At 37.3% G+C, this 72089-nt stretch overlaps 2 protein-coding genes across 2 annotated transcripts; both read right to left on the reverse strand.

Moving 5' to 3' along the window:
* Positions 1–44096: 44096 nt before the first annotated feature.
* LOC138869418 (zinc finger BED domain-containing protein DAYSLEEPER-like) lies at positions 44097–45078 on the reverse strand. Its single transcript, XM_070147035.1, has 3 exons — positions 44969–45078; positions 44470–44886; positions 44097–44220 (listed from the first exon to the last, which is right to left on the reverse strand). The coding sequence occupies exons 1-3, from the start codon at positions 45076–45078 to the stop codon at positions 44097–44099; spliced, it is 651 nt and encodes a 216-aa protein (XP_070003136.1).
* A 4251-nt stretch (positions 45079–49329) lies between these two features.
* On the reverse strand, positions 49330–53958 carry LOC104244265 (UDP-rhamnose/UDP-galactose transporter 4). The gene is made up of 6 exons (XM_009799654.2): positions 53727–53958; positions 52001–52198; positions 50789–50973; positions 50502–50702; positions 50180–50341; positions 49330–49908 (listed from the first exon to the last, which is right to left on the reverse strand). Exons 2-6 carry the CDS (start codon positions 52143–52145, stop codon positions 49585–49587), a joined length of 1017 nt encoding a protein of 338 aa, XP_009797956.1. The 5' UTR covers positions 52146–52198; positions 53727–53958; the 3' UTR covers positions 49330–49584.
* Positions 53959–72089: the final 18131 nt, after the last annotated feature.

The following is a 72089-nucleotide window of genomic DNA, read 5'->3' on the forward strand; positions in this document are numbered from 1 at the left end:
CAACAAGGCCGAGTATGAGGATGTAATTGAAGGTTTAAGACTACCACTCAAGAGTGGAGGAAAACAGTTGAAACTACGCTGGGATTCCCAGCTCGTAGTCAACCAAGTCACAGGGACTTCCAAATCAAGGAACAAAGATTACAAAAATACCAGACCAAAATCTGCAAGCTACTGCTTGAGTTCGACGAGTGCCAGCATAACAAATCCTACGAGCACAGAATGCCGAGGAAGATGGCCTCGCTAAACTAGTCGCTTCCACCAAAAGCATCACAACCGGAGACAAAAACATGGTCCATCTCCTCAACTCATCACTAGATCAAGTTGAGGTAAGAAGCATAAGCTTAACTTGGGACTGGCATAATCATATTATCACGTACTTGCCAGACGGCATACTCACAGGCGATAAAAAAGAGGCCAAGAAACCGAGAATGCAAGCGGCCAGATACATTATCCTCCACAACAGCCTGTATAAGAGAAATTACGGCGGCCCTTTAGCGAAGTGCTTGGGCTCAAACCAAACTCGGCATGTCCTTGAAGAAGTCCATGAAGGCCATTGCGAGGCTCACTCTGGCAACCGGGTACTGGTCAGATGCCTCATACCGGCAGGATATTATTGACCCACCATGAAAAAAGAGACTGCAAACTTTGTAAAAAGATACGAACACTGCCAAAAATACGCCCCAATGATTCACCAAGCAGGCGAACATCTACACTTGATCACTTCACCTTGACTATTCATCAAATGGGGAATGAACATCGTGGGGCCCCTCCTAGCAGAGCGAGGTAACGTACGATTCCTTTTAGTTTTAACTATCTATTTCTCTAAGTGGGTAAACACAGGAGCATTCGCCCAAATACGGGAACAGAAGGTAATTGCCTTTGTATGGAGAAACATCATATGCTAGTTCGGCCTTCCAAAAGAAATCAGTTGCGACAACGGACCCCAGTTCACAGGAAAGAAAACCGTCGAGTTATTCAAAAAATGGCATATCAAGAGGATATTTTCGACCCCGTATCACCATGCATGTAATAGACAAACAGATTTCTCCAACAAGTCGATACTAAACATCATGAAGAAGAAGCTTGAAGATGCCAATGGATTGTGGTCGAAGTACTACCAGAAGTATTATGGGCCTACCGAACCACTCTAAAAATGAGCACAGGGGAGACACCCTACTTTTGGATCTATGGGACCAAGGTAGTAATACCAGTCAAGCAAGGAGAACCTAGCCTAAGGTACTCCCATGAGAGCGGTACGAGTAACGATGAGAGCAAGAGGCAGGAACTTGATGAAGTCGACGAACAAAGAGATATGGCCTACATAAAAATGACCGCCCAAAAACAACAAGCAGAACACTATTACAACAAGAAAGCAAAGGTCAAGCCGCTCAAAGTCGGGGACTACGTACTGAAAACTAAAACTCAAGCGAGCAAAGATCCCAGGGATGGCAAGCTGGGAACGAATTGGGATGGTCCGAATAAAATCACAGCCGAAGCAAACTCCTACACCCTGCAATATTACGATGATGTTACGTCCTACAATATTATATTACGATGATGTTACGCCTTGTAGTATTATATTACGATGATATTACGCTTTGCAGTATTAAGTTATGTCAATGTTGCACCTTGCAGTATTACATTATGGTGATGTTACGCTTCGCAGTATTATGTTACGACGATGTTGCACCCAGTAGTATTGTACGTTAAATTTGTCGTAAGGTAATTGACATCAGTCCAAGTAAAAGATTAATTGGAGATTATAAGGATTATGCTATTTCACAAGTGATGAGTAAATTCGTGAAGATGAAAGGGGAATCAAGTTAAAGAAAATAAATTTTCGTCAAAGTTTAGCATGTTGGGATAAAACACGACCCGAGCTAAAATACTTGGTATTTATGGGCTAGTGCCATACAAGGTACCACATGACCATGATAGTAAGGAGTATAAGGTATGTGAAAAGTGAGTAGTATTTTAAGTAAGTGAACATAATTCTTAATTATGTGGGTAATTGATTAATTATTGGGTAATGGAACATTACCTAGTTAATTAATGTCACGACCCGGATTTCCCACCCTCGGAAGTCGTGATGGCGCCTACTCGTGAAAGCTAGGAAAGCTGAGTATTATAAATTCATTACCCTTTTCATTAAGCATGTTCAATAATTCAAAGTAATAAGTGATTTAAGCAGCAAAATAAACTAAATAACCAGAAATGCGGAAGACGAAAACTTAATCATTAACCGAACATTTGCTACATAATCTAAAATACAATACTACCCAAAATTTGGTGTCACAAGTCATGGACTGTCTAAGAATGCTACAAATAAGGTCTGAATGGAAATACACAAATATGTCTCTGAATAAGTAAAAATAGAAAGAGAAATGATAGAAGGAGACGCCAAGGCCCGCGGACGTCTGCAGGACTACCTCGGGTCACTTGAGTGGACTGAAGAGAGCACCCTCACTGCGGTCCAAATGCTCCGGTATCAGTATCTGCCCATAGTGCAGAGTGTAGTATCAACACAACCGACCTCATGTGCTGTTAAGTGCCTAGCCTAACTTCGGCCAAGTAGTGACGAGGCCAGGACCAGACTACCAAGAAAACTTGTGCAGTTAAATCATATACAGCGGAAATAAAAGCAGATAATTACAGCTAAAGTTGGGCGGGGGAAACATGATGTGGGGAGTAACAGATTACAACAGAATACCAATAGAGAAATGCAAGGAACACCATAAATCAATTACCAACAAAAGATAAGAAAATAAGAAACAAATACACATGTAATACCATTGCAGGAGTGCAACCCGCTCCTATTTCATATAGTACCGTTGCAAGCGTGCAACCCGCTCCCATTTCATATAGTACTGTTGCAGGCATGCAACCCGCTCCCATTTCATATAGCACCATTGCAAACGTGCAATCCGCTCCCATTTCATTTATCAACACCAATCATAAAAGAATCCCAACAAGGGAACAATAATACAACAACAACGTCCGGCAAGGGAACTATAATGATAATCATCTTATGAAGCACGAATAAACCACAACGGAGTCACAACAATTACAATACAAGACTCACGAGCATGCTTAACACCGACGTATAGATACTCATCACCATGCCTATACGTCGTACTCCACAATTAACACATAGCAAATAAGACACAACTCCTAATCCCTCAAGCTAAGGTTAGACAAAACTTAACTCAAACTTCCACGGCCAACTCAAGCCTCAAACACTGCTTTTCCTTTAGAATTCGCCTCCAAATAACTCGTATCTAATCCAAATTGATTTAACAACATCAATAAATGCTAAAGAATTCATACCTAATGCTTAATTATAGGTTTTCTATCATTTTTCCCAATATGTCAAAAATCGACCTTAGGTCCGCTTTGTCAAAACTCGAGGTTTGGACCAAAATCCGATCACCCATTCACCCACGAACCCGAATATGCAATTAGTTTCGAAATCCGACCCCAAAACGAGGTCTAAATTCCAATTAATCAAAAAGCCCTAACTCTACCCAAGTTCCTAATTTCTACCATAAAAACCCTAGATTTTTGGATGAATGATGAAATGCAATGGGAAATCGAAAGAAAAAGGTTTAGAATCATATACCAATGCTTTGGGGAAGAACTTGTTCTTTGCAAATTGCCTCAATGCTCTCTAGTTTTGAAAATATGAAGTTTTGAACTAAATCCCGACTTGCTACTATTTTTAATTCACTGGATAGGCCTTCTTCGCGTTCGCGAAGGGTCAGGCCCATTAGCCTTCGCGTTCGGGTTTAGCGGCTCGCGTTCGCAAAGTTTTTACTCCTCAAGCCTTCGCGTTCGCGGGCTAGTGGCCGCGTTCGCGTAGAACAAAATCCCCTTCCCCTGCCCCAGCCCAAAGGCCTTCGCGTTCGCGATAGCAGGTCCGCGTTTGCGAAGGGTAGCACCCCCAAAGCTTCACGTTCGCGACCTGTTTCTCGCATTCGCGGAGAAGGAAAATTCCTTCAGCCTGACTTACCCTTCGCGTTCGCGAGAGTCCTTCCGCAAACGCGAAGAATAAACTTCAAAACACCATAAACTGAAAACCTGCAACTTTTCTAAGTTTAAAAACCTTCCGAAACCTATCCGAAACTCACCCGAGCCCTCAAAGCTCTAAACCAAACATGCATACTAACTCAAAAACATCATATGGACTTACTCGTGTGATCAAATCGCCAAATTAACAGCTTTAACAACAAATTTAGCATCAAAATCAAAGAAAATTTTCAAGAACACTTAAGTTTCAAATTTCACAATCGAAGGTCCGACTCACGTTATTTCAAGTCCGTTTCTTACCAAATTTTATAGGCTCAATATAAACGACATATAAGACCTGTACCGGTCTCCGGAACCAAGATACGGTCCTGATACCATCAATTTCAAAAACATTCAAATTTCCAAAAACTCTTAAAATTTCAGTTAAACAAATTTCTTAAAAATTCATTTCTCGGGCTTGGGACGTCGAAATTCAATTCCGGGCATATGCTAAGTTAGGATTTTAAAGTGTTTATGTCCCTACTTGCCTATGCTTTGAGTATAAATTGATACAAAAATAGTCCCAAAATGCTCACAAGTTGTGCTTAATTACAGGGTTGATTGACAAAGTGACAAGATGTCAAAAATCGGCTCAAAAAGTAGTGAAACCTGCTCAAGTATCAAAGACCAAGAGAAGTGAAGAAAAAGGGGGCCTAGTGCGGACCGCGTAACAATGACCGCGGCCGCACTAGGAGGTTCAGAGACTGGACATTTTTCGATCAAGGTCACGCGGCCGCGGTAGAATTCACGCAGCCCGCGGAGAAGCTTCGCGGCCGCACTGCTTCTCTGTGCGGCCCGCGTTCATAAGGTTCAGCAAAGGGGCATTTGTCCTCATGCGGTCCACGGTCACGTCTGCGCGGACCGCGCCAGTTGCCTTCGCGGCCGTAGTACACTCCCACGCGGTCCGCATCCCCCAGTTCAAGTCATCAAACAACTGAAACACAAGAGCCAGTGTGGCCACGGTCCGTTTTGTGCGGCCCGCACTGACCTCACAGGGGTATTTTTGTCCAGTTTTCCAGCTTAGTATAAATAGCACATTTTACTATTTTTTTAGAGAGGAGGTCAGATCTGAGAACATGAGAATATCTACGCTTGGTGTTGTAGCCATTTTTGGCATATTTGCTTCCCATTAACAATAGATTATTGTTGTTTCTTCTTAGTAATTAATTAATATGTGTAGTTCTTCATCTATTTCTTTAGTTTCTTCTTTAATTATGTGTAGCTAAACCCATTAGCTAGGGTTGTGGCTCAACCCTAGTGTGGGTAATTGATGGGTGTTGCCATCTAGGGTTTGATTGACTATGAGTGTTTGTAATTTGGGTTGATTTTATGATTTAATTTAGAATTGGTGGTTGCAAACACTGATTCAAGCTTTGTGAGTTTAACTCTTCTTGAGAAAGAGAGTTTATAACCTCAAAATTGACCCAACAAGGAATTGGGATGTACTCATGAGAAATGATAGTCCCAATTAACGGGTTAAATCTCGAGAGAGTAATCACCTTACTTGAACCCTAGTTGCTTGGTCTAATTTGCCAACCTAATTGGTCTCTCGAGAGTCAATTGGGTAAAATCATTCTCTCTACCGAGAGGTGTGAGAGTGGGTAAAATTTGTGCAACGGTTATAACATAACTCCCAAACAAGTCAATCGAACCTAAGCAACATCTACCTGTCAATTAGCCACCAAGGTAATGCTACAACCCTTGTGCTCTTCCTTCCCATTAATTACAACTTAGCAATATTCTCCTAGCATAATTTAGCTTTAATCCGTAGTTTTATAATATTAGTTATAAATACAAAAACTCAAAAGATGATTTAAGGGACATTAGGAGCACAACCACAACTCTAGGCTAGACAGAAAATACAATTCCACTACTAGCTCCTTGTGGAAATTCGATCCCGGACCTCTATTCGGGTAAAAGCTATTGTGATCCGCTCTTCCTACCATAGTGTAGTGTCGAGTCGGCAGCGATCAACTTTTTGGCACCGTTGCCGGGGAGCTTACGGTGTTGACTATCTGTTTAGTTAGTTTTGTGTTGTACTTCTCTTTCCTTCTTGTTTACTAATTTCGTTTGTGTCGATCAATCAGGTACAATGGCTCTTAATGCAAATGACCCTCTCGGCAATGTGATAGCGGGGGAGGAGGTAGAGGATCTAGAACCAGATGAGGTCTTACCTCAACTTCCACGGAGAGGCCGACATGTCAATGTAAATGCAAATGAGAACAACAATATTCCAGACCCTCCTTCACCACCACCGAGAGTGGTTCCCAGAGTTTTACTGAATCAAGGATACGCCAGTGCTATTGTTCCTCCCCGAATCCGGGCAGGGAACTTCCAAATCACAAATATTATGCTGACCTTGCTCGAGCAAAGAGGGTATTTCACGGGTGCCTCCCATCAAAATGCCTACAAGCACTTGAAGGGGTTCGTTGATACATGTTGGGGTAGCAAGCAGACCAACGTGTACGAGGATGCATTGAGATTGAGTCTTTTCCCGTTCTCTCTTCGGGGTAAAGCATTGGATTGGTTAGAAAGGCTCCCCAATCATTCTATTACAACATGGGATGAATTGGCGGACAAATTTATTTCCAAGTTCTTTTCTCCAAGTCATATGGCAGCTCTTCGGGATGAAATTCTAGCTTTCAAGCAAGAGCTAACGGAACCTTTGCACGGGATATGGGAAAGATATATGGGAAAGAATAACGACATGAAAGAGTGCCCTAATACGACATGACCGAGGCTATGATTCAACAAACCTTTTATCGGGGTATCAACACCACGAATCAATGCATTGTGAACCAATTGGTTGGAGGGAACTTTATGAAACTTTCTTACCAAGAGGCATGTGGTGTACTTGATAAAATGTCCGACACCTCTTCGGCATGGCAAAGCCGAGCAAATGTGCCCCAAGGTGACCCCACGGTCATCCATTTGCACAAGGAATTGCACGATCATGGCCAAGCCATCGCCGAGCTTACAACAACTATGAATCAATTAGCAAAGGCACAATTGCCACAAGTCCAAAACCCCCGCCAAGTCAATGCAATGGAAGGTGTTTCTATGTTGAAAAGGAGGCAAAGAGGACAACAACCTCAAGGTAATTGTGAACAATATGACAACAACAATGATGGTGGTGGTTATTCAAATGAGTGCTATGATGATCAAAGCGAAGAGGTCCAATATGTCACCAACTACCAAGGGAATAGAGGTAACTCGTCCAACCAACAATGGCGTCCTCAAGGAAATTGGGGCAATCAACAATAAGGCGGAGGTAATTGGAATAACAACAATCAAAACAACAATTGGGGTAATCAAAGCAACCAAGGAAATTTGAATGGGAGTAACAATAATTGGGGCAACAACAACAATCAAGAAGGGTGGAACAATAGTGGGAACCAAGGCAACCGGGGGCAAGGCTTTCAAAGGCCCCCATGTACCAACAACCGTACAATCCACCCCCCTTTCCTTCTCAAGGTCCGAGTTCATCCGGAAGTGATATGGGGAGAATTGAAAGCTTGTTCGAGCAAATGATGAAAAAGAACCAAGATTCCGAGGCCCAATTAGCTTCGCATAACACATCCATCCGGAACTTGGAGGTGCAATTAGGCCAAATCTCTCAAGCATTGAATACTCGTCCCAAGGATGCACTACCAAGTGACATGGTGGTGAATCCGAAGGGTGGGCATAATAATCATGTGATGGCGGTTACAACAAGAAGTGGGAGAGGCGGTGATGTGAATGCCTCAATGCAAAAGCAAGTTATGGATGAAGATGTTGAGTTGCAGGATGATGATGTACCTTTGATTGTTGATGATGTGGTTAATCAAAATGCAAACAATGATGTGCGGATTGATATTAATGAGGAGGCCGAGGTAGAGACTCAAGATGCCGTGAACCCGTCTAGGGAACACGTGATTGACATGTCCGAGCCGGTTGTATAAAAAGCCAAGGCACCTTTGCCTAGGCCACCTCCACCTTATCCTCAACGGTAAGCAAAGCAAAAGAGTGACAATCAATTCAAAAAATTCATTGACATGATGAAGAGCCTCACAATCAATGTCCCTTTGGTTGAGGTACTTGAGAAAATGCCGGGGTATGCGAAGTTCATGAAAGATTTGGTTACAAAGAAGAGGTCGATGGAGTGTGAAAAAATTAAGATGACCCATCAAGTGAGTGCCATAGTGCATTCAATGGCACCCAAGCTTGAGGATCCCGGAGCTTTTACTATCCCTTGTACCATCGGAAGTGCGGATTTTGCAAAGGCCCTTTTTGACTTGGGGGCTAGTATCAATTTGATGCCGTACTCGATCTTCAAGACTTTGGGAATTGGGAAACCTCGGCCTACCTCAATGAGACTTCAAATGGCGGATCGATCGATGAAGTGACCCTTGGGCATAATCGATGATGTTCTTGTCCGTGTTGATAAATTCATATTGCCGACCGACTTTGTCATATTAGATTGTGAGGTAGATTTTGAAGTGCCGATTATTCTTGGAAGACCTTTCCTAACTACGGGGAAGGCATTAGTTGATGTTGAAGCGGGTGAGTTGACATTCCGAGTGGGAGATGAGAAGGTGGTATTCCATGTTTGCAAATCAATGAGACAACTAAATAGCACAGAGGTGTGTTCTTTTGTGGACATTGTCACGGCCGTGATAGTGGATGACACAAGTTCCATGATCAATGTTGAAGAGCCTCTTGAGGCCGTGGTTCTTAACATGGATGTCAATGATGATGCTAGTAGAGTGGAGTGTGTGAATGCATTACATGGTATGGGTTCATATTCTTATAAGTCTAGAAGGCTATCTTTGGATCTTGAAAACTGCAAAACTCCACCAACGAAGCCATCGATTGAGGAGCCACCGGTGTTGGAGTTGAAGCCACTTCCTCCACACCTCAGGTATGAATTCTTGGGTTCAAAGTCTACCTTACCTGTCATTCTTTCATCTTGCCTTACTAACATGCATGTTAAGGCCACCTTGGCAGTTCTTCAAAGGCGAAAGAGGGCAATCGGATGGACTCTAGCTGATATTCGGAGTATAAGCCTTGCCTTTTGCATGCATAAAATCATATTGGAGGAGGATGTGAGGCCTTCACTTGAGCATCAAAGAAGACTAAATGAGGCTATGCAAGAAGTAGTAAAGAAAAAGGTTATCAAGTGGCTTGACGCAGATGTGGTTTATCCTATTTCTGATAGTTCATGGACTTCTCCGTGCAATGTGTACCGAAAAAAGGTGGAATTATTGTGGTGACCAATGACAACAATGAACTTATTCCGACTCGGACAGTGATGGGTTGGAGAGTTTGCATGGATTACCGGAAGCTGAACAAGGTGACTAGAAAAGATCATTTCCCATTGCCTTTCCTTGACCAAATACTTGATCGTCTTGCGGGCCGGGCTTTTTATTATTTTTTGGATGGTTACTCGGGGTACAATCAAATTCTCATTGCCCCGAAGGACCAAGAGAAGACGACTTTCACATGTCCTTATGGCACATTCACTTTCTCCAGAATGCCATTTGGATTATGTAATGCTCCGGCGACCTTCCAATGTTGCATGATGGCTATTTTCACCGACATGGTGGAGTATATCTTGGAGATCTTCATGGATGATTTTAGCGTGGTTGGGGACTCTTTTGAGGAGTTCTTGGTAAACTTGGATAGAGTGTTGGCCCGGTGTGAAGATACCAACCTTGTTCTAAACTGGGAAAAGTGCCATTTTATGGTAACAGAGGGTATAGTGTTGGGTCACAAGATCTCGAAGTGAGGAATTGAAGTTGATAAAGCCAAGATCGAGGTTATTTCAAGGCTTCGTCCCCCTACTTCTGTCAAAGGAGTGAGGAGTTTTCTTGGGTACGCGGGTTTCTATCGGAGGTTCATCAAAGATTTATCTAAGGTAGTTAACCCATTGTGTAAATTGCTAGAGAAAGATGCCAAGTTTATTTTTGATGAGAAATGCATGGAGGCTTTTGAGCTCCTTAAACAAAAGTTGACCACTACCCCCATCATCACCGCACCAAATTGGAGCTTACCATTCGAGCTCATGTGCGATGCGAGTGACGTTGCGGTGGGGGCGGTTTTAGGCCAAAGGATCAACAAGATGTTCCACCCGGTGTACTACTCAAGAAAGACCATGAATGAGGCTCAAAGGAACTAGACAGTCACCGAAAAGGAGTTGTTGGCTATTGTTTTTGCTATGGAAAAGTTCCGTCCTTACCTTATGGGGGCTAAAGTTATTGTGCACACCGACCATGCCACCCTTAGGTATTTGATGACCAAGAAAGATTCAAAGACAAAATTGATGAGATGGGTTCTTCTCCTTTAAGAGTTTGATTTAGAAATTGTTGACCGGAAGGGTAGCGAGAATCAAGTGGCGGACCACTTGTCCCGTTTGGAGGAGGAGGGGAGGCCTTGTGACGACCTTGAGATTAATGATACATTTCCCGACGAGCAACTCCTTGCGGTGTCAATGAGTGGAATACCGTGGTTCGCCGATATTGCAAACTATCTTGTTACCGGAATCATCCCGTGTGAGCTCTCTTCTAACCAAAGGAAGAAGCTCAAACGGGATAGCTTGGATTATTATTGGGACGAGCCCTATTTGTTTAAGATTTGCACCGATGGTGTGATTCGACGATGTGTCCCGGAAGAGGAGCAATTGGGTATTTTGGAAGCTTGCCATTCCTCACCCTATGGTGGCCATCATGGCGGGGCGAGAACGGCTTCTAAAGTGCTTAGTTGCAGATTTTATTGGCCTACTTTGTTTAAATATGCCTGTGATGTGGTCAAAAGATGTGATGAATGCCAACGAGCCAGTGGAATTTCAAAAAGGGATGAACTGCCCCTCAATACAATTCTCGAGGTACACATTTTTTATGTTTGGGGCATCGACTTCATGGGTCCTTTCGTGAGCTCTTGTGGAAACACTTACATTCTGATAGCGGTATATTATGTCTCCAAGTGGGTCGAAGCCATGGCTTTGCCCAACAATGAAGCCCAGAGTGTTGTGGCATTTCTCAAAAAGAGTATCTTCACGAGGTTTGGCACTCCCCCTGCTATCATTAGTGACGGGGGATCTCACTTTTGCAACAAAGTTTTTGATTCATTGCTAGCCAAGTATGGAGTTAATCACAAAGTAACCACCCCTATCATCCTCAAGCTAGCGGTCAAGTGGAAGTCTCCAACCGAGAAATTAAGAGTATCTTGTCTAAAACTGTAAATGCAAATAGGACCGATTGGTCGAAAAAATTGGATGATGCTCTTTGGGCCTATCAGACAGCTTACAAGACTCCGATTGGTATGTCCCCATTCCGGTTGGTGTTTGGGAAAGCTTGCCATCTTCCGGTGGAATTGGAGCACAAGGCTATGTGGGCCTTGAGGAAGTTGAACTTAGAATGGGATGTTGCTGCAAATCTGAGGGTTGAACAACTTAATGAGCTCGATGAGTTTAGATTCCATACATAGTCTAGTTTGTCCTTGTATAAGGACAAAATGAAGTACCTTCACGACAAATATGATCGGGGCAAGGAGTTCAAAGTTGGGGATATGGTTCTCTTGTTTAATTCCTAGTTACGTCTATTTCCGGGTAAGCTCAAGTCAAAGTGGAGTGGGCCATTTGAAGTTGTGTCCGTGACCCCGTTTGGTGCTCTTGATCTTAAAAACAAAAATGGTAAGTCTTCAGAGTCAATGGTCACCGGGTCAAGCATTATCTCGGAAATTTCGATGGCAGCCACATAGTGGCGCTTCTTCATCTAAAGTGATGTGGTGGTAACATGCGTCGTGCCGCGACGTTAAATCAGGCGCTTCTTGGGAGGCAACCCATGTGTAGCTTAGGATTTTTGAGCTAACTATTTGTGAGATGTTGTAGGGATTGTGTTGAAACAGTGCAAAACAAAGTTGGAAAATGGCATAGTATCTGAAGATTGCCAGCGCGACCGCAGTGCATTTTGTGTGGTCCGCGCTGGCATGAGTCAAACTGGGGACTCTCTGAAGTCCTTCACCGTGGCCGCGGTCAGGTTAGTGCGGTCCGCGGTGGACTGATGCGGCCGCGGTACATGTTTGTACGGTCCGCATAGGCTTCATCACGAGAGGTCACACAAATAAACCCAGCGCAGTCCGCGGTCACTTTTGTGCAGCCGCGCTGGTAGGTGAGTATGGGTCCTACTGGGGCTTTATAAATAGAGACCAAGGGTCTCATTTTACCCTTTTTGCAAATTGGAAACCCACAACCCTAATTCTACTGTTCATCCCCGTCCAAAACTGAGATTCTTGCTTGTGTGGATATATTGTATTCATTCTTCATAATCCTGGTAACATTTCATGCAATTTTGATTATTACTCTTTTATTTTTATTTTAATTTTGTTTGCCAGTAGTCTGTAACTTCTTTGCCTTTACAGTTGTCTTTGAATTGTTAGCCTAGGGTAGCTTCCATGTTAGTTTGAAATAACTAAGGATTGGGTACATGAGTAGGGACAAGTAGGGGTAAAAAGTTGAGCAAAAATAGAATAAAAGCATGCAATCCTTAGTTTACTCACTGAACCTAACACAGTGCGGCCCGCGGTCGCCTTAGCGCGGTCCACGGTGCCCTAACACGGTCTGCGCTATGCTTCCACATGGTTCGCGATGCTTGAATGACTGAGGAATAACTTGTGTCTAGCGCGGCTACGGTAACGTTTGTGCGGTTCGCTCTGGCCCACCACGGCCGCGACCCCATTTTGTGCGGACCATGGTGTGAGATTCAGAGAAGACCCTTCCTGGGGTTTTGATCAGTGCGGCCCGCGGTCGCCTTATCGCGGTTCGTGGTGCCTCCAACGCGGCCGCATTCCTAATGGCACGGTCCGCGGTGCCTGGTTCTGCAGCAGTGACTGCAACTTTCATTTTGCCTCTGCAATTTTAATTCAGTCACATGTTTCACTGCATGTGCTTCAACTAACAATGTTAGATGTGTTTGTTTGCATACAATGGTAAAACAACGAGGAAGAGGTGCTAAACAACCCGGCCAAGGTGACTCCTCCCGGGGAGAAAAAGGGAAACAAGTTAAACTCACTTCCCGACCTCAACTGAAAACAAGGAAACAAATTGCCATAAACGACCAATCGGGGAGTGAGTACGTACCATCCCAGGACCTCTCTTCTGATTCAGGGCCAGCTACTGCAGTCCTGGTTTCACATACTGCCCAAGCCCCACAATGTATACATTTTGAGTCGTCTGATGGCTCAATAGCAGGCAGTGGTGAATACTCCACCTCCCCCACAGCTTCAGTATCTGGGGAGAGTGCAGAAGGTGGGACTAATAGTAATAATGAGGTACCGAGCAGTGGGGTGCCCCAGGTTGGGGGTGTTGAGAGAACTAGAAAACCTGAAGTTTGGGAAGATCGGTTTGTCAGCCAGGTGGCGTTCCACAAATTTAGAGAATGGTGGCCGGCACGGAAGTTGATACTTGAGCGGAGCTTTATTGACAAAGACCTTCTACCCTTAAACCCCAATGTGCATAGACAGTTCCAGGCTCGAGCGGGTAGGGAGTTCTTTAAAGACAATTCTTTGAAGGCAAATTAGCATATGGTTAAGGAGTTTTACAACAATGTGGCCCATATCATGAAAGGCACTAAAGTGCCGAAAGTGAGAAACAAAAATGTGGTTTTCACCGGGAAGGCGTTGAATGAGTATTTGGGGTTCATTGATGAAGATGAGTCCCTGTACAATGAAAAGTTATCAATGGGAGAGGAGGTTCATCCGTGGTTAGCTTCGTACCTGGAAATCTCGGGTACGGTTCCAGAATGGCTACAAGCAGGGACCAAAATACTTCAGAGAACTTTCAACTTTGAGGCTAGAGGGTGGTTGACCTTTGTATGCAGTCGGCTCGACCCAACCACTCATGATCATATTATTCCACTTGCCCGGGCGGTTTTTATTGCTTCTATTATGGAAGGTTACCCTATCAATATGGGAAATGTGAGGCCCACACCATTTCTGCAGTCGGGGTTGAGCATGACCGGAACTACCCTTTTCCTAGCACCCTTACTATGTATTTCCGGGACTTGGAGGTGGAGAAGAGACCGTTTGACGTCAAGGTAAAACCTGTGGCTCCATTTTCCTGGTACAGTTTGAAGGGGACAGGCAACCCCAAAGACAAAGGTTACAAGCCGCCTTCCTCTACTCCAGCTGGCCAGTCTGAGGAGCCAATGGCGGTAGTGTCTCCGGTTGAGCCCCCCACAGAGCCTTCCACCATGCCTACGGTCACCACTGATGATGATCTGCCTCCCCGACCCTCCTCCTCTGCTGGCCCCAGTACTTCAGTTGACACGGGGGTCCCTTCTTCCCGGACTCATCCTTTCACGGCCCAGCAGTTGAGCTGCACACTAGCCAGTTTGAACAACTGGATGTCAGCTGCGACATCCAAGTTGTCTACATTGTCTGCTACAGTTGAGGCCCATTCAGCACCTTCCACTACTCAGCTTCCTCAGTCCATTGAGGACACGCTGCAGAAGCTCCTGGAAAATCAGGAGAAGATTATGAGGACTTAGGACGCCTTGACTATGGCGGTAGATTCACATGACAAGGCTTTGAGGGAGCTTGCCAAGGAGCACAAGAAGATGAGGAAGTCAAGGGCGTCCAAGGAGTCGGTGAGAGTTCTACGGACTGATGTAGCCAGGCTATTAGCAGACCAGATTCCTTTAGACTTGTTGTTCGGGGCCAGCCCCAGCAGCAGCACCAGTGCCACAGCCACGACAGGAGCAGGAGCAGGCCCCCAAGGAAGAAGAGAAAGCTCCCCAGTTCAGTTGGTGCAGTTATTGAGCTACCAGACCCACAAGAGACCCCCTCCAGTGATGCACCTATCAGTCAGCCGGTTCAGGAGCAGGTCCCAGTCCCAGCAGCTGAGCAGCAGGAGATCGGGAACCAGTCTGAGGTTCCCATACATACAGAGGACTTGGGGACCACTGATGATCCCATACAGACGGACCAGGCCTAGGGAGATCTTATATCCTTTTTGTTGTTTTGATATTTATTTGATAGTTGGCATTGGGACAATGCCAGTTTTTACTCGTGGGGGTGCGCCCTACTTTTTCTGGATGACTGTATATATATAGATTCTTAGTTTATTTTTATTGATTTTGTGTTATTTTCTACTTTGGGTTGTACATAACTTTACATTTCTGTATATATTCATCCCCCATTGTATATTCTACTCCCCTATTGTACATATTCATTCTATTTTCTCTAAATTTTCATTTTTAGCTTTGTATTTAGGCTCGTAGTCGCTTGTTTTGATTTTGGCGTTTCCAATAAGCCCTTGATTTTCTTAATGCCACGGTTTTTACCAAGGGTAGAGTATTGTGCGAACCGGGTGGCTCTTCCCAATGATAGATGGCGTGACAACCTTCTTAAGGGTTTGAGTCCGTTTCTTTGATTTTTTCTTTTGTTTTTGATAAGCGTAGTTAAAAGTACCTCAAGCAAGGTTTCACTTGGGCCTAACATATTTGCCTTTGATCCTATGGTCAAAGACATAATGTTGTGTTCAGGATGGTGAAAGTCGTGGCTTTGAGATCTTGCGTTGACCAAACGATCATCGTGTGTTTAAATCATAACTAAGGTCGTTGTGGGCCCTAGACTCGATGTCTTTAGCAAATCCCTAGCGCATGTGGTGAGGAATTGAAATTTGAGTCCAAGTCCCGAGCCAATGGTCTAGAACTTGCCCTGAATGTTTGTTGAGGCGAAATCCTAGGTGAAATTTGACTTGAGAAATGATTATAGACTCTCCTTGATCCAAATGCTAAGTTGAACAATTTCATAGCCTTCCAATGAAATAATCCCTAGTTAACCCTTTTGAGCCTTAAACCTGTTTCTTTCAAGAACCAATGCTACAAACCTATACACGTTCTAAACGATTACCCTCTCTTGGCACCCAAATCCTCCCTTGAGTAATGGAAAAAATCTAAGTTTGGGGGGAGAGACAAGAAAGGAAGCAAAGCAGTAAGGTACAAAAGAAAGAAAAGAAGGCAAAGAAAAAGCAAGAAAAGAAAAAGGACAAAAAGAAAGTCCCATGTGAACAAAAAAAAGAGAGAGAGAGAGAGAGAGAAGAGAGGTATGGAGAAAGTAGAAAAAGGAGAAATGTTTTGAATTGTATAAGAAAGAGTGACAATGTGTCCCTCTAACCCCTTGTGAAGAAGTGAAATCCTCAAAAAGAGCCAAGAAAGTTGTGCCGAAATGAATCAAAAGAAGTGCTTAAGGAAAGATTGAACCCACGTGAATAAAAACATGTCCTACCCTTGCCTAAAAGACTTCAAAATGACTCCACAAAAGCCCTATTTGATCTCAAGTTGAAGGGCGCCTACATTAGTGGATACTTACATAAGGGGCAAGCATATGGTACTTAGAGCCGGACTTGTGACCTTCCTTTTTGAGAGAGATGAGTGAAATTTCATTTGCTTCGATTTGTGTGTCAATATTTAAAAAGTGAGGTTCGCTTAGGGAGAGTTGAGGATGTGAGAGTTGGGTTCCACAATGACCAAAGTAAGTGAGAAAAGCTCTTTGATGAAATGTGTCAGCTCTTGATGCTCTTGTGTCGCACTTGATCCATAGTTTTCAAAGTTTTAAATGTGTTAATGATGCATTCGTATTGAGGGCAATTGTTAGTCCCAATTGATGCTTGCTGAGGTTATTTTAGGATAGCTGGAATCACTGGGATGTTCCTTTAAGGGGTCTTATTTTGTTTGCTTGAGGACAAGCAAAGGTTTAAGTTTGGGGGAGTTGATAAGTTAGGATTTTAAAGTGTTTATGTCCCTACTTGCCTATGCTTTGAGTATAAATTGATACAAAAATAGTCCCAAAATACTCACAAGTTGTGCTTGATTGCAGGGTTGATTGACAAAGTGACGAGATGTCAAAAATTGGCTCAAAAAGGAGTGAAACCTGCTCAAGTATCAAAGACCAAGAGAAGTGAAGAAAAAGGGGCCTAGTGCGGACCGCGTAACAATGACCGCGGCCGCACTAGGAGGTTCAGAGACTGGACATTTTTCGATCAAGGTCACGCGGCCGCGGTAGAATTCATGCAGCCCGCGGAGAAGCTTCGCGGCCGCACTGCTTCTCTGTGCGGCCCGCGTTTATAAGGTTCAGAAAAGGGGCATTTGTCCTCATGTGGTCCGTGGTCACGTCTGCGCGGACCGCGCCAGTTGCCTTCGCGGCCGCGGTACACTCCCACGCGGTCCGCATCCCCCAGTTCAAGTCATCAAACAACTGAAACCCAAGAGCCAGTGCGACCGCGGTCCGTTTTGTGTGGCCCGCACTGACCCCACAGGGGTATTTTTGTCCAGTTTTCCAGCTTAGTATAAATAGCACATTTTACTACTTTTTAGAGAGGAGGTCAGATCTGAGAACAGGAGAATAGCTACATTTGGTGTTGTAGCCATTTTTGGCATATTTGCTTCCCATTAACAATAGATTATTATAGTTTCTTCTTAGTAATTAATTAATATGTGTAGTTCTTCATCTATTTCTTCAGTTTCTTCTTTAATTATGTGTAGCTAAACCCATTAGCTAGGGTTGTGGCTCAACCCTAGTGTGAGTAATTGATGGGTGTTGCCATCTAGGGTTAGATTGACTATGGGTGTTTGTTATTTGGGTTGATTTTATGATTTAATTTAGAATTGGTGGTTGCAAATACTGATTCAAGCTTTGTGGGTTTAACTCTTCTTGAGAAAGAGAGTTTATGACCTCAAAATTGACCCAACAAGGAATTGGGATGGACTCATGAGAAATGATAGTCCCAATTAACGGGTTAAATCTCGAGAGAGTAATCACCTTACTTGAACCCTAGTTGCTTGGTCTAATTTGCCAACCTAATTGGTCTCGAGAGAGTCAATTGGGTAAAATCATTCTCTCTACCGAGAAGTGTGAGAGTGGGTAAAATTTGTGCAACGGTTATAACATAACTCCCAAACAAGTCAATCGAACCTAAGTAACATCTACCTATCAATTAACCACCAAGGTAATGCTACAACCCTAGTGCTCTTCCTTCCCATTAATTACAACTTAGCAATATTCTCCTAGCATAATCTAGCTTTAATCCATAGTTTTATAATATTAGTTATAAATACAAAAACTCAAAAGATGATTGAAGTGACATTAGGAGCACAACCACAACTCTAGGCTAGACAGAAAATACAACTCCACTACTAGCTCCTTGTGGAAATTCGATCCCGGACCTCTATTCGGGTAAAAGCTATTGCGATCCGCTCTTCCTACCATAGTGTAGTGTCGAGTCGGCAGCGATCAACGTACGCCCAAGTCCCATATTTTCCTATGGACCCTCCGAGACCGTCAAATCACAGGTCCAGGTCCAGGTCCATTTACCCAAAATGTTGACCGAAGTCAACTTAAATTAAATTTTAAAGGCCAAATTAACATTTTTATCACATTTCCACATAAAAGCATTTCGGATGTATGCCCAGACCGCGCACGCAGAGCGAGGTAAGGAAAAAGGAGGCTTCTAAGGCCTCAGAACACAGAATTTACTGGTGAGGGTCATCACATCCTCCATCTCTAAAACAATCGTTCGTCCTCGAACGGACATAAGAAAGAAGTACCTAAGTCGGGGAAAATATGGGGATAACAGATCCACATATTGGACTAGGACTCCCAGGTCGATGCCTCAATAGGCTGAACTCTCCGCTGAAGACGAACACAAGGAAAACTTTTCGATCTCAACTGACGAACCTGCTGGTCTAGAATAGCTACTGGCTCATCCTCATATGACAAGTCCTTGTCCAACTGGACAGTGCTAAAGCCTAACATGTGGGATGGATCACCGTGATACTTTCCTTTAAAAAGAGAAATGATAGAAGGAGACGCCAAGGCTCGCGGACGTCTGCAGGACTACCTCGGGTCGCCTGAGTGGACTGAAGATAGCACTCTCACTATGGTCCAAATGCTCCGGTATCAGTATCTGCACACAGTGCAAAGTGTAGTATCAGCACAATCGACCCCATGTGATGGTAAGTGCCTAGCCTAACCTCGGCGATGTAGTGACAAGGCTAGGACCAAACTACCAAGGAAACCTGTGCACTTAAATCATATACAGCGGAAATAAAAGCAAATAATTATAGCTAAAATGGTGGGGGGAACATGTTACGGGGAGTAACCGATAACAACAAAATACCAATAGAGAAATGCAAGGAACGCCATAAATCGTTGCAGGCGTGCAACCCGCTCCCATTTCATATAGTGCCATTGCAGGCGTGCAACCCGCTCCCATTTCATATAGTACCGTTGCAGGCGTGCAACCCGCTCCCATTTTATTTATCAACACCAATCATAAAAGAATCCCGGCAAGAGAACAATAATACAACAACAACGTCCCGACAAGGGAACAATAATGATAATCCTCATATGAAGCACGAATAAACCACAATGGAGTCACAACAATTACAATACAAGACTCACGGGCATGCTTTACACCGACGTATAGATACTCGTCACCATGCCTATATGTCGCACTCCACAATTAACACATAGCAAATAAGACACAACTCCTAATCCCTCAAGCTAAGGTTAGACCAAAGTTAACTCAAACTTCCACGGCCAACTCAATCCTCAAACATCGTTTTTCCTTTAGAATTCGCCTCCAAATAACTCGTATCTAGTCCAAATTGATTTAACAACATCAATAAATGTTAAAGAATTCATACTCAATACTTAATTATAGGTTTTCTATCATTTTCCCTAAAAAGTCAAAAATTGACCCCGGGCCCCTTGGTCTAAATTCGAGGTTCGGACTAAAACCCGATCACCCATTCACCCACTAGCCCGAATATGCAATTAGTTTCGAAATCCGACCCCAAAATGAGGTCTAAATTTCAATTAATCAAAAAGCCCTAAATCTACCCAAATTCCTAATTTCTACCATAAAAACCCTAGATTTTTGGATGAAAATTGATGAAATGCAATGGGAAATCGAAAGAAAAAGGTTTAGAATCATATACCAATGCTTTGGGGAAGAACTTGTTCTTTGAAAATTGCCTCAATGCTCTCTAGTTTTGAAAATTAAAGTTTTGAACTAAATCCCGTTTTGCTACTATTTTTAATTCACTGGACAAGCCTTCTTTGCGTTTGCGAAGGGCCTGTCGCGTTCGCGAAGGGTCAGGCCTATTAGCCTTCGCGTTTGCGTTTAGCAGCTCGCATTCGCGGAGCTTTGATCCTCAAGCCTTCGCGTTCGCGGGCCAGTGGCCGCATTCGTGTAGAACAAAATCCCCTTCCCCAGCCCCAGCCCAAAGGCCTTCGCGTTCGCGATAGCAGGTTCGTTTTAGCGAAGGGTAGCACCCTCAAAGCTTCGAATTCGCGACCTGTTTCTCGCGTTCGCGTAGAAGGAAAATTCCTTCAGCCTGACTTACCCTTCGCGTTCGCGAGAGTCCTTCCATGAACGCGAAGAACAAAACTTCAAAACACCAGAAACTGAAAACCTGCAACTTTTCTAAGTTTAAAAACCTTTCGAAACTCACTCGAGGCCTCGGGGCTCCAAACCAAACATGCATACTAACTCAAAAACATCATATGGACTTACTCGTGAAATCAAATCGCCAAATTAACAGCTTTAACAACAAATTTAGCATCAAAATCAAAGAAAATTTTCAAGAAGACTTTGTACCATCCATTCCGGTGTGGTTGGATTCTGTTCAACAGCCCAAGGACTTGGAGCACATCTTTTGTTCTTTCCACTGCTTGAAGTTATTGTTACGACCACGAAGAAACGACAAATCCCAACTACGGATATATAAGAGCCAAAACTGCTAAGGGCATTCCATCCAGCGTAAGCATCTGGATAATCTGGAATGCGACGTGGCATACCCGAAAGCCCTAAGAAATGCATAGGAAAGAAGGTCATATTAACCCCGAAAAAAGTGATCCAAAAATGGATTTGACCTAAAGTTTCAGGGTATGTCCGACCAAAGATTTTACCTACCCAATAGTGAAATCCTGCAAATAAAGCAAAAACGGCTCCCATAGAAAGTACATAATGGAAATGTGCAACCACATAATAAGTATCATGTAGAGCAATGTCTAGCCCAGAATTAGCCAGAACTATTCCAGTGAGTCCTCCTATGGTGAACAAAAAGATGAACCCTACAGCAAATAACATGGGTGTTTTGTATTGTATCGAACCCCCCCACATGGTAGCGATCCAACTAAAGATTTTGATTCCAGTGGGGACAGCTATGATCATGGTAGCTGCGGTGAAGTAGGCACGGGTATCAACGTCTAAGCCCACAGTAAACATATGATGAGCCCAAACAAGAAATCCAAGAACACCTATACTGATCATGGCATAAACCATGCCTAGATACCCGAAAACCGGTTTTCCCGAAAAAGTAGAAACGATATGACTTATGATACCGGATCCAGGCAGAATGGGAATATACACCTCTGGATGACCGAAGAACCAAAAGAGATGCTGGTATAATATGGGGTCTCCCCCTCCAGCGGGATCAGAAAAGGTTGTATTAAAGTTTCGATCGGTTAATAACATGGTAATTGCCCCTGCCAGTACCGGAAGTGATAATAAAAGTGGGAATGCTGTCACTCCAAATCTCATCACGCCCTTCATAGGCGACACCTGAAGCAACACTCGCTCGCCAACCATGAATGCCACATTACGAACCTTACGGTTGACATAACTTATTTGCCTGGACTGAGCTGTACGAAGCCTATCCTGAATGATCCTGACCTTGTCCAAGGCATCCTGTACTAGATCTATACCCAACAACCGAGCCTCTCCCGGCTCAAATCATCAAATCGCGATCGACACCGCCTACCATAAAAGCCTTATAAGGAGCCATCTGAATGCTCGACTGGTAACTGTTGTTGTAGGCAAACTCTGGTCCCACGAGCCTCCAAATTCGATGACACAAGCTCGGAGCATACCCTCCAAAATCTGAATAGTACGCTCGGACTGCCCGTCCGTTTGAGGATGACATGTTGTACTCAACTCGACCCATGTGCCCAACTCACACTGAACTTCTCTCTAAAAATGCGAGCTAATATGCGTACCTCGATCAGAAATGATAGGCATGGGCATACCATGAAGTCGAACAACCTCCGGGGTATAGATCTCAGCTAACCTCTCAGAAGAATAGGAGACTGCCACATGAATGAAATGTTCTGACCTGGTCAGCCTATCAACAATAACCCACACTACATCGAACTTCCTCTGAGTCTGTGGGAGTCCAGCAATGAAGTCCATAGTGATACGATCCCACTTCCACTCAGGAATCTCAATCTTCTAGAACAACCACCAGGTCTCTGATGCTCGTACTTTACCTGTTGACAATTCAAACACCGAGCCATATATGCAATAATATCCTTCTTCATCCTCCTCCACCAGTAATGCTGCCGCAAATCCTGATACATCTTAGCGGCGTCCGGATCAATAGAGTATCGGGAACTATGGGCCTCCTCTAAAATCAACTCTCGGAGTTCATCCATATTAGGCACACAAACTCAACCCTGCAGTCTCAAAACTCCATCATCTCCTAATGTAACCTGCTTGGCACCACCGTGCTACACCATGTCTCTTAGGACGCACAAATGAGGATCATCATACTGCCGATATCGGATACGCTCCAATAAAGAAGAACGTGCGACTATGCAAGCTAAAACACAAATGGGCTTAGAACATCCAACCTCACGAATTGATTGGCCAAAGTCTGAACATCCAAAGCAAGCGGTCTCTCACCAACTGGAATATACGCAAGACTGCCCATACTGGCTGACTTCCTACTCAAAGCATCATCCACCACATTGGCCTTCCCCAGATGATATAAGATGGTGATATCATAGTCTTTCAATAGCTCCAACCACCTCCTCTACCTCAAATTTAGCTCCTTCTGCTTGAACAAATACTGTAGAATCTTGTGATCCGTGAACACCTCACATGCCATGCCATATAGATAATGCCTTCAAATCTTCAACACATGAACAATAGCTACTAACACCAAATCATAGACCGGATAGTTCTTCTCATGAATCTTCAACTGACGTGAAGCATAAGCAATGACCTTGCCATCCTGCATCAACACCGCACCAAGTCCAATACGAGATGCATCACAATAAACTATATATGGCCCTGAGCCTGTGGGCAAAACCAACACCGGCATCGTAGCCAAAGCTGTCTTGAGCTTCTGAAAGCTCACCTCACACTCGTCCGACCACCTGAACTAGGCACCCTTCTGGGTCAACCTGGTCATTGGGGCTGCAATAGATGAAAACCTCTCCACAAACCAACGATAATAGCCTGTCAAACCCAAGAAACTCTGGATCTCTGTAGCTGATGCGGGTCTAGGCCAGTCCTTGACTGCCTCTATCTCCTTTGGATCTACCTGAATACCCTCTATTGAAACAACATGAGCCAATAAAGCAACTGACCCCAACCAAAACTCGCACTTCGAAAACTTAGCATACAACTGACTATCTCTCAAAGTCTGAAGGACAACTCTCAAATGTTGCTCATACTCCTCATGGCTGTGGGAATAAATCAAAATTTCATCAATGAAGACTATCACAAATGAATCCAAGTAAGGCCTGAACACTCGGTTCATCAAATCCATAAAAGTTGTTGGGGCATTCGTCAACCCGAATGACATCACCAAGAACTCATAATGCCCATACCGAGTGCGAAAAGCTATCTTAGGGACATTGGATGCCCTAATCCTCAACTAATGGTAGTCAGATCTCATGTCAATCTTCGAAAATACCTTGGCACCCTGAAGCTGATCAAACAAATCATCAATCCTCTGCAATGGATACATATTCTTGATTATAACCTTGTTCAACTGCTGGTAATCTATACACATTCGCATCGATCCATCTTTCTTCTTAACAAACAACACCGGCGCACTAGGTCTAATGAAGCCTTTCTCAAAGTCTTGCAACTCCTCCTTCAATTTTTTTCAACTCAGGCGGGGCCATCTGATACGGCGGAATGGAAATGGGCTGAGTGCCCGAAGCCAAATCAATGCAAAAGTCAATATCCCTATTGGGTAGCATACCTGACAGGTATGAAGGAAATACCTCAAGAAACTCATGAACAACAGGCATAGAATCCATAGAAGGAACCTCAGCACTAGAATCACGAACATATGCCAAATAGGCTAAACACCCCTACTCGACCATACGCGAAGCCTTCACATATGGAATAACACTACGGGTAGAATGACCAGGAGTCCCTCTCCACTCTAAACGAGGCAACCCCATCAAGGCTAAGGTCATAGTCTTGGTATAATAGTCCAAGATAGCGTGGTAAGGTGATAACCAGTCCATCCCCAATATGACATCAAAATCAACCATGTCCAGAAGTAATAAATCTACTCGGGTCTCAAGACCCCCAATCACAACTATACAAAAACGATGGACATGATCTACCATAATAGAATCATCCATCGGTGTAGACACATATACATGAGCACTCAAAGAATCGCTAGGCATGATCAAATACAGTGCAAAATAAGATGACACATAGGAGTATGTAGACCCTGGATCAAATAGCACTAAAGCGTCCCTACTACAAACCAGAACAGTACCTGTGATAACTGCATCGGAAGCCTCATCCTATGGTCTGGCTGGAAGAACATAACATCAGGGCTGGGCCTCACCACTCTGAATTACATCTCTGGGACGGCCTGCTGCTGGCTGGCCTCCACCTCTAGCGGCCTGAGCTCCATCTCTAATACCTCTACCTCCACCTCTAGCACCTGTACATCCACCTCTAGCTGGCTGGGAGGGTGGTGGAACACTCGGTGCCTTAACCATGGCACGGGAACCCTGGTGCTGAAAACTGCTCGGTGTTCGAGGGCAAAATCTAGCAATATGCCCCGTGTCGCCACAAGTAAAACACGCCTTCTACTGCTGGAACTGACAACCCCTAAAAGCTCTAGAGCGGAGGTGCACTAATAGGAGCTGGTGATGCACTGTAGGACTGCTGATCAGAATACTGAATATGAGAACCACAGCCACCTGGGGCACCATAAGAAGTCTGAAGTGTTGACTGAAAAGGCCTAGGAGGATGGCCCCTACCAACAGAATCCCTGCCTCCAAACGAGGCACCACTGAATTTGCCTGAATGACAAGGCCTTTTGTTAGACCCCTGACCACCTCCCTGTGAAAGAACCATCTCAACTCTCCTGGCCACATTGGCCGTCCCCTGAAAAGAAATCTCACTCCACGTCTCCTTAGCCATCTGAAGCCGAATAGGCTGAACAAGTCCCTCAATGAAACTCTTCACTCTCTATCTCTCTCTCTCAGTGGAAAGCATAAGAAGAGCATGACGGGCCAAATTAATAAACCTGGCCTCGTACTGAGTAACAGTCATAGAACCTGCTAGAGACGCTCAAACTGCCTCTAATAGATCTCTCTCTGAGTGATAGGAAGAAACTTCTCCAGAAATAGCTGAGAAAACTGATCCCAAGTCAAAGCTGGTGACCCAACCGGTCTAGCCAAACAATAATCTCTCTACCAAGTCTTGGCGGATCCAGATAAGCGAAAAGTAGCAAAGTCGACCCTATTAGTCTCCACTATCCCCATGTTCCTGAGAACCTCATGACAACTGTCTAAATAATCCTAGGGATCCTCAGAAGATGCACCGCTGAAAGTGGTAGTGAAGAGCTTGGTGAACCTGTCCAACCTTCACAAGGCATCTGAAGATGTAATTGAACCATCACCAGTCTGAGTTGCTGCTCGGCTGAAGAAGCGGTACGTGACCTTTCCATTCGCGAAAGAACGAGAGTAGAGAGTTCAATTTAGTAATGAGAGAACAAAATCGCACATCAGAGAAAAATAGATGTGAAGTTTTTCCTAACTCTGTAGCCTCTGGGGATAAATACAGACATCTCCGTACCGACCCCTCAGACTCTACTAAGTTTGTCCGTGAATTACGAGACCTAAGTAACCTAGAGATCTGATACCAACTTGTCACGACCCAGATTTCTCACCCTCGGGAGTCGTGATAGCGCCTACTCGTGAAAGCTAGGCAAGCCGAGTATTATTAATTCATTACCCTTTTCATTAAGCATGTTTAATAATTCAAAGTAATAAGTGATTTAAGCAGCGGAATAAACTAAATAACCAGAAATGCGAAAGACAAAAACTTAATCATTAACCGAATATTTGCTATATAATCTGAAATACAATACTACCCAGAATTTGGTGTCACAAGTCACGGACTATCTAAGAATGCTACAAATAAGGTCTGAATGGAAATACACAAATCTGTCTCTGAATAAGTAAAAATAGAAAGAGAAATGATAGAAGGAGACGCCAAGGCCCGCGGACGTCTGTAGGACTACCTCGGATCGCCTGAGTGGACTGAAGACAACACCCTCACTGCGGTCCAAATGCTCCGGGATCAGTATCTGCACACAGTGCAGAGCATAGTATCAGCACAACCGACCCCATGTGTTGTTAAGTGCCTAGCCTAACTTCGGCGAAGTAGTGACGAGGCTAGGACCAGACTACCAAGTAAACCTGTGCAGTTAAATCATATACAACGGAAATAAAAGCAGATAATTACAGCTAAAGTTGGACGGGGGAAACATGCTGCGGGGAGTAACAGATAACAACAGAATACCAATAGACAAATGCAAGGAACGCCATAAATCAACTACCATTAAAATATAAGGAAATAAGAAACAAGTACACATGTAATACCGTTGTAGGCGTGCAACCCGCTCCCATTTCATATAGTACCGTTGCAGGCGTGCAACCCGCTCCCATTTCATATAGTACCATTGCAGGCGTGCAACCCGCTCCCATTTCATATAGTACAGTTGCAAGCGTGCAACCCACTCCCATTTCATTTATCAACACCAATCATAAAAGAATCCTGGCAAGGGAACAATAATAAAACAACAACGTCTAGGCAAGGAAACAATAATGATAATCCTCATATGAAGCACGAATAAACCACAACGGAGTCACAACAATTACAATACAAGACTCACGTGCATGCTTGACACCGACGTATAGATACTCGTCACCATGCTTATACGTCGTACTCCACAATTAACACATAGCAAATAAGACACAACTTATAATCCCTCAAGCTAAGGTTAGACCAAACACTTACCTCAAACTTCCACGGCCCACTCAAGCCTCAAACACCGCTTTTCCTTTAGAATTTGACTCCAAATAACTCGTATCTAGTCCTAATTGATTTAACAACATCAATAAATGCTAAAGAATTCATACCCAATGCTTAATTATCGTTTTTTTTTATCATTTTCCCCCAAAAATCAAAAATCGACCCGTGCCTGATTGGTCAAAACTTGAGGTTCGGATCAAAACCCGATCACCCACGAGCCTGAATATGCAATTAGTTTCGAAATCCAGCCCCAAAACAAGGTCTAAATTTCAATTAATCAAAAATCCCTAACTCTACCCAAATTCCTAATTTCTACCATAAAAACCCTAGAATTTTGGATGAAAATTGATGAAATGCAATGGGAAATCGAAAAAAAGGTTTAGAATCATATACCAATACTTTAGGGAAGAACTTGTTCTTTGAAAATCGCCTCAATGCTCTCTAGTTTTGAAAATATGAAGTTTTGAACTAAATCCCGATTTGCCACTGTTTTTAATTCACTAGACATGCCTTCTTCGCGTTCGCGAAGCGTCAGACCCATTAGTCTTCGCGTTCGCGTTTAGCGGCTCGCGTTCGCGGGGCTTTGACTCCTCAAGCCTTCGCGTTCGCGGTCCAGTAGTCGCGTTCGCGTAGAACAAAATCCCCTTCCCCTGCCCCAGCCCAAAGGCCTTCGCATTCGCGATAGCAAGTCCGCATTCGCGAAGGGTAGCACCCCCAAAACTTTGCGTTCGTGTAGAAGGAAAATTCTTTCAGCCTGAATTACCCTCCGCGTTCGTGAGAGTCCTTCCGCGAATGTGAAGAACAAAACTTCAGAACACCAGAAACTATAAACCTGCAACTTTTCTAAGTTTAAAAACCTTCTGAAACCTATCCGAAACTCTACCGAGCCCTCAGGGCTTCAAATCAAACATGCATACTAACTCAAAAATATCATATGGACTTACTCGTGCGATCAAATCGCCAAATTAATAGTTTTAACAACGAATTTAACATCAAAATCAAAGAAAATTTTCAAGAACACTTAAGTTTCAAATTTCACAACCGAGGGTCCGATTCACGTCATTTCAAGTCCGTTTCTTACCAAATTTTATATGCTCAATCTAAACGCCATATAAGACCTGCACTGGGCTCCAGAACCAAGATACGGGCACGATACCATCAATTTAAAAAACATTCAAATTTCCAAAAAATCTTAAAATTTCAGTTAAATAATTTTCTTCAAAAATTCATTTCTCGGGCTTGGGACGTCGGAATTCAATTCCGGGCATACGCCCAAGTCCCATATTTTCCTACGGACCCTCCGAGATTATCAAATCACAGGTTCGGGTCTGTTTACCCAAAATATTGACCAAAATCAACTTAAATTAAATTTTAAAGGCCAAATTAATATTTCATCACATTTTCACATAAAAACGTTCTGGATGTACGCCCAGACCGCGCACGCAAAGCGAGATGAGAAAAAAGGAGGCTTCTAAAGCCTTGGAACATAGAATTTACTCATAAATCAAGTGATGACGGGTCATCACAATTAATAACTAGTGGTGTATTAATTGAAGTCTTTGGATAAATACTAAACCCAAAAATGTGGCATCCCATTGGAATACAACTCATGTCTTGGTATGAAAGGTGTCCATTTAAGTGTCATACATATGACACTTAATGTATATTGGAAGCTTGGTCTTTAAATGATCAAAAAGTGATCATATTGCTTTTTTTCAAAGAGCCCAACATTCTAAAAAATCCAATAATAACATTTCCTACACCATTGAAAGAGAAATGACAATGATCCAACAAGATCCAACGTGAAATTCCAGAGAGAAATCCAACGTGTTATGTTAATTCAAAATAAAGCTCGGTACAATCTTTCTCAAGAATATCATACGGATTTTTTTTCCCTACTTCGATCCGCCGTTACATGTTTCCACTAGAGAGAATCGATTCAGGTATGTTAAAGTTATCCCTTCTTTCTTTTTGGCATGATCTATACGACACGAACGAAACGAGCAAATGCACAAATTCCATAAAATGACTCTATTCATAGAAGTATTAGAGATGTCTATGTTCTTGAATTCCCATATGTCTTATTATTCTATCGTCTGTTCATGGGTCTCAGAAAATACGTAAGTTGATAAAGTTTGTTTCATGATATTAATTAGAGGTATAATGGTCTTATGACGTTCCGAGAGGTTTTATTGACGTACTTCCCATGCATTGCATTCATTTATATATGCACATTGACCTATGACCGGATGACGTTATATATATATATATATATATATATATATATATATATATATATATATATATATGGAATATGGAAAAAGGTTACGGCATTATATACGCACCACCACCTGATCGGCTGATATACGTTGATGATTTTTCCCACAGTGGCCAAGATGATATGATGGGATGCCCTCAGAGGCTGATGATGTTATGAAACATGTACCTATGCACGATATGGCATTCATACGCATATGCATGATACTATAATTATTTCATGATTTATAAAGTTATTCAGACTTATAGGTGGAGTCATTTACTTTATATTTTCTCCATGTCTGTTATGTACTTATTTATGTGCCTTACATACTCAGTACATTATTCGTACTAACGTCCCTTTTTGTTTGGGGACGCTGTGTTTCATGCCTGCAGGTCCCGATAGACAGATCGAGAGCCCTCCAAGTAGGCTATCAACTCAGCAGAAGATGTTGGTGCGCTCCATTTGCTTTGGAGTTGCTCATTTGGTTAGTATGATTTAGACGTGTATTATTTTATGGCGGGACTCTATCCTAACCTTTATGAAAATTATGTATTCTTAGAGGCTTGTAGACAGATATCATGTACGTAAAAGATTGTATGGCCTTGTCAGCCTATGTTCAGTATTCAAGTGGTTATTTTAGTGTTAGAGGCACATATGTCTTATGTATAAGTCGGCATTACCTGTTGTATTCTACCTATTTCATGGTAGCCTTTCCGGCTCAGTTATTTATGATAATATGACATGAAAAGATACGTTATATTGGTACTCGGTTAAGTAAGGTATCGGGTGCCCGTCGCGGCTCATCGGTTTGGGTCGTGACACAAACAAGGGCTCGTTCCAATTAGAGACAATGGAAGGAAAGGTACTTCCAAACAATTAGAATATCAGCAACCTCAAATACTTCCACTTCTGAGAGAAAAAAGCATTCCCCAAGCCATACTCTTTTTTCCCTCGCTTGAGTTTTGTCCCATTTGAGTTTTCTCAAGGAGGTTTTTAACGAGGTGTCGAAGGGAATGCTTCAAGTCGAAGAACACAAAGGTAGGGTTGTGGTTAATAATTCATTGCTCGACCTCTCAATATTCTCCAGATCGACCAATGTAAGGACTACATAAACTGGGACTGGGAGTGGAATGCCAGCCAACACCCAAAATTTTTTAAATTTCTTCAAGTATGTAACCAAAGCAATAATGTCAAGGCAATAAACTTTACGCTAATCAATGCATCTTTCTCGCATTCAATGAAAGGTTATGTTCGACTCTGCTCGAACAAACACCTACCGGCCCCCGGCGGCCCGGCAACGCTTTAATAAGAGGTTATGTTCGACTCTGCTCGAACAAAGACCCGCTGGCCCTCGACCACAATTTAATGAATGGTTATGTTCGACTCTGACTCCAGCAAGCCAACCGGGAAAGTCGAAGCATTTTGAAATAAGCGGCCAGCGTAGGGCCACGTTGCTAGTTCGTTATAACCACCACGACCCGCACAACTCGCTCGATTGTTTCGACCACAAGAAATAAAATCCGCTCATTGACCCCGACTGAAGCTGGCCTCAATAAGCGGAGAGACTAAATGTATGGGTCAAAATCTGTCTTTAGAATATTTAACCCAAGATAATGCTAAGAGAGAAGTTCCCAAGTCGTCGTTAGTCGAGATGGCCTAAGATGCAGTAAAGTCCGTGTTCGAGGAGTCGACAAGGGTCGGAGTCAAGATGTCAACAAGGGTCGAGTACTGTTGACAGATTTGTAACGACTAGTTTTCAAGATAGGATAATAAAGAGAATATTGTAGTGGATATTCTCTGCACTTATACTATTAGAGTTTCTTAGGAATGTGTCCCATATAAATATAAAAAGAGACAATGATAGAGGCATGTGATATTCATTTTGTAAAGAACACACTTTGACAAAAAGATTCGGCTCTCACTTGCTAAGATACAAACATCACCTTTTCACTGAGATTCTTGTCCATACTTTTTCACTAGATCCGAGAATAACTCGAATATTCAAGGATTTGTCTATTATTCATTGTCAGGAGGAAGATCCACTTACTCTATCCTTTATTGGGTGAATCATTCCTCCTATTTACTTAAACACCATTTATTGTTGTTCAGTATTATTGAATGCTACATTATTGCTCATGATTTCTGAGACAGTTATTACATGTTATTGCCATTGTCCGGCCAAACATATATGACATTTATTGCTTCTTTAAAAACTTCATCTAAGATTATTATTGTTAGCTAAGATTAACCCTTATTTACATAAATTTATTTATCTGAGTCAAGACACATATTTTTTGGTCAAACAGATACTACCTCGATATTTGATTATTGATATTAGCTATAAATTGATATAAATATATTTGTTATAAATAGAATTTTATTTATGTTGAATGTTTATATTTAGAGAGATTCTAGGGTTTACTACTTGGTGGCTAAGTCACTCTCTTCCTATAAATAGAGGGTTCTATTCCATTGTAATTCATCCCAAAATCAATAAGAATTCTCTCTCCCTACTTTTCTCTATAATACTCTTCTTCTTCTTTTATTGTTTCATAACATGTTATCAGCACGAGACTCTAACCAATTGTGTAGAAGCTATGGGATTGAGCATAATGATTGTCAATTGTTCCATGAACTTCCTTCATGATTAAATTCTGGATTTAAGGTATGTATTTTACTGTATTTTTTCTTTTATTCTATAATCTAATTTTAAATACAAGCAAAGACGATAAATTTTGATTGTAACTCTAATGGAGTTTAAAAAAAATTATAACCACCCAAAGTGGTAAAATTTCCATGTCTTGCCATGATCAAAGTCATGTATGATCGTGAGCACAAGAAGTAAAAACCCGTCCCATTAAATTTGCTTCATTCTCATTCCTTTGAGAGAATGTGATATCAATATGTGATAATTCTGAAAGAAAATAAAATTATTACTATGAATGTATCAATAGATCTAGACGTGACAATAGACGAAATTATAATCGTCATCATTGTGGTAATGAGAACAATAAAAATTCTCAAAATAATCCTTCACTTTGTGAAAGTAATATTTGTCATCGATTTGACATGAGATTTTGTAAAGCACATATAGATGATTATAGTCCATTCATGATGTGAATGTGACAACATCTGATTTATGAATACATATTCATTCTTGGAAGAATATGAACGTGCTAGTGGTAGTGTATATACCACACTCACCTCTAGAAGGAGGTTTGAAAGGAAATAAGAAAATAATGTCATTATTATGGCATAAATGGTTATTGGTCACGTACTTATTGTAAGCCAAAATACTTTGGCAATGTGATTATTAAAAGTGGGTAATGCAAGAAACAAATCTTGCATATAATTTTGACCATAACCATAATGGTATAACTTTCTCCTTGAAAGAGATATTCACCATATGGATGTTGATGAATATGTGGTACTACAAAATTAATTGAGAACTCTACAAGAGCCAATTATACTATTTTGGAGAAACACAATAGATTACCAATAAGGTATTGTGTTGTAGCAAGTCTCAGAGAAACTTATTCAGTTTCCAAAGTATACGCGAAAGCGGTTGATTATATTGAGACTATAAATAAATGAAATATTTAATATCTTCTATTACTACAACTTGTAGCGGGGTAATATGTATGTGAAAAATTACCCACTTTGTTCTCCAGTTTGTACTACACAAACAAAAGAATACCACACTAAAGTGGATGTTTATTGATATAAAAACCCATATCATAATAAACTTGGAGCTTATGGATAATTGCATACGTTATGGTGTAAATCTGAACTTTATCAATATTGATAATTTATTCAGTTGGCATAATTGGTTTAGCTATATTAATTTAAGTATGATGTGAAAAATAAAAGAGAATTCACACGGGTAAATATTTAAGAACTAGAAAATTTTGTACGAATTCTCTTATGTTATTCTCATTAATTAATAGACCAATTAAAATTGGGATTAAATCCCATGAATGTTGGAAATATCAAAGTGAATATGAGCCCATTCACCTGCCATGTATACCACGCAAGATGCATCTATGAGATGGTTACATGTGCAATTATTACTAACCCGCAACATGGTATTTTGCGAGGTAACTTGCTCAATAATTTAATTTCGAGCATAATTTTCAGATTTTCTATTCAAGAAGTTCATCTTTATAAGTTGGTTTACATCACAGTTGATTTAGCAAAATAATTTATTGAGTGCCTCCACTTAATAGCTAAACAATTGCTTATGAGTACAAAGTTATCTATATCAATTTGATATACGTTACATACCAAAGTATATTACATTCTCCCCTCACAAGTAGTTCAAGGTCCGGAACCAAATAATTCCATCTTATTATTATTGATGTGTGGTGTACCTTTGGATTAACACCATAACACACAAAGGTGGATTCTCAAAGTTGAGGAAACAAGTTCGTTTTTCTAACATGAGGGGGAGACATGATAAACAGTTGAGAAAAGGTTATGTAGAATGAATTATCATTTGTATAGCTAGATCCTCGAATAAGATAATATGAACTTGAAGTTCATAAAAAGATAATTCATTTGCAATATATTGCAAAGCATGTCATACGCATTTGCTGACCCAAAGAAAGTAACTATATTCTCATTGGAAATGCTCATATTAAGTCCTAAAAGGACAAAGTCTATGGTACGCTTAAAATGTATAGACAGATCAGTTTCAAATAAACTTCTTCATAAAGAAGATGAGCAAATGATCAAAATGATCATAATAAAGGAGACAAGTGATCTAGAAGATCACATGACATAACACTTCATAAAATCTCATGAGAGGTTCAGTACCTGAAAATATGAATGAAGAGATCTCTATGTTATGTCTTTATGAAAAATAAGGAGGTTGGAACCGATATAAAACGTTCGTCGACGACATTTATAATAGCACTAAATATATGTGAGGATCTTAAGCCTGAAGAAACAATTCGAATAGAATTGGTTTCATATGAAATACATGTAGTTTTGGACATGTAGTTCAAACACTTGAAAGTATAAAGTCAATGGCATGTGCAATCAGTTTTCGATATCTTATATATCTAGCATGACATGAAAACTTGATATGCATCTAAAGTCTATTATATGGCTTATATGACTTAACTTATATGACAATCCATGAAGGATTTAAGTTGCTTGAAGCATATACAATTCTTGATCTTGAAGTACTACTTCCTCAGTGCAATTTGTGCACAAATGTATCTTGCTATAACTATAAGCATGATAATGTGATAGCGAGAATACCTCTATGGAGATATTAAAGAGTCATTCCACGATATTTATGAAGACATTATATATGTATCATGAATGATGATTTCAAGGTGCAACATATTCATTCAAGTTAATATGACTGATTTATTTATCAAATCTCTACCAACGATCTCTTGAAGATGGTGCACAAGATTGGAATGTGAAGGCTCATGGATGTGAATTGATGCTCTCATCAGAGGGAGTTAATGCGCGTTGCACTCTTTTTCCCTTACTAGGTTTTGTCCCACTGAGTTTTCCTTGCAAGGTTTTTAACGAGGCAACCAAAAGGTGTATTGTTAGATATGTGTACTCTTTTTCTTTTACTAGAATTTTTTCCCACTGGGTTTTATTTTAGTTAAGGTTTTAACGAGGCACATTATCTGTTGAATAGACATTCAAGGGGAGTGTTATAAATAGAATTTTATTTATGGTGAATGTCTATATTTAGAGAGATTCTAGGGTTTATTACTTGGTGACTAAGTCACTCTCTCTCTCTATAAATAGAGGGTTCTATTCCATTGTAATTTATCCCAAAATCAATAAGAATTCTCTTTCCCTACTTTTCTCTGCAATACTCTTCTTCTTTTATTGTTTCATAACAATATCAATATTATGGTATTATTTATTCTAGAATCCTTGTTCGGAACCAAACGACTGTGGCTAGAGATATGAAATCATCACAGGGATATAATTCCCAATTGAGGTTATATAGTTAGTAAAGTTTTACTAAATTAGTTATTAGAAAGTACTTTCCAAACAAATAGGCATATATTCTTTTTTACAATATCAAATAAAGAGTAGAACCAACCCTATTACGTCACTCGAGCACTTATAATAAAAATTTAAGTTGTAGAAGTATGTGCGTCATGTGAACTTTGTAAGACAGTAACACAACAAAATTTAATAACTAAAATAGCTGAAACATTATGCACTGCTTTGTGATTTATCTCTACAAGACTACAAAATTTTTAAAAACATAATTTAATTAATATTTAACCATTCAAAAAAAATTCTCAACCATAACGTTGAAAGAATAACCACTTTATTTCTACTTCGATTTATATTATTTGAATTTTAAAGTTCTTAAACATCTCTTAGAAGAGATATTTAATAATCTTAATCATAAAAATATCTGTCAAAATTATTTAAAAATTATTCTTAAACATCTAATTTAATTAATATTATACTAATTGAAACAGAAAATACATATTTGAAAGTTAGTGTTATAAATAACTTCTTACTTTGCTGAAACGACAAAAAAATTAAAAATAAATTTAGTTTACAAAATCAACTAATATTTGGACTTGGAAGAGATAATTTCCTTTTTCTGAAACGTCAAAAATTGTTCATACTAAGACTGAACCCGAAATTTTGGTGAAAAAATTCCATCTGTCTCAACAGATAATTTTCGATGAGTCTCATCTTCCTACTTTTACTTTTTAGAAAGAATTAAGAGAGGATGAATGGTAGTACTATAATTTGCACGCATGGAATAATAAAGTTAGGAGAAAAAAGTGAAAGGAAAAAAAAGAAGAAAAAAGGTATATTATATGGGGTCCATTCTAGTTCCAAAGAAGGGCAATCAGTTTTAACAGTTATATTTTGGATCTTTACTTTCTAAAGTTAAAGAAAAAGTGAATGGTGTCATCCATATTTAAAACTGTCCATTTCCTAGATTCTTCTTAGATTTCAATTAATATCAACTTCCTTTTTCTTTTCACCTCACTTTTTTTGTTTCTCGTCCGGTGTTCGATACCCATATTAGAGCCCCATTATATTCAGTTTCGCGCCGCGTAGGGCCCCATTCGGGGGGAATCGCTCCCTACCAAGGATTTTTCCGTACTCAGGACTCGAATCCGAGACCTCTAGTTAAGGAAAGATCACTCTCATCCACTGCACCACATCCTTTGGTGGTACCTCACTTTTTCAATCTTATAGTTTTCTTCCTCTTCTTTCTTTGGCATGACTATCCATACAAAAGAGGTGACTTGGAGCAATAGTAAAGGTGTTTGGTGTGATTCATAGGTCAACGATTTAAGTTGTGGTAGCAACCATTACTGTTTGCATTAGAGTAAATCTACAACACAACCCTTGGAATGTGGCCTTTCTCTGGACCTTGCATGAATGTAGAATATTGTGTGTGTTGGTATATTTTTTTTATATCATACACACACATTCCGAGAGTTTATCAGAAATAGCCTTTTTGTCCTCAAGGTGATAAGATATGCGTACACACTACCCTCCTCAGACTCCACTTGTAAAATTATACTGGGTTGTTATCATACACACATTCTCTCTCTTTCTTGTCTTTTTTTTTTTACTTAACATCTTACTTTTCCATTCAATTAAACAAATAGATATAAATATAATTATGTGGACCCACAGAACAATTCCCAAGTGACTAGCTTTGAATTTTTTGATGTGCTATTCAGTGTCTCATATTTAATTCACCCATTCATACATCCATTTCTTTTTCAATTAATATTATTTTTTAAAGAGGGGGGCACTGATAAAATTGGTAAATATGGGGAAGGAAATTCTAAATTTTCTACTGTATTTTTTTTGGGGTTGAATTGTCCACGAACCGAAAATTACACGTGCCTTTGTCCACAAATTCTAAGGGGAAAAAATACAAAAGTGTTCACAAATTCTGTTAAAAAGGAAAATAATTTAAAAAGTGCTCAAGAATTTTTTTGGTCCCCTAAGTTTTTATCACTTTGACCACACTCCTCGCCGACAAACTACAAAATGTCACAAATATGTGGGTTGAAGTATTGCCAAAAATATGTTTTTTGTTTTCCGGAAGAATTTAGTTTTGAATTTACTAAAAATATATAGGTAAACATGAAAAATTACAAGTTTTAATTGAATTCGTTATTATCATAGAGCTTAATTATACGTAGGATAAAACTCTCATTTGGATGTCAATTTCCATTTATGGAAACTAGGTCTATCTAAAGTGGCAAAATTGAGGTCCAAAAATTTTAAGGCCTCGAATTAATTATTTTTTATGGTACGGTTGTTATTTGCTTTTATTATTATTTCAACTTGTGTAACTTAATTTTACTAGTACTAAGTACTAACTTAGTATTTTTGGTGACAATTAATTATTATTCCCATTCATGTCGACAATTCACTAATATTGAATGATACTATTACCATTTCGGTTTAAAAAGAAAAATGTTACAATCGTTATGAAAATTAATTTATGTTTCAAAATATTTAATAGTATAGAAAAGATAAGAAAATTCTTATTATCTTCTTATCATATTCAATCGGATTAATAGTGTTAATTAAGTAAGACCGTTAATAAGAGATAAATATATTCATAGAAGTATTTTTATTAAGACTACTAAACATTTTTTAGCAGATTACAATTTTTTTTAAAAGCAGATAAAAATAGATGGAAATAGTGACTTTTTGTTAAACTCATTATTACCAAATTGAAAGAAATGAAACTTAAAACAACATCACACGTGCACAAACTCAATCACCCAAAAATCTACAGTAAAAAAAATTTATTAGAGAGAGGGAATTGCAAAAAGAAAAAAATACAAAAGAAAGGAGAAACAATTAGTAGATGATTGAGATAGAAAGTAGTTTGGGTCCTACTTAATTGAGTACTAGTTTGATTAAGATTTTTGCTGAATTTGAGAAAATTTGCTAGCCAAAATGGTGAACAAAGAAAAAGGATGGTAGGGTTTTAGACGGGGATAAAGCCAAAAAGAAGACTAGGATATAAACTTTCATTATATTTAAGTGATTATACTTTGCTAATGATGATATTATTAGTAGTGTTTAATTAAATTCTTATAATTACTTTTGGTTATATTAATTAGAAAGAGAGAGATGTGGTCCACGAACTTTTTTCTTATGGGAAGGGTGAGGGGCTTTGAGATGGATGAGGATTTGAAATTTATAGGTTATGAAACTAGCCATCAAACTCCCTGTGCGTCATAATTCTTAGTTATAGGTTTCACATTTAAATATTTATATATAATTATAAATTTTTTAATATAAATATTAAACTTTAATAAAAGCTACTGAATTCGTTTAAACCCGTATCGAGTACCCTAACTCCGCCGTACTTAGGAGGAAGTACAAAAGATAAAGATGAGAATGAAAATCAATGCCACACGAGAAGTTATGACAGGAGAGAGTTTAAGAGGGCCTAGCAAATAATTTCAATATAAATGGAAGAGGATTATTTATTTTTTTTTGCGGGGGGGGGGGGGGGTTAGAGGGTAAGGTTTGGGTCACATGGGCCTACATGAACATGTACTGAAACTCATCGTCCTTTTTTTCAGGGGCCGAAGGCCTGTTTATGATTTTAATACATCCTACCCATAAAAAGCCCAGCCTGTATGCAGCTCACTAGGTAAATTACCATTTAATGCAAGTAATATATCAAATTAAAACTTCTTCATATTTTCACTTTTAATTTTCCAAATTCCAATTAATGTTTCTCCAAAAATGTTCTTAACTAAAATTTATAAGAAAATTCTACTAATGTATTTTTTATACACGTAGTCAACATGTAAACTCTCCCTCGAGTAGAGGTAAGGTCTGTGTACACATCACCCTCCCCAAATCCCACTTGTGGAATTTTACTGGGTCGTTGTTATTGGTCAACATGTAAACTTTAAACTCGATAAATTAAGGGTTTTTCCATTTTAGCCAGTGCCAAAACTATTTACATTCGGTAGCCGAAAACGTTTATAATTTTTGTATATAACATACAAAATGTATATATATACAAAAAAAAAATATAAAAAATATACATTTTTCGGCTATTATTTTAAGAGTGGCTATACAGTGTCATTTTTCCATAAATTAAAGTCGAAATATGTCGGACAAAAAACCGAGTTCTAGATCATTTGTAAGAAGTTGTATGTACAGTTATTTTTTTATAACCTTTTACTTATTTTTTTTAATGAAAATTTTAAGTTAACGTTTGGGACAGACTACAGTAAATTTGATATTCTTGTCTCTTTCTTTTTTAAATTTTTTTGTCTGTATCTAAATTCAACACTAGGTTTCCTGTTGTTGCCTAATACTTTGACAAAACCATCAAAATCACAAAGTCTTAATTACTGTATCATTTATGTGGTAACAGTGATTTTGATCAATTTGTTTGGTGATGTACAGAACTAAACATGTTACCTAATATGTGAATTTTTAAATTAGAAAAAACGTCTAACATGTTGAGATTTCGAATTTGGCTGAAATAGAGCAAAAATAATAGATTTTTTTTTTCTGTTCTTCATTAAACAGTTCTTCATAGTGAAAGTTGTTAAACATGATAACTAATTTATTGGAGAAGTCTAAAGTTAAGTACCTAAAATATTTGACTTTCAGTGTAATCTTATTTGTTTAAAAATATGTGGCATACACTACCTTAGACAAAGTTGTCTTCTTTCACATTTGGTATAAGACATTTTTTTTTACTAAAATATTTGCAAAAAATAAAGGAGCGAACAATTATTTAGAAACATTTTATGACACATTAAACACACCTGCAAGGTATCTACATGTGAACAAATAGTGTTGCTGGGTGACTTGTACGTTCACATTTGATGCTGAAATGTGTTGTACAATCACTATAATATTTAAAATAGAAGAGCAAAATTGAGCATGGAATTGACATCCATATGACCATTTATCTGATTTTTCATCCCAAAATCTCAAGAAATAAATCTCAGGTCAAATATATACGCTATAGTACCAACTTAATAGCTCAAATTGCGTCTAAGAATTTTCCTACAATATGTGTCTCACGCACGCAATCGATGTCTTTACTCGATCTATAAACTAATTATTTCTTTATGCTATTTTTATATGACACAATTACTATTTAGAAAGTTAAACAATTTTTTTTTGTGATTATAACTTTTTCATACATTGTTTCAATATTTTTAATTATAAATATTTGTAATTAATAGTGTTTTTATGTTGTCGTGAGTTATTTAAATTTTATTTTAAAAAAAACAAGAAATTGATGTTCAAATTGAAACAAAATTAGGAAGTATGATCCTTTTTGTACTACTTTTGCTGAAATGGAGGGAGTACTTTTTCCATTTCAAATTGAATAATAGAGTTCGGAGCACAAAAGTTTTTGCATCTAATTATTTTTATGTAAATTCAGATATTCCTTTTTTATTTTTTGAAACAAAAATATCACATATTATGAAAGTATCATAAAATCATAATATTTTAGTTAGAGGTACATAGCTTTAAAGATACTTTTAATATCTTAATCAAACTACAATTTATTTGATTCCTCATATTTTAATAGTGGTCTCTTCATTTACAAATAATTGTTGATGTGAAAGCACATAGATGGACTGATCTTTGAATAGAGAAAAAGAGTGATTTTGTAATATTTCTTTCTTTTTTATGACATGTGAAGTAATTTAGAGGATGAATTATATGACTCATATGAAAACAATGCCAATAAGAAAATATTAGAAAGATTATAGTAGGATGGATAGGATACCTTCATCCCTAATCAGAAGTCTCGAGTTCGAATTATAGGAGTGCAAAATATCTTACTTTTTTTTTTGTTTAACCAAAATGGGTACCAAATATGGGATGGAAAACAAAAAATCAATGAAAAAATGTTTACACAAAAATATGGAAAGAAAGCCAATGAGAAGATAGCCAAGCAGGGCTAGAAGACTAGCTTGTATGATTAACAAATAGGGTAAGAAAAATTCAGAAGCATGCATTGGGTTTTAACTAATGCAGCCAAACTCTTATTGACAGTTTTTTTTTTTTTTCCTTTTTCTTTTAGCTAAAATGGACAGTTTGATTACTTCACTTTTTCCCTGAATTTCAGTAAACACTAGAAATTAGTTGTTGCATGTAAACAAAATAAAAGGTGGGCTCCCTTTGCAGCTGTACCCCTGTGTCTTTGCCTCCACCTAACTTATCTTGTCATTTCTCTAACTGAATTATTGGTATGTTATTTTCAACTTTCCTATTTCTCTTTCAAAAAAAATTCCCTTAAGTACTTTTTGTAAAATATAAAATTATTAGGGTAAAATACACAACAGGTTGATCGGCTGAAACTAATTTCATTCGATAGCCGAAAAATATATAAAATATGCATTTTTTTGTATATGTTATATATATATACAAAAAAATATCCATTTTATTGGCTATTATTTTTTGGAGCGACTAAAAATATACATTTTTCAAAAATTATTAACCACAACTAATCTCATGTTCGATCCGGCATTCTGAGTTGAAGGAGAGTTTTGAAAGATACATCTAACAATATCTATATTTGCTTTTTACGCGCGCGAACATACACATATATGGGTTGATCCTTGGTTTAATCGAATCTGCAAACTCATTATATCCATGGGGTCACAAAGCTATTAATTTTCATGGATTGATCAATTTACTTTTCCAACCAGTTATTTATGTGCAGTATGTTGTAGGAGTATGTCCTTTTTTATGTAAGTAGTAGAATAGATGCAGTATTTTCCAATAACCATGTAATGATAATAATACAAGAAATGGCCAAAATTGTAAACGTAGAGCAAACCAAATTTAGGGGCAAGTGCACTCTTAGGGATGCTATTTAAAGATTAACCAGTACTTATTTTGTCCTGAAATTTTAAACAAAAAACCTTCAGGAAAATTCAGAATTATTTTGTCCTGAAAATTTGAACTGAAAAACTAAAATTCAGCACGCACTGGCTAATTCCTAAATATAGCCCTGTAAAGTGGTTACCTGGTGTCATTTCTACCCCAATTTAATCAGACAGCCCAAGTTGATCCAATGTAAATTCCGAATAGCCGATAATCAGACATTTACTTTGTAATATGTGTTAAAAGATTGTTAATTTTTACTGGTAATGATATAAATCTTGAAAATACATTCTGAAAGAAAAACATAGCATTGGCAGCTTGTCAACAAGATTTTAGTGTTTCTATTAGGTTTAAGCTTTCAAAACTAGGTCCAAATTTCGTAGTTTCAACTTCTATTTTTTCCAACTTGTATACGAGTATTGGTATTGCTTGAGCTTCTTGCATTTTTTTTGGGTACATTGTTATGAGTAGAGGCGGACCTATGCTTTGAGAAGAAGGGTCAAGGAACCCCGTTAACTTCGGCAAAAATTCTGAATATATAAGTATAAGTATACGTTTAAAACGGTCATATATTTTGCTTAGAACCCTTAAGATCAAAGTTTAATGGGTATTGATTGAGTAGTTCGCTCATGTGTCCCTACCACCTTTAAATTCTAGGTCCGTCCCTGGCTATAAGCAACTCAAATAATCACTTGGGTTTAAGATATAGTCAAATCATGCTAAAGAAAGTTCGACAGTGTTATAACTTTCAAATGGAAAGTCATACACTCTAGAAAGTAGATGGAATGATCAAGCGGCCGCCAATCCCTCGTATGTGTTGGATGTATGGTTTCATAATTGATTATCATCTGGCTATGGAAACAGAAAGATACATATATTAACGGGCCAATTTGTATTCAGGTCCAGTGAATGGAACACTAATAACTTGTCCAATCCAAATTGCTCTTAGAACTTAGATTTAAGTTATATATGCCGACGCTGTAAATAAATTTTGTACTATCAGTTTAACCTAATGGTTAATTTAACTTGATGATCAGTACCCCCCCCCCCCCCCCGGGTTCTTGGAGGAAAAAAAATGAAGAAGAGAAAGAGACAAAGTTACCTGCCAGCAATGAAAGAGGAGTTATTAAATGTAGAGGTGGCAAATGGGTCGTTTGGGCTGAGTTTGGGTTGATTAAAATGGGCTGCACTAATAATTGGATCAATGCCCAACCCAACCCAAATTTTACTTGGGTCAAAATGGGCTAACCCAACCCGTTCAACTTAACCCAAATATTTTATTTCTTCACATTCAAATACCTGCATAAAATAAAAAATTTGTCTCGCTCCTGCAAATCTATTTCGTGATATGTTGTTTGACAATTGACATATGATAATTTATTTCTGCTTTCTCAGCTAGATTGAGAATTTGAGATGCTCTCTTTTTTCTTTTATTTTTTATTGTTTTAAGTCTTACTGGTTTTTCACATGACAAAATTTGTACAAGGGAATCATGGTAACTAATTGAAATATACAAAGTACTGATCTTGCTTAGCAAATTTATGAGAATTTCCCTGTTTAAATACATAAGTGTTTTATCAACTACCAATGGTTTAGAATAAACTTTAGATCTATATCTCATCTCCAAAAATATCTTGCCAAATATCATAGAACAGAATATTTCCCAAGTAGGGATTTGATATTCCATTACCCAGTTCCAATTTGGGATGCACTAAACCCATTTACACGTGGTTATCAAATTCATTACAACGAATTAGTGTATACTAGATGAGTGATTATCTAAACTACTATCAACAAATTAATTGCAGTGCACGTAATTAATTGCAGTTCCAAGTAAAGATTCAAGACAACATCTTCTTCAACACAAACTTTTCCTCTTCCTTTTTCTAGCACCATAGTTATCCTGTCAAAGCATCACACAACAGAAGTAAAATGATAAATCACAATTTTGGAAGGTGTACATAAATGGAGAACTTAATACACAATCAAGTGAAAAACCTGAACCATACCAAAATTCAAATTTTTTGAAAGTGTAGCGACAATTTTCTCCACATCTATTGCAATGTCCTCCTCTTCAGAATCATCTCAAGCTAAAAATAAGAAAATTTTAAAAGTTGTCAAACTACAACAAAGTTCATAAAATAAAAATTACCTGATACTACCTTGATGTCCATAAATCCAATCTCTAGAACACAACTTAGCTTCTGCATTCTCTGGTAGAATAAAACTCTGGAATTTGCCAATAGCTCGACCACCAACACTAAAAGTTGACTCGGATGCAACTGTGCTGATAGGTATACTTAACAGGTCACGAGCCATCAATGAGAGTTCGGGATACTTACTCCTATTATCTTTCCAAAATATAAGCACGTCTAAATTTTCATTTCCTTTGCGTACTAATACATGTTCTTCCAAGTATAAATCCAACTGTGTCTTTTCTAAACTATACTTAGACGGACTTTCAAACATGTCAAATTCATCCATTTCGTTCATTATTTCGTCATAACATCCATGACTACTACTTCCAACAATTCCAACATCAGATATTGTCATGTATTCTTTAAACAACCTATGCAAATTATCCTCAACAATCTTAACTTTTTCATTGCAAGTCAAAAGATCAAGTTTTGAGAAGCAAAACTTCTCAAAACTTTATCAATTTAAACTTATATCGAGGATCAAGGACAATCGCCATAGAAGCAATTGGACTATAGTCGTCTTGCCAATATTTTGTAAACTTCTTCTCCATTTCCATAGCCATCGCCTTAATATTAGGATCCTCACTACCTACCTATCTCTTCCCTTATCAACATATGGATTTTTCAAACTTTATGAAAATATAAATTGGCTGTAGGATAACGGCTCCCAGAAAATAGTGTAGTGATTTCATAAAAAGGCCTTAAAAACTTAGCAATTGTTTCAGCTTTAACCCAATCCTCATCTGAAGGGCAATATGTAAAATCTTTGTCAAGTATCTTGAAGTCAGAAAATGCTCGACGATAAGGAAAAGCGCTATGAAGCATCAAATATGTATAATTCCACCTTGTAGACACATCTTGGCGCACTTTTCCCGTTAACTTTAAACCAAGATTCTTGATACACTCAACAAATTTTACAATCCTTGACTCAGAACCTTTAATATATTTTATACTTTCTCTAATATTAAAAATAACACTCTCTATTGTTTTCAAACCTGCTTTAACAATCAAATTCAAAATATGATTTGCACACTTGATGTCGACAAAGTTTCCATCACAAAGCAAAGAATCCATCAGCTTAAAATGCTCAATCAAGCAACTCACAACACCATCATTATAACTTGCATTATCTAAAGTTATAGAAAATATTTTCTTTTCAATTCCCCATTCTTTCAACAGATTAATCAACTTTGGACCCAAAATAGCACCACTATGAGGAGGAGGCACATGACGAAAGATTAAAACTCTCTTTTGCAAAACCCAATCCAAATCAACATAGTGCGCAGTAACACAAATATATCCATTTGATGTGACCGATGACCATAAATCAGATGTCAAACTGATTCTATTTGGAATAGCTTCAAGCTCATTTTTTACCATCTCTTTTTGATCATGATATAATTTAAGCACATCAACTTTTGTGGTATTTTTTGAAATGGTTTTAACCGTAGGATTCAAGAACGCATGCACTTCTCTAACCCCTTCATATTCTACATAACTAAATGGCAGGTTATGTCTAACTATAGCCTTGGCTACAACTTCACGATATTCTTTATGATCAATTGGCGTACCTTGCTTTGATGCTTCAATCTTCTGCTTAGCTAGATGTCGCTTTAAATTTGTTGTTCCAGCTTTTGAGTCAGCCAAAAATATTATCCTGTATTTCTTATATTTAGCTCTAAGTCTATTATCAGGATCTGTATCCAATGGCAACTTCTCATAAAAATCCCACACAACAGAAGTAGTTTTACGTTGTCTTTTTGAACTTGAAACACTTATTTCATTGGACTCTACATCATCATGCTCTATCGACATCTTCTTACACAATGAGATCCTACAGTAGATTAAATACCATATAATTAGTTTCTAATTCAGTTTAAATAGCTCATAAACTATGAAACAACAACAGAGTCCTAAAATAAAGATAAATAATGCTATTGTTGGAGCAGAAAGGACAAATGATTAAAACAAAATAAAGGCACAAATAATTAAAGATTTAACACCATGTAAACACCCACTTCATAAAAAATCCAAGAAAACTCTATGAGTAACAATGATGAAACATTAAACTCCTAAAGGAAATGACAATTAGGTGATCATACATTAAAAAAATAACAGAACTCTTGCATACCCTTTTTACCATTTTTTTTTAAAACACACACACAAGGAAAAACCAAAAATCAAGAAAAGAATACCAATCAACCCCCCCCCCCCTCACCCCAACCCCATCCAAAACAAAACGTTACAAGTAAATCACATATGCATAAAAGAGTAATCTGTATGAAAAACACCCAGTTGAACAAAATGCATAAAACAGTGATATTTATGGAAAAAAAAACACATAAATAGTTAAGAAAACTCACTGGCTAGAGTTGAATTGCAGGATTGTGAAGAATATTTCAAACAATTTTGAGTGTTCAGTGAAGAAGAAAAAGTAAGAGAGTTACAAGGGTACTATATGTAGAGGTTTTTAGCTTCTATGACAAGGAAAAATACACTCCCCACCCCACCCCACCGCCCCGACCCTTAATTCTCTGTAACACCACCACCACCCACCCACCCCCCAGGGAAAAGGCAATGATAGTACAATTTATGATCAATACCTTATGCGTGAAAATTCGAGATCCAGTGAAATCTCCAGCAAAGAGTTCGCCGTAGAGAAGGAAGACGCTGGAGAAATGGAAGTCGCCGGAAAAAAGACAGAGACCGGAGATCGTATTTGAAGTTCAGAGAGAAACTTGTCGTTTTTTTTGAGTGCAGAGAGAGTGGAAAAGAAAGCGTCTGTCTTGTGTTTAGGTTTTGGGAGTTTGATGGGTTTGTTTGGGCACCTAAACGGGTTAGAATTGGGTTAACTATTTTAACGGGTTGAAATAGGTTTAGCCCAGAATGACCCATTAGTAAAATTGTTTCAGCCCAACCCATTATTTGCTGGGTTAGTTGGGCTTAGGCTCAAAATGCCACCCTTAATATTTAAATGCAAAGCATTAATCACCAAATTACTCTTTGCATGAAAATATCATTTCCAAGAGTACAAATTGAATGTGATTCGCATACATTTTAGCTATTTCTATCACTTCTCAATTTCATGCATTCAAAGAAATAATCTCACATTAAAGTCTCCCTTTACCAAACATGTTAGCATTCATTGAGAAATGCCATATGATTTTTACATGAAATGAATATTACTATTAAATGCCACCATACCTGCAAATTCATTTAGTTCTGAGTCATAAGATATTTCACATGGCTCACACGTTACACATATTGTTGCATAACTCAATTAATACTGAAAGTTCTGTATTCACCTTTATGACTAGTTTGTTTTCATATAAACTATACACCATATAGTTGAAAAAGTACAAGTCTTATATAATTAAATACATTTATACTAAATATGCACCTATTGTCACAAAATAAGGGGGCATTTTTATATATAGTCACTTTTGGGGTCACTATTGAAGTTTTACTGCATTGTACAAAATTTTGCAGAGTGTACCCACTCGGATCTAAAGTAGTTCAATCTCTTCGATCAATGCAACTTCAGAAATCAAATATAAAGTTCTTCTATTTTTCAAATGCAACTTCAGAAATTCGAATCTTAAGTAGTTCAATATATTGAATGCAACGTCAGATTTCAAATCTTAAGTTCTGAAACATAAACTTGTTCATCGAATTTCAACAATCCAATACACAATTCAATGCTAAATAAGCTCAAATTTGAAATATAACTTCATAAAAAACAAATATCAATCATCAAATTGTCAAAACAACGATAAATTTAACAAAACCATTTTGTAACTAAGAAGAAGAAGAAAACAATAAAGAATAAGAGAAAAAGTGTATGTATCTTAAGTTTTTCAAAATTAAGTATTAGTTAAACTTTTTTTTTAAAAAAAAAAGCAATTACAAATTCAATGAGTGGCGCAAACTGCCAGATAAAATTTTTACCAAATAAGTGGTTTTTGCGGTCATATGTTGCAACCCTGACTATGGACCAACATAGTCTTGGATCTCCCTGCCATTAAATCATGCAGCCCACAAAATTGAGTGGCCTTTACCCTATATTTTATTTTCTGTTTTAATAACAATGGTGTCCGTACCAGTTTGTACGTATCTCGACTTTTCTGTCAGATGCTTTCTCTAACTCTCGGTAGCATAGTTACCTCATAACTCCGCCCGTTAGGGCAGATAAAAAGAATCACTTAACATCTTTTGCCTCTTTTAAGATTTGATACCTCGATCTAGGTCCGAGATAATCCTTTGTTCCATATCCCCGGAACTATTTACAACTAGCCATTAAGAAGTCTCAAATGTACTAGCACTGCATCAAAGATGCAGTCATCGATTCTCCCGAGAGGTCACAATTGCAGTGAGCAAAGATATTAATGACAAGGAAGACTTTTTTGTTATGCTACTAATACTTGCTCTGTTATTCTGCCCAAGCCTGGCTGAGGAAGAGTTACGGAGCGTAAAACAAAAAAATACGTTGACCGGGCATGCTATGTGTAATGATTCCCCCGCATAACTCCGCCCACTAGGGCAGATAAAAAGAATCACTTAACATTTTTTGTCTCTATTAAGATTCGAGCACCGGTATCTTATAGTTTTCGCCCATTTCATTCTGGATGTGGACTTTTATACTCTTTAACCTACGTTGCCTTAATGGCTGGAATATAGAACAGCCCCCACAGGGATAATGAATATTTCATTTAGATACTTCATGATATGCAGAAAGCAAGTTAGAAATTGAACATACCAATATCTTATACTCACACTAAAGTTAAATTGATTTTGACAGTATAGAGTTCAAACCATACTGATCAAAGGAAAATTGATTTAAGTAATGATCAAATCACATTGTCTTTGTAGTTTAAACATGTGAATTTCAACATAAATTAGAAGGGGGAAAAGGGAAAATGAAATGATAAGCTCACTGTCAAAAAGAAGGAAAAAAAAATTAGATGGTGATAGATCAAATCATATGATTGAATTAAACACTTTGTGACTATATGGCAGAAAAGAAATAAGAAATTGTCAATTACTCTGCTTGATTTCTTGAAAATGACTCACTATACTTTCTCGTCGAGCTCAGTTGCTAGTAAGCGATTTTGTTTTTCAGGTTTGATGGTAGAAGGAGGTGGTAGCCGCTCTTTTCCACCGGGTTGTGAGGAAGCATTACCATACCATATCATGCCAACGATTGCAATAGACATTCCGAAGACAACGTGTAGATTGAGTCCCTCTTTCCCGAAGAAGAGGAAACCCAAAATCAGGACAAGAATTGTCTTCATATGACCAAGCACTTGAAATGTCACTGCTGTAAATCTACCAATGCAGATGAATTGGCTGAGGTTCGTCCCTATCGCTATTGTACATGATAGGATGATGAAAAACTGCAATGAGAAAAAAAAACATCCGAATTATTATAATGGCAAACTACTAAGACCAAAAGTTGACGTACCATAGAGTGTACGATATTGGTAGTTCCCAGAAACATATCGTTCATACATTCAGTTTGAGCATTAAACGGATATATCCACATCCTATATGGTGAAACGTTCTCCTTTTTATAGTGCATGAGAAACTCAAGTGAAACTTGTATTACATAACCATGATATAATGGAACTCGCTTATGTCAACTAAAGAGGACTTTGATGTACTTACTAGTGATATTGAGGTATAGTTATAGGCATCGACCCTCTTCTCAGTCAACCAGTAGTCTACAAGGGGTCCCGTTAACAGCAGGGATGTAGCCTGTATTGGTGCGGTATGCCCCAACAGGTTGAATGATCCCAAGGAATATTTACGCTGAAGAAAATGTACATACTGCATCGGAAAAATGTAAATCAGCCACACTAATCAGTTAGTAGAATGTATAGAGAGCAAAGAAAATTAACATTGCATCAAATAAAAAAGCCAGTTATGTTGACATAAGCAAAGGGATTGGTGTTTCATAGTAAACCACAGAATTTTATAAATGACTTACATATTGCTGCAGGGCAGTGCTCCAGACCGCAATGAAGGCAGCAATAAAACCTTTTGCATTTACACTTACATCAGTAACAGTACAGATTGCAACACCTAGTAGGACCAACAAAATGCTTAATTTGGTGTCCCTTGAGTATCGCACATTGTCCAGCACAATTTCCAAAAAGCACGACACTGGTATCATACTTAGCTTTGCGATCTGATGAGAATCAAGAGGAAAAAGAGCTGTAAGTTAAAAGTTCAGCACAAGTAGAATACAGAAGTACGATGAATCTTCACACTGACCTGATAGAATCCGACAGAGTTCCACATTAAACTCACATTCATTCCGACAATAGAAAAGTTTGCAAACAATACAAATTTCAGTCGTTCAGACCAAGGAAGTTGGGAATTCTGGATATGCCCAAGCCATTTAAGGAAAAAGGTCATCAATGTCGTCGTGGCAAAATGTAGACCAGTTAAGGTTGTCGCTGCAAATTGGACGGAACATAGGACAAAGTCAGGATAACAAAAGAAATATCAAGCTAATTCATTCTAAAGCTTACGAATGATTCGAAAGATTAATATTAACCAGTTCATAAGAAACTATGCTTTTAATGTCAAAGAGTATCTTAATCCATTAACTCTGAATTATATAAACTAGATATTCTTCAGCACAGGGAGGCAATTACAGCTTCTCTGGAGGATTAGAATGAAAAAAAATTCATTTATATAGTTTGCCTGAATGGCTTATAAATTTGCTTAGTCTCAAAAAAGCCAAACATGAGTTGGTTAACCACGTAGCAACAAGCAACAGCCAAGTAGAATAGTAGTTTGATGAGAAAGCCGCAACATTTAGAAATAAGAAGAGGAAAAAAAAAATCAGTTTCACTTCTTTAGTAGAAGAAAACAATATAGAAGCATTTCAATAGCTTGCTCATATCGGGTGGCAAGTTAGAGAATCAAATAGAATAAGAGATGCTACAAATTTGGTGTATGTTCTTAAATATACTTGGTGGCCCATGAGTCATGCCGAGAGGACTGAATGATATCTTCAGTTGGCACAGTCAAGAAGTGAAGAAAAAGCTGAGACAGGTCTGAAGAACAATTTCATTGTGCACATTATGGCCAGTATGGATAGATAGAAATCATAAATACTTTGAAGATAAAGGTGATCAAATATCTCTTGTTAAGTTCAAATGTCTTCATAATTTGAATTTTTGGTGTAATTTGAGGATAGAGGATATACTGTACTACTAGATTCTTACAGCTAGCACAGGAATCTACGCTACCGCCAATGCAGTAACTTTTATGTCTTTGTACAACACTTTCTTGATGCTGGTTGATTAATAAATCATTTATCAGAAAAGATGAATAAGAGATGCTAGATAAAAATGCCTACTACAATAAAGTCATTTGGGCAAAATTCCCACACGAATACTGGAAAAATGTGATGAGTAGATAAATGGAAAACTAGAACTAGAAAATGTAAACCTTCAACACAAGTATATAACATACCGAAACTGAAACCATATGTAGCCATTAAGGCTTTATTAACAATAATAATTCCAACTGAAGTGACAATATTGAATGCCCATGCTGCCACATCAAGAGACATTTTCTTCTCATCCTTGACAGTCGTGGACATTTTCTTTGACCGCATCTAAAGCATAGAAAATTCTTTAACGTTTGCCCTTCAGAATGATCACCAAAAATCTGCATAGAAACACATCAAACAAATGAATAAGATGTTCTCACAGAATGTAACAAAATGAGCTACTTTACCACAAGTGCATACTAACATTCTTGTATAGAACCACAAGTTATGATCATTATTAGCGCTTCTATTGGCTAACCAACCAGATTATGACATTTCATGTGAATAAAGGAGGGAGAGCTAAGAGAAACAAAGAGAACCAATAAATCAAATCCAATCTTAAACCTACATATACATCACTAGAGGAAAAGACGAACAGGTATAAACGACAAAGCAGGGAACATTTGCTAGAGCAATTACATGTAATGATATCTGACGGAATGTATAACCATTTGAAAGAATAAAGCTGGGATGTGCCAAATGGAAAGTAATTAGGATTAAGTATAGTTTACAAAATATTCATAATTTCACAAAAGGAAAGTAAATTTTATCCCTCTTGACCAAATGACAACCACACTAAAAATTAATAGTCCAGCAATGATACAAAAAATGATTATTTCCTTCTAATGAATTACAGTAAACCCCATGATTTTGTCATGCAAAAGTTCAGAAAAGAGAACTCAAACAAAACAAAATCGCAACCAAAACAGTGGGAAAGATTCGTAATATGCCTGCATAGTATTTTAAAAGAAATAACCACATCTAAGAAGAAGAAAAAAGGGCAATACAAATGTTTCATTGTGTCACAGATGTAGATCAAACGAAATAGTTATGCACGAAATGCTTTATTTTGGATCTTTTAATCAATTTTATAAAGCATTTAACTTTAGTTCAGGTTCTGAAAAGATGTCCATTCTGAGAAGAATTACTGTGAGTTGCTGGAGATATGTACCGATGGTGCTTAAATGAATCCATAAGAAAATCCAGATTCAAATTTCAATATTAATTCATTTTAGGTGAAGGATGAAACTAATCATCTCTCTCTCTCTCTCTCTCTCTCTCTCTCTCTCTCTCTCTCTCTCTCTCTCTCTCTCTCTCTCTCTCTCTCTCTCTCTCTCTCTATACAGAACAGAAAGCTTGCAATTATGGCACATAAGTGGAGCTATAGGAAAGAAATAAAATCAGAAATCAATTGCCAATATGTAATCTCCAGTGGAAAACACAAAGATCCACACACTTCATTCCATTTCCTCAGAATTTACATCCCAATCAACAGAGCAAAATCACTCAAATATAACAGATCTTCACAGACTACACAAATCAGCTGCTTCAAGAATCCAAATTCCAAGTAAATCAAAAGCAAAATAATGAAAACCCCACAAGAAAAAAAGCACAAACACACACACACACACACAATTCAAGAATCCATGAAAGTCATAAACCAAATATTAAGAAACCCAAAAATCCAAATTTCAAGAAAATTAAAAGCTAACTAATGAGAACCCCCCCCCCCCCCCACCACCACCACCACCACCACCACCACCAAAAAAAAAACTTCCAATAAAATCACAAATTAACCAATAAAACTCAAAAGGGAAAGAAACCCACAAATTAAATTCAAGAAAGATAAAAGGTAAGTAAACATACTTTCAAATGAATCCAAAAAAAAGCGCCAAAATAGTAACAAGAGCAGCTGCTACTCCGCTGAGAAAAAATCAAGAAGCTTTGGAGAAAATGGAAAGTGGGTTTAATTATATGTGAATTGAATGTGTTGAATAAATACAGAGAAAAAATTGGTGAAGAATGGAAAAAGTTTGGATCTTTTGCACCATTAAGTAAGACGTGGACTAAGGAAAGATTGCGTTTTTACTTCATGTCTGCGCTTGCTTTGTTTCTTTTTTTAAAAAATAATTTATATTTATTGAAATGATTATTTTTCCTATTTTATGTGAGTTTAGAATGTGAATTTAAGATCTGAGAATTTAAAATACTAGTAGTTTTCGTTAACCCGTAAAGTTAATGAAATTAAGATAACAAGTAAAGATTCCTCTTGGTGTCTTGAGCTTTTTGTGATCTGAGAATAATATAAATTAATCAACTCTTCCTCTTTAATTATTAATAGATCCATCTTGATATCTTGATCTGTGTGAGTACTATTATTTTTTTGGTCGGTGAAAACTCAATAATATTTTGGTTTTGGAATTAATGGAGGTTAAGGTTGTCCATTCATGTATGTAATACAAAAATACAAAATTCTACTTTCTTCTTTTTTTGGTAATCTCACTTTTTTAATTTATGTGAATGTGTTTGATTGGCGCGAGTTTAAGAAGACAAAAGCGAGATCTTAAAGATGGCATATATATATTTATGGCTATAGATATATCATTAAGAATAAAAAAAGTAAATACATTCATACTAAAAAGGAAAGTATGTTATACAAATTAAAGAAAAGTATGTTACACAAATTGAGAAAGAGAATATTTTTCTTTCCTGTGAATTTATTAGTGTACGACATGTTGTTGGTTAAAATCTGGCTCAAAGGTAATTTTAACATAGTATAATATTGTCCGTTTTAGATCAAATCCTGCACGGTTTTCCCTAAAAGATCTTACCATTGAGAATATCCAATACCTTATAAGTAACTTGCTTTTCTTTTCTACTTTTTATGTGGAATTGTGTTCACATACACACACAATAATCTCCCCATTGAACTACATTTCACATATGTTAATTTGGAGATTAGTTGTGTGGCACGCGCATCATCCGAGTATTTATGGCTACCGTTGCCTAGAGACTAGCTTTTTCTAGTGTATGCATCCTCAAAACTAGGGTAATGGTCGTAAACCAGTCCACAACGAGCAAATGCACTAAATCGGGTCTCACATCATCACTCTACTATCTCCAATCTCGTCTTGCTCAACCATTGATTTTTATACCAGTTATTAGATCAAATCGACTCAAATATATTTTTATTTGTTTTGGGTCAAGTCCGTATGAATTTCTTAAAAGGTCTCGAACCAAGAGAATTCAACGCCTTATAAATAATTTCTTTTTCTTTGATTATATATGTCCGTATGGAAACAATTGAATGATTTTTATGACATTTCCTTTATGTTAGCATAAGATCAATTTGGAATAAATATTGGTGCATGCATCTTTTTCTTTTTCAAATAATAGTAAAGAATAATTGATAATGTATTTGTAGATTTTCTCCTACTAGAAGTTGGTAGTATCTGTTTTTCCATCAACCAGTAAGAATATAATTGATAATGTCACATGATAAGTTTCACTTTTCTTAATCTTTTACACGGTTCTTGACTTTTATTATTAAGCCTATATGTGATTTTGTTTTTTCATTTTATCTTCTCACTGATGATATGCTATAATTGCGTATTTTAGTCGCTTATTACACTCTAATTTAATACATTTTAATTGAGTTTGAGCTTTAATCGCTAGTGTTTTGCACTAATTGTGTGTTTTATGCCTTGTAGGAATGATTCCGAGCTATATAGATGTTATGTAATGAATTCAAGTGATTTGGAGCTTTGAAGTCTGAGTAAAAGCCTAAGGAATTAAGCCGGGATCGTGTTCAGGGGTCAAATTTGATAGTTAAGAACAAATGAAGACTCGAGTAGGTATATTGTGTACTGTCTAGTAAAATAGACATAACTATTTGCTCCGAACTCCATTTGCGCTATATAATATATGGTTAGAAAGCTAACTCAAAGGGCTACAACTTTCATGTTTTATATTTTTCCAAATTCCAAACAGAACAGGGTAAAAAAATGCGGTAGAAACCGAGACCGCGAACCTGGACGTGGACTGAGGCAATATACCGCGCCCGGACCGCGATCGAGCGTCCAGACCTGAAAATTGTCCTTTTTCGCGTAGGAGAAGATATAATTGTTGGGTCCGACCCTACTTGGTATATATACATGGAAAAATGGTATTTTGAGGAGGTTGGACAGATTTTTGACACAGATTCGACCTAAGGAGGCAGAGACACAATAGGAGCAAGGCGGGGAATTCTTCTACGAGTTTTTCCTTCCTCTTCCTATTTTTCATTGTTGGTTATGACTTTTAGTATTGTAGTTTTACATACTATTATGAATAGCTAATTTGTTATCTAGGGTTTTGATAGAACCTTTTGTAGGATAAATTTTTGTTATGTTTTTATATAATTGAGCCGTTGGATTTCTCTACTTGTTCAACTACGTGTTTATTGTTGTTGGTTGAATGGCCATCGATTGACTGTGCCTATTTATTATGTGTTGCTTGATAAAGGATACATATTTAGGTGGTTGTTGAAAATGTCACTCCTAACATATGTGAGAAATCAATACATCGGGTTTAAAAGTAGGTTTAGAAATAACAAAGTCTTGACATGGTCATAGTGAGCGGTTAGATAAAGCCAACTAGCGTAGTTCGAGAGAATATGTCTAGTAAATTGTTGTAGTTGCTCGAGAGAGAATTACAACACCTAAAGTGCTCACGATCAGTAGAGAATACATTGGCAAAATTGTAGGAAACATAGCTAGAAGGATTCCGACAATTGGGAAAATCATAACTCTAGACCTCTTTAATTTAGTCTCCAACCCTTTGTCTCGTTAGTTGATAATTTTACCGCTTTCTAGTATTTGCTAGTTAATTAGTTAGAAATATAAATCTCAATCTTTATAATTTAGAAAATTGTTCAAACTTGTCTTTAGGGGTGTACATAGGTCGGGTTGGTTCGGATTTTACAATTACCAAACCAAACCAATTGTGTCAGGTTACTAAATCTAAAAACCAAACCAATAAAGCTCGGGTTTTTCACTCTCGGTTTTTCTCGGTTTTTCGGGTTTTTCGAGTTTTTTCCGGGTTTTTTTCCCAGTAAAATCTTCGTAGAACAAAACGTATAAATTGTACTAAAAAATAATACAAAATATGAGATGTGTCATGGCATTATCTTAATATATTCAACAATAAAGATAATAAAATTATATAACATAAATATTGCTAATTAAAAAGTCATAATAAAAATAAACATAATCTAAATGTACTAAGTCATTCTAAAATAAGTAGACTAATAAGGGAATATTAATTACATGACTAAATGCTAAAGAAAAAATAAAAATAAGTTATGCATTTTTATCTAAATTATTGCAAAATAAAAAATAGATATTCAATACATTCCCGTTCGTAGTATTGAATTGAATGTCTTTTGTTAGCATTAGTATTGATTTAATTTTGGTTTGAGCTTTTGTTAGCGTTATTTAATTTATTAATGTTAATGGCTATAAAATTTATTGGAACATTCAAAAGTTCTAAGTCCAACCTTGAAATAATACCTTAAAAGATAAAATTACGAATTTTTTTAAGAAATATTTATAAATTACATCACAATAAGTATATTTATATATTAAATATATTTAAAATTTCTATATATGTAATGTTGGGTTGGTTTGGTTTCGGTTTGACTTTCTTTAGTTAAAACCAAACCAAACCAAACCAATGATGGTCGGGTTTTTTTTCCAACACCAAACCAAATCAAACTAAATCATAGTCGGGTTTTTTTTCTCGATTTGACTCGGATTATCAGGTTGGGTGCGGTTTGTCGGTTTTCTTTGTACACTCCTACTTGTCTTCTTAGTGATATTAAACAGATATAGCTAAGTCTTAGTTCTCTGTGAAATTCGACTTCAAACTTTTAGACCGGATTATATTTACAATGACCGCTTATCCTTTTTAGTACTAGATTGGATGTGATCACTCACTCAGGTAAGTTTATGTTTGGTGAAGAAAATCTAAACTTCTGTTGCCCAAAGAGTAAAATTGACTCAGTCTCCTTTTGAATTATTCAACTACTGCTGTTATTCTTCGAAGATTCCACTTTCTGTCAAAGCAGTCAATCATTTGAATTTTTTAAAATTTCAACCCTCAAGTCTTCTATAAGAAGAACAAATTGCATCATTTCAAGCTTCATAATCGAATAACCAAATTGAAATTTGATGCCGAATTTTGAACCTATATTTATTTGTAATTTCATTAAAAGAATATTCAAACCCATTATACTGTAGTCCTAATTTGTTTTTACCTAAGAATGAGCGTGTTTGGCGGAACGGGAATTCAAGGTAGAGCTTTTATATACGTTTGGATTATTGTTATATCTCATTTCATAATGTATCGTATTATATTGCACTGTATTGTTTGATGAATATAATGTTTGGATAAATTGTATCGCTTGAAGTCGTTTCATGATGTCACACACCAATAATATGAAAAATAAACTTGCAATAACACTAAAAAAAATAGGATACAAGTAGAACTATTATATAAAAGAGTAGGGTAAAGAAATAAAATGTGATTATCTATATATATATTAAAGCCATAAAGTTACCATATATAATTGACTTTGTGGTTAAGCCAAGTGGAAAATTAATAAATGTCAATAGTATATGGTAACTTTATTCTATATATATATTTGACTATGTTATATATATATATATATATATAAGGATAATTTTGAATTTATATATATAAAGTTTTTAAATTTGAATTAAAATTAAAAAAAATTATCTTTTGTTACCATGTTATCATACTTAATTCGGTTAGTGATCATAATTATATTAGGAACTTTTGCTATCTTAATTCAAATTATGTAAATACTACTTCGCCTCTGGCCAAAAAAAGAAATACTTCATATAACTATAAACTCTTTTACATTTAAAATCCTATAATTATAGTCTATAGCTCGATTTGAATAAAGTGAATTTCTTTTAAAATAAATGAAATATATAGGGTACACGCTTATATTTATCCAAATAACAAAAAAAAAGTTTAAAAGTTGATAAAAATTTACTTACATATATAATAAAGTAAACCTACATGCTGGGGAAAGAAACATTACAAAAATCAGTCAATATTCAACACAAGTTGTTTTTTTTCCTTTTTAAAAAATGTTTGTTTGAAGAATCAATTTATATAAATGGACATCAAACAAATAACAAAACTTTGGCTATATAATTTATTAATTTCTATTTAACACCTTCTAGGAATTGAAGGGTATAAGCCGAAACCTCTTCATTTAGCTGCAGTCAAACCAACATTACAAGGGTGTAGTATTTTTTTCATTGAAAAATATTTATTTTGAATCATTAGATTATGTGAAAGATTTTTTTCTCGATTTCAAAAGGAGGGATATTGGTTTCTAATTGATAGTTTCTATAGCGATTTTCAAGTATAACAAAAATATATTTAAAAAAAAAAATTGGTATGGCGTGAAATAGTTATTTTTAAAATGTAAACAAATTATTTCGAAATGGGATTATTTTTTAAATTATAATGTAATTTTTAAAATAAAAGACAAGATATTTATAAATTTTAGTAGAGAGTTTTTAAAATAATTATAATAGAAGTCATATGGATAAAATCAAGAAACCGAAATCTTGTGGATTATTACATAAATATCCGGCCAGATTTATTGTTTACTTTTTATAGCTAATATACATAGATGATATACCTATTACAAACGATTATACACATGTTACATATGAATTATATATAAACTATACATCCTCAATTTTTTAATTTAAGTGGTTGAGTAAACTCCTGTTTAGGTTGATAAGATAAAGCCAAAAAAAATATGACAGAATTTCAACCAAAAACTAAAAATATAAATAAAGTTCTTATGTAGACAATTTCTATTAAAACTCATCCTTTTATTACGAAATAACTTAATTTTGTGTAAGAAAGGAAAGAAAAACATAAAAAAAAAAAGATAAGAGAAAATAAATATAGAAAAAATGTATGAAAAATCTAAAAACCAGAAATAAGAGACGACAACGAATTTCTTCTTCTGTTTCATCTTTGTTGAGTGTAAAAAATTTGGAAGACGATCTCATCGATTTCAAATAATTTTTTCAACTTAAATACATAGATTATAAGATAAGGATATCTTAGAATATTTTTTTTTATTTACATTGTGTGTCGTTTTAAAAAAAATCACTATTACTAACAAACTGATATGATATTCGAATTTGAATTTTATTGTAACTTAGTAGTTTGCATTGAGGTTAAGCCAAGTATGGTGTCGAGAAAAAATTGTTGGCAATTTTAAGACAATATATGCAATGCTATATAATAACAATCAATTAATCTAACATTTAATGATTCAAAGAATCTGTATATGTATAGGGTATTCAAAATTTAAAATCTGTGGCTAGAGATATCGATAAACTCAAGATGGAGTCATACTGGTATAAAATTTACGGCCAAAGAATCATTTACATTTTTAGATAGCCAATTAAAGTGAATTTTAAATTAATGATAATATCTTCACTTGCATCATTATAAGAATAATCATTATTGAAATATATATAATGTTGTAGAAATTGAAATTTCAAAATAGAAATATTTTTTTTAAACATAATAGCATACCAAATAAGAATTCAAGTCGTAGTAAAAGAGTCGCATCGTAACCAAAAAATCGTTCATATTGTGCCAACCTTTGTGCTTTTCCAGAGCTCATAAATACGAGTTATTATTTCGCTTTGTGACTATTTTTAGGTTCCAATGACACCAATAAGAATGGTGCAAAAATAAAATTATCACTACGTGATTTGAGAAAATGTTAGCCTTTTTTCATGTAGTGTTTCATAAACAATATCTAACAATTATCTATAGTTACCTAGAAGGTTTAAATTTTAAGGTTATTTACATATAATTCAAATAACTCATATATTTACCATGATTAATATCAAATATCAAAATGGAGTCATACTAGAAAGAAAATCAATGGCTAAAGAATTTTTTAAATTTTAGATAGCCGATTAAAATGAGTTTTGAATTAAGGATAATATTTTCACTTATATTGTTATAAAAATAATTATTATTGAAAAATAAAGTTTTAGAAACTAAAATTTAAAATAGAAATAATTTTAGAATATATCAACACACCAAATAAGAGTTCAAGCAGTAGTAAAAGAGTCAAGTCGTATTCAAAGAGTCCTTCGTAGTCTCAACCTTTGATTGGCTTGCGATAACCATGAGTTATTATTTTGCTTCCTGACTATTTTTTGGACCCAATGACACCGGCGAGAATGGTACTAAAAAATAAAAATAAAATTATAACTAGGAGATTTGAGAAATGTTTAATCATTTTTATGTAGTGTTTCTTAATTAATATCCAATGATAATCTATATTTATCGAGAAGGATTTAGTTTGAAGATTTTTTTACGTATAATCCAAATAACTCAAATATCTAACATGGTTAGTGTCCGCGCATCTGCGTGGGTGCTAATACTAATTTAATAATAAAGAAGGGCAAGATGAGAGAAAAAAGCAAGGTAACAACGCCACCTCACCAAATCCGTTGTTCCATAAAGTAGCACTTTTCGCCATTACGTAACAACAGATTTAACGATACAATACAATAAAATTTAAGTAACAATCAAAATAAACATTGTATTTAAAGTAACAATACGATACACTACAATAAGTTATATTTGAGAATTCACATTTTTTATTTTTGAAACATCATAGGCACAGCGGATCTATATTGTGAGTTATGGGTGCTCAAGCACCTATTACTTTTGGTGCCAAACCCTATTATTTATAGCAAAAATTAGTAATTTTAATAGTTGGTTTAACTAAACACTCAGTTTTAATAGCAATTTTTAGATTAAAAATAGTCGAGCATTCCTGATTTAAAAATTCTGAATTCGTCGCTTAGCTGAGGAACCGTGAAAGAAGGTGCAGAGAGAAAGGGCAAATTGCAACCGTTGGAGTCATTTTCTTTATTAAATTGAGAGATGAAAGAAAATGAGGTCATGAGGTCCATTGTTGTCATGTTATGGTTGGCAAGATCTTGTTTGATTTATGATAACTACGAAAACCAAATTGTGTCAATTTTAGAAGGTTGCACCATTAAATAGAAACCATGTCTTGTCCTTCTTCAAATGCCACCTTTGATGTTGGTTTTTGGATCATTCTATTTTGCATTTTTTTGTATTTTATTTTTATACAAAGAATTTCATTTCAAGCCCTTGACACATTTAATAACTTTTTTTCCTCCAACTTCCTTTGAGATACTAAATTTTATATAAAACTTTATGTTATCACAGATGTATCAAATTTTACTTAATATGTCCAATATTACTTTACAACTCTTTGCATATTATTGCAATATTACCAAAAAAAAAACATTTATACAGAATAATAGAGGATTACATGAAACTTTTAACTATCAAAAAAATGTAATAGAGTGAAGTATATTCATGCTTTATGTTTTGACTTGTACAAAGAGTATATATCATGATCTCGATTTTTGGTCAAGCAATTAAAGCTCATCAAAAGCTGACTTCATTTGCTTTAGGAGCAAAGGAATCCAATTTTTTCCCTTAAGATGTCTTATATATTACTCCATTAACTACAAATAAAATGAAAAATGCACAGTATAAGAGTCAAACTCTATGAGGGTTCTCATTAAGCATATCAATCTGTTACTATTTTTAACCAAAAAAAGAAGAAGATAATTTCAGTAGATAAAAAAGCATCAAAATAAAACTTTTATAATTAAAATTTAAAATAATAATAGTGGCATATAAAAAGGGACGGAGGAGTAGAAAAGATTGATTGCATAGAAGCTAAGTGCTAGTTTTAGCCTCATGTTTCCTCCTTATTACCCTTTTTTGTTTTTCCTGATTTGATCCTTATTTCTCCCACTTTGGAAAAAAAAAATAAATCAGATTTTATAGGCTTTCAGAATATAAGAACTATTCCGATCATTAGTTAAAATGTCAACATTTGTCCACCAATTGCTTAAAGAGTTGTGGTGTTTGATTATTGAGATTAGGATCTTAATTCATGTGAAGTGATACAATTGAATTTGTTATGTGGTTTATAGACAAGCGAACTGATTTGTTTCAAAAATGATAAAGAGATAAGATTGAAAATGAGATTTAGCAATTGAAATTGAAGAAGATGACAAGCCTGACTCCGAGCGCAATGCTGATGGTAGGCTAGAATCACGTGTTTTAGTCATGGTTTGCACTCTAATTACTGCACTTTACTTGTGTTTAAGCTTAAAGGATAGTGAGTTGTGCTTATTTTGTCTTTTATGCCTTGCAGGAAATGATTCCCAGCTATTAAGATAATTTGGAGCTAATTTGAACAAGCTGGAGCTTTGAAGTCTGAGTAAAAATCTAAGAAATTAAGTCGGGATCATGTTCGGGGATCGAGGACCAAGTCTGAATGTCAAAAAGTGAGACAATAAAATTATTTTGGAAAAATTGCACTACCGCCACGCGGCATGTGTAGCGGGGCGCTAGTGCAAAACTCCCGCAGAGAGAAAAAAATCAACTCTCTGAAAATCCTCACTAATGTGGCGCATGGGGCGGCGCGCCAATGTATTTTTGCGGGCCAATTGTCCAACTTCAGCTTGGAAAGGGTAGTTTCATCCGGGCCCGTTCCTACATGGTATAAATATACCAAAATACGATTTTTAGAGGACTTTTGACTATGGGAGTTTTTGGAGAGCATCATAGGCTAGAAGGCACAGGATTTCATCACACTTAAATCAATTCAATACAGGAGTTTGGATTGTAACGTTAGATTGATGTTTTCTTGTTCTTTAATTATATTTGTGATGACTTCCTCATAATTATGGAGCAGTTTCCCTTAGGGTTTGACGGGTATGGTGTTTTGATAAATATTTGTGGATTTTAACCCTAGTTGTTACTTGAATTCGTTTATAGAGCTTTGAATTATTGTAACTTTATTCACCGGTCTATTTAATCGAAAGAGGAATATTTTGGTGATTATCTTTGCATTATTTTGTTTGATTTAATTCATTGATTTTAAGTAATTGAAAGAGCTTGTTGAATTGTTGATTAAATCAAGTTAGGAGAATATTCGAGAGACGTTTTCCTGAAGACTAATCCAGTAACGCATGCTTGCATACTTTTATAATGCTTATATTAGTTCACCTCGTAGAGTTAAGATTTAATCGAGAGAGGAGTCTTGACTACACATTTGAATTAATCATCGAGTGAATTCGTGAGAATCATTAAAATAGTAGGGTGAATTAAACTAGAGTTAAATCCCAAATAGCTATCTTGCACCTATTTTGTCAAACCCTTATTCCTCACATTGATAAGAAATCAACTCTACTAATCTCTAGCTCTTTGCAGTCAATTGCCAATTGCTTTATTTTAGTAGTTAAACATAGTTCATAATCATTTAAGTATTGATCCTCCTGAATAGCAACTTAATCAGAAATTACTCGAACATTGTTTAAATTCAATCATTGTGGAGACGATAATTTAACTATACTATCTTTGGCTAGTGAACATTAATTTCGTGTTGTATTTTGCGCTCGTCAAATTTTGGCGTTGTTGCCAAGGATTGGCAATCAATAGAGTTCTAATTAGTTTTTTATGCTAATTCAGGAACTTTTTTTAATTTTATTTTATTCTTCACGGGTTTTCTCTTCTGTGTGCAGGCAATAGATTGACTTCTCTGGTGTATGACGCGATCGTCTTCAAAGGAATTGATTCCATACAATCATAGGTGGAAAAGAGTCTGCGACAGTGAGGAAAGAGAAAGAACTCACTGGAAATTTTTTGGGGCAACCTTGAATCCCGAAACACATCCTAAAAGCGGTGAGGATGAAGTAGATTTAGCTGTAAGAGAGGCAGCACAGCAGAGACAAGAAGCTGCACGGATAGCAGCTGAGGCAGCCCGTAAAGATGCTGATGAGACCGTCGACGATGATGTGGGTCAAAGATTCAATTTAAATCGCCCCTTGGTTGAAGAACAGTTCGAGAATGCTGTATCCAGGCCTGATAGAGCATTGTGTTATTATACCAGGCCAGTCTGTAATCAGGGACTGTCCAGTGTCAAACCTCCACCGGTAGCCGCAAATAATTTCGAGCTAAAGCGAGGCTTGCTTCAAACTATCAAGAACAACTGTGTCTTCAGAGGGAAGGTGAATGAAGATCCTAACACTCACTTGATAGATTTTGAGAAAATCATGAACACCTTCTAGTACAAATGGAGTGTCAAAAGATGCAGTATACTTAAGGGCATTCCCCTTCTCACTGAAGGATGACGTGAAGCACTGGCTTCGTAGCTTACCAACGGGGTCGATCAGGACATGGGAAGATATGACTAGAAAGTTTCTTGACAAATACTTCTCAGCTACAAAAACACTGAAATTCAGAAGGGAAATTCACAACTTCTGCCAGACGGATACTGAAACAGTTTTCCAGGCTTGGGAAAAATTCAAGGAGATAGTGAGGAAGTGTCAGCATAATGGGATTTAATTATGGATGCAACTCCAGGACTTTTGGGATGGACTGACACCACTCTCACGACGAACTTTGAATATTGCAGTTGGAGGTCCTTTAATGAAGAAGACTCCTGAGGAGATTGTGACAATTCTTGATGAACTCTCTAAAGATGCTAACTAGTCGCCTGCTGAGAGTAATGATAGAAAAAGATCCGTTAGGGTTCATCAAGTACTTTAACACAGCAGTACAAGCCCAACTAGATGCCATGGCCAAAGAGATAAGAAAGTTGACCTTAGCCAAGGTCCAGAGCTAACCATCACCAGTTTGTGATTTCTTTGGAATGGGTCATCCAACGCATTAGTATCAGGCCTTAGTTGCTGATAAAGTGGTAAATGTTGTGGGAAGCTTTGACAGAGGTAACTAGCAGAGTGGTAATAATTTTAACTCTATGGGACAGAGGCACCTAGGCTTTTCTTGGAGTTCACCAAGTGGTGGCCTGAACTCATGGCAGCAGAATAACTCCAGACCCCAGGGACAAGGAGCTCCAGATTTTCAAAATCAGTAGAGGCAGCAATATCAACCTCCACAGTCTAATTAGTCTAGCATAGAAGATCTCATGAAGGCCTTTATTATTAAGACATATGAGAGGCTTGAAACCCATAGCTCAGCTATACGAGAACATGGTGCAGCTATCAAAGAATTGGGCACGACTTTTTGAAACTTGGAAAGACAGGTTGGACAAGTAGCTACTCTATTGTTTGAGAGGGTTCCAAGAACGCTCCCTGCTAATACTAAAAGAAATCCAAAAGAGACAATAAATGCAGTATCTTTGAGGAGTGGGCACAAGTTGGAGGATCCCATAGCAAAGCAAAAGGATGAGCATGCTGAAATACAGGTGGAGATTGTAGAAATGCAGAAGAATGATAACATTTAAAAAGGTGCAGGGATTGTAGATGATAGTCTGAAAAAGAAGTGGAAGACTAGATCTAAGAAAAAGAAGAAGGATGACAATGCAACAAATAATGAGACTAAAGAAAGCAAATACATTCCTGCTCTACCTTTCCCCAGAAGCAACAAAGAGAGAAGTTAGACAAATAGTTCGAGCACTTTCTAGAAGTGTTCAAGCAGGTGCATATGAATATACCTTTCACAGTGGTTCTTTCACAGATTCCAACTTATGCTAAATTCATGAAGGTGATAGTCTAAGAAACGGAAAGTCGAAGAGACATCGGTGGTCAAGCTCACAGAGCATTGTAGTGCTATCTTGCAGAATAAGCTCCCTAAAAAATGTGAAGATCCGGGGAGTTTTACTATACCTTGCTATTTAGGAAGTATTAAATTTAAAAAATCTCTGTGTGATTCAGGTGCTTCGATTAATCTTATGCCTTTGTCTATTTTCAGGAAATTGGAGGGAGAGATTGGAGAGATCAGGTCAGTACCTGTATCCTTGCAGGTGGCGGATCAGACCACAATATAATGGATGATGTGCTAGTTCCGGTGGACAAATTTGTGTTCCTGGTGGACTTTATTTTGGTGAACATAGAGGAGAATATGGATGTTATACCCCATGTTTTTATACGTAAGAGTACGTAGTAAGTCAATTAACGTAAGCTCAGAAATGAAATCATCTTTGAAAAGTTTACAACGTTAGTTGATCATGTTAACATGGAGGTTACAAATATTGAATATTATGAACAAAAAGTACAAAGAGGGTTGGAAGGTTCAGAAGCTAAAGGAATTGAAGAAAATAATGTTTCGTCGAAAGTTGACAAGTTGAGAATGTTATAACATGTACTTTTGGGGTGAGACGAAGGTGCTTAACATGATAATGAGGTTATTTTCTGAATTAGGTTAGTCTTATGATAGTCGTGTGTTATGTTTTGAAGTCAAGCGAGTTGTGGAACAAAAGTCGATGAAAGTCATCACAAGTTACGTTCATAAGTTTTACTGAAAATTTGGGTCAAATGTAACTGCGATTTTCTCCCAATATTCTTAAAGTTATGGGGTTTTACACCCATCAAATTGAAGATATATGAGTCTACTTTCTAACTCATTAAACTTTTTGTCAATACAACATCGGAGTAGAGAGATATGGACGTTTTTGCGAGATTGCGCAAGCTGCTAGGTGACAAGTAGGCGTGTCACCTACTTGCTTAAATGAGAGCCCAAAAATGGGACATTTTGGGTCGTCCAAAGAGGCCTTTTAAAGGCCTATTTTCTTCATATATTAGACTGAAAATAGGCCATATAAACCAGACATAAGCTCTGCAAAAATCCTCCCAAAAATTTCCTACAAACCCTAATTGATTTTCTCTCCCTTTCAAGTTCTAATTGGAGGTAAAACCTAGAGTTTGAAGAACCAAGATGAGAGCTGAGTTATCCAAAATAAGGTAAGTTTACTGCTCTCTTTCATCCATTTTTTCTTCTGTAAATTCATGGTAAGTCGTTCTATACTTGTAAGAACTCACGGGACGGTGATCGAAAGCCGTGAGTTCAAGTTATTCACTTGTAGCGGACTGTTTTAAAGAGAAGTTCATACTCTCGAATTTATATACACTATCCTAGTCTCGTAAGTTACAGTATTCTCCCTTATCGGGACTTCATATTCAGTTTAATTTAGTCTTTTGTCAGCCAAGAGAGCATAGAGTCTATATATATACAGTATTACAGTATTTTCATCACCATCGAGCTATAATCAGTGGCCTGGCCCCTATTGGGCAACCTATGATCAGATGGTGAGTTATATACCGAGCCTACTGTGGTCGAGCTCCTATGAGTGAGCCTGGTATGACCGAGATACAGATTCTAGTATGGCCGAGCACCTACGAGCGAGCTTACTACGGCAGAGCAGTTGCACATACTGAGCCTTATAAGGCCGGACAAATACTTTACTTACTATATTGAGAGAGTTAAGTCAGTATCAACACGTAAGCATATCTTCAGATTATCTTTGACTCCCAGTTACTTTCAGTTATTATATTATCAGTTCAGTTTCAGCTTTCAGTTATCCTGTTGCCTTATACTCGGTACATTATTTCGTACTGACGTCCCTTTTGCGGGGGACGCTACATTTCATGCATGTAGGTCCTCATTGACAGTTGGACAGACCCTCCCAACAGACAGAGTCAAACATCAGCTTAGTTGGTAAGCTCTACTTCCTCGGAGTTGCCAGGTCTAGACCTTGTAGTCCATTTTATATATACAGGTTTGGTGGGTAGGTCGAGGCCCTGTCCGATCATGGTACATTTCAGTTATCTCTAAAGGCTTGTAGACAATCCTGTATAGTTTGCATATCAGTAGATGTTCATGGCGGTCTCGTCAGCCTCCACAGTTTTATATATATATATATATATATATATATATATATATATATAGCTTTTGGGTATGTTTACCCCACAGATGATAGAGATATTATTTTTAGACGGTTCAGAATATGGCCTCATCGGCCTAAGTTGAAGGTTACCCCTCTAGAATCTACAATTACAGAGTGGTACGCTCGGGCCGAGTACGGCACCGGGTGCCGGCCACGCCTCCCCAGGTTCGGGGCATGACAAGGGAGGTCCCGTTGATTTTAGGAAGACCCTTCTTAGCTACTGGCAGATCAATTCTAGATATTCAGGAAAGGCAGCTCATGCTCACAGAGGGGGATGAAAGGTTGATCTTCAAAATATAAGGAGAAAAGAGGGGGGGGGGGCTCTGAAGAGCAAATCGGAAAAAGCGAAGCTGATAAGTGAGGGGTGTACCCAAAAAAGGCGAAAAAGAAGCTCTCAGCATGGATGTGTGCACTGGGTCGAGCATGCAAAGGAGATCCCGACTAGATGAATCGGGGAAGTTTCCTTTACCTCTTGCTTTTTATTTGTATGTTATGGGGACATGCCGCAATTTAAAGTGTGGGATGGGAAATGTATATATATATGTGTGTGTTTGTAATCGTTTCTTTTGATTGAATTTTTTTTGACTTTTCCCGATGATGGATTTCCTCGGATGTCTTCTTGAGGGATTAAAGTCAAAGAAAAAAAATATTTTTTTTCTTAGGTAGTGTAATAATTTTCCATTGGTTTTTCTTTGTGCCGTAATTCTTTTCCAAGAGTTTTTATTGAACCGGGTGTAGTTAGTTTTTCTTTTAGTAGAAGTAGTGAAGTCTTGTGCTAAGTGTTAAGGGGAGCTGACTTTTCTTAACTTTGTTGTGCATTGAGAGAAGTGAGTGCCTTATTTGTGACGCCTTAGATCAGTTCTTGACTTTTAAATAAGTACTTTAAATTGTGTGATTGTAACTTTGCTTAATTGTTTTGACTAGAGAGTCGAGATAGATACGATCCTAAGTGAGTTATGTGTCAATGTGTGTCTGAGGTTTTTTGTTGATATTCTGTGCATGTCGATTGATGTCTAAAACTTGCCTCGTGTATTTGCAAAGCAAAATAATAGTCTTGTTCAGTTTAGGAAGTGATATAGGCATTTCTTTGGTGAGCCCAATATATGTTTTACCCACCTAATTTGTAAAGTATCTTAGTTAGCCCGGTTGAGCCTGTATTCTTATTTCTTTGGCAATCGCACTACAAGCTTGACCCCTTTGTTTGAAATGTCTATCTATTTGAACCTCTTACCTCTCGTGAGCACTTGATTTTGTATGAGATTGTAAAAGCTAAGTGAGGTATGGTCGGGTTTTGAGTGAAACTATAGAAAAAGGAAAAAGGTGCACTACTTGAAAAATTGTGAGAGCCACTTGTAGAGAATTGAAAAAAAAAAAGAGTTTGATTGAAAAGGAAGAAAAAAATCAAAACGTAGAAAAGAAAAAAAATGGATTCCATGCTAGTGGTAGTTCTCATATGGTTTGTGCTTAAAGATATTATTTGTTAATGTATATGTATTAAAGTGCTTAGGGAGGTGTAGTCACTATATCCAGATCTATCCTACCTATCTCGCAGCCTACATTACAACCAAATTAAGTCCTATTTGATCCGTGACTGAATGAGCTTAATTAGCAGTAATCACTACGGGCAAGCCTGTGGTATGTCTTCTGTGACATATGAATCTTAATTCTGAGAGTGAGTGAATTCTTTCTATCTTGAGTTCCTAATTGTTCTTGAAATTTATCTTATGTGGAACTACTCTCTATTATTTGTGTGAGGGCACATGATTTGTGAAGGTAAGGTGAAATCTTTGACCTCTGTGTTAGAATAAGTGAGCAGATTGTGAAAAATGCGTAGTGGTTTTGAGTCGAATTTTGAGGTTAGGATGTTATGATAGGGTGCTTAGTTCTACTTTTAATATTCTTGGCATGATGCGTTAAGGAAGTTGTCTGATAAGAAGGTCGTCTCTATGTGAAGTGCAGTTTGATTGCTCGAGGACGAGCAATGGTTTAAGAGTGGGATGTTGATGGTAGGCTAGAATCACGTGTTTTAATCATAGTTTCCACTCTAATTACTATATTTTACTTGTGTTTAAGCTTAAATGATAGTGGATTTCACTTATTATGTGTTTTATACCTTGCAGGAAATGATTTCGAGCTATTAAGATAATTTGGAGCTAATTTGAACAAGTTGGAGCTTTAAAGTCTGAATAAAAACCCAAGAAATTAAGTCGGGATCACGTTGGGGGGTTGAGGATCAGGTCTGGATGTCAAAAAGTGCGGGGCGCTAGTGCAAAATTCCTGTAGAGTGAAAAAATCAAACTCTCTGAAAATCCTTACTAATGTGGCACGTGGGACGGCGCGTGGGGTGCCACGCCAGTGTATTTTCGCTCCAATTATCCTACTTCGGCTTGGAAAGGGTAATTTCATCCGGGCCCGTTCCTACATGGTATAAATACGCCAAAAATATGATTTTTAGAGGACTTTTGACCTTGGGAGTTTTTGGAGAGCATTGGAGGCTAGAAGGCACAAGATTTCATCATACTTACATCAATTCAATACGGAAGTTTGAATTATAACATTAGATTAACGTTTTGTTGTTCTTTAGTTATATTTGTGATGACTTCCTCCATGATTATCGAGTAGTTTCCTTTAGGGTTCGAGGGGTATGGTGTTTTGATAGATATTTGTGGACTTTAACTCTTGTTCTTACTTGAATTCGTTTATAGAGCTTTGAATCCTTGCAACTTTATTCACCAGTCTATTTAATCGAAAGAAGAACATTTTGATGATTATCTTTGCATTATTTTGTTTGATATAATTCATTGATTCTTTTAAGTAATTGAAAGAGCTTGTTGAATTGTTGACTAAATCAAGTTAGGAGAATATTCAAGAGACGTTTTTCTGTAGACTAATCCATTAACGCATGCTTGCATACTTTCACAGTACTTATATTAGTTCACCTCCTAGAGTTAAGATTTAATCAAGAGTCTTGACTACACGTTTGAACTAATCATCGAGTAAATTCGTGAGAATCATTAGAACATTAGAGTGAATTAAACTAGAGTTAAATCCCAAATAGCTATCTTGAACCTATCCTGTCAAACCCTTATTCCTCACATTGATAAGAAACCAACTCTGCTAATCTCTAGTTCTTTGCAGTCAATAGTCAATTGCTTTATTTTAGTAGTTAAACATTTCATAATTATTTAACTTAAGTGTTGATCCTCCTGAATAGCAATTAAACCAGAAATTACTCGAAATTGTTTAAATCCCATCCTTGTGGAGACGATAATTTAACTATACTATCTTTGGCTAGCGAACATTAATTTCATATTGTGTTTTGCGCTCGTCAAATGCCTTCGAAGACAATAGTAAAAGCAATGATA

The sequence above is a fragment of the Nicotiana sylvestris genome, chromosome 5 (assembly GCF_000393655.2).
Source record: "Nicotiana sylvestris chromosome 5, ASM39365v2, whole genome shotgun sequence".
NCBI lineage: Eukaryota > Viridiplantae > Streptophyta > Magnoliopsida > Solanales > Solanaceae > Nicotiana > Nicotiana sylvestris.

What these genes read in the sequence shown, in the direction of transcription:
- LOC138869418 (XM_070147035.1), bottom strand. Translation starts at nt 45,078, where the DNA reads ATGGCTATGGAAATGGAGAAGAAGTTTACAAAATATTGGCAAGACGAC. An exon ending in TATAAGTTTAAATTGATAAA is followed by an intron (nt 44,887 to 44,968) that starts GTTTTGAGAAGT and finishes TAATTTGCATAG; the next exon opens with GTTGTTTAAAGAATACATGA. An exon ending in GGACATCAAGGTAGTATCAG is followed by an intron (nt 44,221 to 44,469) that starts GTAATTTTTATT and finishes ATGCTTTGACAG; the next exon opens with GATAACTATGGTGCTAGAAA.
- LOC104244265 (XM_009799654.2), bottom strand. Translation starts at nt 52,145, where the DNA reads ATGCGGTCAAAGAAAATGTCCACGACTGTCAAGGATGAGAAGAAAATG. An exon ending in ACTCTGTCGGATTCTATCAG is followed by an intron (nt 50,703 to 50,788) that starts GTCAGTGTGAAG and finishes GATTCTCATCAG; the next exon opens with ATCGCAAAGCTAAGTATGAT. An exon ending in ACTATACCTCAATATCACTA is followed by an intron (nt 49,909 to 50,179) that starts GTAAGTACATCA and finishes TTCTCATTGCAG; the next exon opens with TTTTTCATCATCCTATCATG.